This window comes from Mus musculus, chromosome 6 (genome assembly GCF_000001635.26).
Source record: "Mus musculus strain C57BL/6J chromosome 6, GRCm38.p6 C57BL/6J".
NCBI lineage: Eukaryota > Metazoa > Chordata > Mammalia > Rodentia > Muridae > Mus > Mus musculus.
In genome coordinates, this window is record NC_000072.6 from 118,236,403 (window position 1) to 118,308,182 (window position 71,780).

Sequence of the window (71,780 nt, forward strand, 5' to 3'; positions counted from 1 at the left end):
ATAACAATTTTGACTCATATCATAGTTACATGTTTAATTTTTTTTTTTTTTGAGACAGGGTCTCATGGAGCCCTGGCTGGCTTGGAAGTCACTAGATAGACAAGCCTCAAGTTCTGGGATTAAAGCAGTTTAAACTATGCCTGTCCCCCTTAAATTTTTTTAAAGCAACTGTCAAATTATTCTACAGAGTTTCTTAACCATTTCCTAGCCCTGCTGGCAATATACGAGTAACCCGGCTTTTCCACATCATCCTCCGAATTTGGTGGTGCTGAGCTTAGCTGTTCGAATCCTGACATCCCTCTGGGGGCTTTTATTTTCCTCATAGCTCTTGCTGTGATTTGAATCTTCCCTGACAAGGCCCATGTGTTGAAGACTGGCAGCCCATCATGGTACTGGGAGGTACTGGAACCTTTACGGGTTGGATATAGTAGAAGGAAGTTGAATGGTATCTAGCTTGGAAACCTTAGCTTTTTTATTCTTGTTTTTTGCTTTTGTTTTTGTTTTTGATTTTTTTTGTTTGTTTTGTCTTGTTGTTGTTTGTTTTTTCGAGACAGGGTTTCTCTGTGTAGCCTTGACTGTCCTGGAACTCACTTTGTAGACCAGGGTAGCCTCGACTCAGAAATCTGCCTGCCTCTGCCTCCCAAGTGCTGGGATTAAAGGCGTGCACCACCACGCCCGGCTTTTATTCTTGTTTTATATGCAAGGTAATCATCTTAAAATTTCTTCTAAATGTTGAGCACATTTTGTTAGAGTTTTGTTCAAATCTTTAGGAGAAGGAAAACGATGACATCTCTCCACTCTTTTTCTTACTGCATTCTTTTTTTTTTTAAAGATTTATTTATTTATTATATGTAAGTACACTGTAGCTGCCCTCAGACACTCCAGAAGAGGGAGTCAGATCTCGTTATGGATGGTTGTGAGCCACCATGTGGTTGCTGGGATTTGAACTCCTGACCTTCGGAAGAGCAGTCAGGTGCTCTTACCCACTGAGCCATCTCACCAGCCCTCTTACTGCATTCTTTCTTTCCTGTTGTTCCAAGGCTCAGTATTTCCTCTCTGTTTGGATAAGTCCTTCCAGCCATTTTTTCAGCGTAGTACTGAGCAATAGATTCTCCTAACTTTCCTCCATTTGAGAATGGAGATAAGAAGGATGGTTACTCTGGTATTATATCACTGGGTACCGGATTTTTATTGACAAATTCTTGCTTTCAGGATTTGAAAAACACGGTACCACTTCCCTGGTACATAATTCTGAAGAAAAATCTGCTGTCGTTGAAGGGTAATTTCTCTCTTGCTGTTTTTAGGAGTTTTCCTTTGTCTTCATATTTCATCAGTTTAATTTCAGTGTGTCTTGGCATGGGTTTATCTGATTTTATTCTGCTTACTGTTACTCAATGTCTTGAACCAGCACATTGACATCTCTTCCAAATATGGGAATTATACAACTTTTACTTCTTCAAGAACTTTTCTGGTTGAATATTTTCCTGTTTTCTTTTTGAAAGTTTCCTAAAATATGTACATATGAAAAGGAGTTTAAATGCCATATACTGGATGAGGCAATACCAAAACTAAACATCATATGCTACAAAAGAAAGCCCCACCCAGCTACCAGGAATAGATTACATTTCTGAGTTGATTCCCAAAAGACTCACTTAGACCCAACCCAAACATTACAGCTTATCCCCAGTGCGATTGTTTTCCCTCCACAACCCGACAGTAAGACACCACATACTTATGTGATAGAACATGGGGAAGAATGAGCTAGTGCTCAACTGGAAGCTTCACCCCTACTAAGTAGCGTTAATAGTGCTGGAAGGTGCTATATATGTTTCCAGAGGAGAAAAGTAGCCATCGGTCTCATCCAGCTGTGAGCTGCAGTAGTGACCTGCCTAGAAGATATGCCGAGTGGGGCAATACTGGCCTAAATATTAGAGGAACAGCCAACCACTTTTTGGTGAAATTTAATTAAGGTCTGCTCCATGAGATAGAACCCACATCTGATATTGTTAACGACACCAAGGGCATAAAGTTAGATAGGTTATAGGTCTAGGGGAAAGCCCACTACTATTAGTTTGATAAATGAACCCAGTAATAAAACATCTCCTAATGACATATTGCTTTACCCATAGATCTGCCTATCACTCAGCTCTAGTCAGCAAAGCTTCTTTTTGCAGTAGATAATCAACTCAGAGACTCATAAGTGTGTAATGTGTAAATAGTGGAGCATCTAACCATGATAATTCAGAATCATGGGAATATTGGTTCCACATTCCTCCCCTTAAGGTTCAGGGATTTATGTGAAAGGTGGTTAGAGCCAGAGGTGGTGGGTGACTCCCAGACACAACGGGGATGATGCACATATGAACTCGCAAAGACTGTGACAACATGCACACAAGCCAGAGAAAAGCCCAACATGGAGAATGGGCAGTGGGCACAGATTCCCAGCCCCAGTCAAGACGCTGTTTGCAATTGTTAGAGTCTAGGAGAGGGGAAAAAAATCTGTTTTCTTCAGTGGAGTGACACTGTGTATATCAACACTCCTGGACAGGTTTAGCGCCCAAGAGTAGTTGGCCAACACAAATCAGATATCGTTTTTGTTTGTCAATCTGTTTGTGTGTGCTTTTCTGGTTGTTGTCTTGGATTTTTTTTTGAAGTCAAGAAATAAAATGAAGTTGGGTAAGTAGGAAGGTGGGGGGGCATGGGGGGCAATCTTGAGTCACTGGGGGAGAGGAAAGAATATAACCAAAATATATTCTACGAAATTCTCAAAAAATAGAACTAAAAGTTAAAACTGATTTAAAATCTATTTCCTTAATTCTTGGAGAATTTCATACATGAGTGCAATTTATTTTACCATAGTCACTGTTGGTCCTCTCCAAACTTTTCCCAAATCTGCCTCCACCAACTTCTCTCTCTCTCTCTCTCTCTCTCTCTCTCTCTCTCTCTCTCTCTCTCTCTCTCTCTCTCTCACCAGCTGCCACCAACTGCCACTAGCTGTGTAGCTGTAGGTAGGAGGTCATAAGCTTTCCTCTCTTCCTTACAAAACTATTGACTGGCTCCATTTAGTGCAGGCCTTGTTCAGGCAACCATAGCTGCTTAGAGTTCATGAGTGGAGTGGTCCTGTCACATACAGAAATCAGTGTTTTGCCCTGGACCCCTCCAATCCCTGGTTCTTACAATCTTTCTGCTCCTGGAGATTCTTGGACTTTGGAATAAGGGGGTGTGGTATGGGTGTCCCATTTGTTGCTGAGCACATCACAGATGCTTATTTTCAACATGCCAACTGTCTGTGAGATTCTGTGTTAACCATCACACACTGTACAATAAAACATAATAATAGTAGGCTCATTCCTAGAACTTATGAGTGACCCAACCAAGGGTTCTTGGCAGTTTTGCAGTACAAGGTATGTATTTGTTCCTGTGTAACAGTCCTTATACTAAATTTAAAAAGTTGTTGATTACCCTTATAGCGCCTGAGCCACTACTGCAACTGTGGACACAGCTTGCCATACAGGAAGTTATTGTAGTGCAGAAGCTGTTTAGCTGAGCAAGGCTGCTGCTGAATTTTCTCCTCCAGCAGCCTGCACTAAAGCCTTCAGTACCATGAAAGCTAACCAGCATGGAGGGCTCTCCCTGATCAATACTGTTTCTGATTCTTCATATCTAGTGACCACAGTGTATGGTGCCTTCAACGACAGGATCTTAATATCATGTTCAAATCAGCAAAAGAGAGCAATGACAGTAGTCTGTATTGTTTTGGGACTCTCTAGAACGCTTCTGACTAACAACTCCAAGGGAGGTATCTCACACCTGACACTGAGGCTTATATTTGGCAACTCTATGGCTTCTGCAAGGCACAACATTATCCCTATATAGGGTAATACCAATCAAACTCTGTTATATGAATACATACAATACCCCCCAATAAACTCTGTTGTATGAATACATACAATATCCTCATACACACACAAACTCTGTTATATGAATGCATACAATACACACACACACACACACACACACACACACAAACTCTGCTAGATTAATACACACAATACTACACACACACACACACACACACACACACACACAAACTCTGCTAGATTAATACACACAATACTACACACACACACACACACACAGAGAGAGAGAGAGAGAGAGAGAGAGAGAGAAAGAGAGAGAGAGAGAGAGCGCTTGTAAAATGGGTTTCCTTATGGAGTTTTCCAACACTCCTAGTGTCAGCTGCCCTCCCAGCACTCCTCTGCTCTGCCCCCACCTCTCCCTGCTCAAACTTCCCTCCTTATTTCCCCCTTTCCTTTCACAACCCCATGTTTTACTATCCTCCCTATCGAGGGTCTTTCCTTTCCCCATAATGGCCCCTTCCTACTTCCTGGCTTCTATAGTCACTCCAGGGTAAATACAGAAATCCACATATGAATGACAGCATGTAATGTATGTCTTTCTGGGTCTGGGTTACCTCACTCAGGTTAATGTTTTCCAGTTCATCCATTTGCCAAAATTTTATTTATTTTTTAACAGTTGAATAAAATTATACATTTTAACTATCTATTTATGAGTTGGTGGACATCTAGCTGTTTTTTTCATTCTAGTGTGAACAGAGCAGCTATGCATTCGGTGTGAATGCATTTCTTTCTCTTTTTTTAAAGATTTATTTATTTATTATATATAAGTACACTGTAGCTGTCTTCAGACACATCAGAAGAGGGCGTCAGATCTCGTTATGGATGGTTGTGAGCCACCATGTGGTTGCTGGGATTTGAACTCCGGACCTTTGGAAGAGCAGTCGGGTGCTCTTACCCACTGAGCCATCTCACCAGCCCGTGAATGCATTTCTGTATGTGGGTAAGTGACAAAGACTGGTCTCTCTGGTGGCTGTACCAGGCTCACTCCTACCAACAGTGATGAGGGTCTCCTTTCTCCACATCCTCACCACCGTTTGTATCATTTATTTCCTTCATCTTAACCATTCTGACTGGTAACGTGAAACCTCAATGGAGTTTTAATCTGTATTTCCCTGAGAGTTAAGTATGATGAACACTTTTTGAACTAGTTCTTAGCCATTTGTACTTCTTCTGAGAACTCCTTTCAGTTCCATAGCTGATTTTTAATTGATTTTTCTTGACATTTAGGAGGGTTTTTTGTTGTTGTTGTTCTTTATAGATTTTAGACACTAATCTTCTGTCAAATACACAGTTAGCAAAGATTTTTTTCCTCTTTCCTCCATTCCCATAGAATTTTCTTTTTCTTTTGTGCATTGATGTTTTGCCTGCATATATGTTTGTATGAGTGTGTCAGATCCTCAGGACCTGGAGTTAGAGACAGTTATGAGCTATCATATGGGTGCTGGGAATTGAACCCAGAACTTTTGGAAGAACAACCAGTGCTCTTATCTGCTGAGCCATCTCTCCAGCCCCTTCTATCTTCCATTTGGTTGGACATCCCTACAGTTAATTAATGCTTTGCTCTGTGGAATGGAAGCTTTCTAATTCTGTGAGGTCCCACTTGATGGTTGATTGCTGTGTGTCTGATGTCTTACGCCTAAGTCCTTACTAGAGCCTTTATCCTGGAGTGTACCCCTTACCTTTTCCTCCACACATGCCAGAGTTTCGGGCTTAATATTGAGATCTTTGACCTATTTGGAGCTCATTTTTGTGCAGAGTGAGAAAGAAGGTTAACATTCATTCTTCTACACATGGCTATCCGGCTTCTTCAGCATGATTGGTAAAGATGTCATCTTTCCTCCATGTGTTGGGAACTTTGGCATCCTTTCTCAAAAATCAGATGGCTGCTCTGTGTGTGTGTGCATGTGTATGTGTGCGTGTGCATACATGTGTGTATGTGTCTAAATATGTGCCTATGCGTGTGCATATATGTATGTATATGTGTGCATGTATATGTGCATGTATACATGTATATATGTATATGCATATATGTATGTGTGAATGTGTATATGTGTGTATGCATGTGTGTGAATGTGTATGAAGGTGTGTATGTATATGTATGGATGTGTGCATGTGTATCTGTGTGTATGCATGTGTGCATATGTATATATGTGTGTATACATGTGTATATGCATGTGTGTATGTGTACACATTAGTAGCATGCTATTGTTGCTGTCATCTACCTCTTTGTCTCTCTAGTATGACTTGAAGTTAAGAATGAGTGGTGACACTGATGATAGGTCTCACTGTGGCTTTGTCATTCAGTATTGTGTAGGCTTTTTGTGCTTCCATCTGAATTTTAGATTTTTTTGTTTCAATTTCAAAAAAGAATTACATCAAAATTTTAGATGGAAGTGCCTTGAATCTGTAGATTGTTTTAAGCTGGATGGCCATTTTCATGGTAATATTTAATAGCCTGGGAGGTCTCTTCATCTTCTAGCATCTTCAATTTCTTTCTTCAGTGACTTAAGTTTTCATTGTATGTCCTCTCACATTCTTGGATAGGCTTATGCCAAGGTGTCTTAGTTAGGGTTCTATTGCTGTGAAGAGATACCATGGCCAAGGCAACTCTTATAAAGGACAACATTTAATTGGGGCTGGCTTACAATTTCAGAGGTTCAGTCCATTATCATCATAGTAGGAAGCACAGCACATCCTGGAAGACATGGTTCTGCAGAAGAAGCTGGGAGTTCTATATCTTGATCCAAAGGCACGCAGAAGGAGACTCTGAGTCCACACTGGACAGAACTTGGGCATAGGAGGCCTCAAAGTCCACCTACATGGTGACACGCTTCCTCCAACAATGTCACACCTACTCCAATAAGGCCACCTCTCGTGATAGTGCCACTCCATATGGCCAAGCTTTGAAACACATGAATCTAAGGGGTCAAACCTATTCAAACCACCACACGAGGTGTATTTTAGGCTGCTATCAATGGGATTGTTTCCCTGATTTCATTTTCGGTATGTCTTATTAATATCTAACTTTGCTTTCATATGTATGAGTGTTTCCCTTCATGTGTGTATGTACACCATGAACATGTAGTGCTCACAGAGGCCAGGAGGGCATTGGATTCCCCCAGAACTGGAGTTACTGATGACTATGAGCCAACATGTGTATGCTGGAACTGGAATGGACGAACTCCAGGAGAGCAGCCATTGCTCTGAACTGTGGTGCTATCTCCCCACCCTCCAGCATCTCTTATGTTTGTCATTGGTAGGTAAGAAGACTACCGATTTTGGCCTGTTACTTCTGTAAACTGTTATGTGGATAAAGTGTTCATGAGCTCCATCAGTTTCCTGGTGGAGTCTTTGAGGTCTCTTGTACGTAGATCATCTTATCTGCAAACAGGGAGACTTTGATTTTTTTTTCTAATTTGAATCCCTTTAATCCTTCTATTTTATTGATGCAGCTAGGACTTCAAGCACTGTAGTGAGTAGACATGGAGGAAATGGACACCCTTGTCTTGTTTCTGATACTGTGGGAGTGTTTTGACTTTTTCTCCACTTCATGTGATGGAGGCTATCAGTTTTTCACGAATTCTTTTTATTATATTGAGATATGTTCCCTCTACCTATAACCTCCCTTTTAAAATAAAGGGATGTCTGATTTTGGTCAAAGTCCTTTCTATGCATCAGCTGAAGTGATTACATGACTTTGTCCTTGAGTTCCTTTATTTGTGAATTATAATTATTAATTCATTTATGTTTAACAATATCTACATCCCTGTAAGGAAGCCAACCTCATCATAGTGAATGATCTCTTGGATGTGTTCTTGAATTCGATTTGCAAGTGTTCTGTTGAGGAATTTGCATCTATGTTCATCAACCTATCCACAGAATGTCACCTGGGATTCCTCTGTGGCTTCATGTCCTGCTGGCTTTCACTCCAGTTGACGCCACACCAGCCACCTTGGCTTGCTGTACCCACCACACCCTCACTGCAGATTGCTTGAACTTCCCGTGTTTTCTGGCTGAGATTCAGTTTCCTTTCATCCACATAATCAGCTTTTCCATGTCCTTCTGCTCTGTACTCACCGGAGGCCTCCCTAATCGCGGTTTAAAACTACAAACCACCTTCAGGGCTCGCTTGTTCCCTCTCTGCTTTGTTTCTAAAACATTGCTTAACAGCAAGTACACCACATATTTATTGATTAACATTGATTATTTTATGTTTTTTCTATGGGATATATCCTCATGGAGGTGGGGAACTTTTGTCTGTTCGATGTCGTACCTTCAACACCTTGAACAGTGCCAAGGATGTGGTCAGTCCTCCTTCTAGCAAATCCAAATACACGAATTAAACTTTTTATGTAGTTATGTTACTGAAAGCTGCCAAGTCTGTTTTATTTTTTCTGGTAGTTATTCTTGAATTTGGAATTCAGATGTTTGCGTTATTTTTTTCCTCTCAAGAAATCTACTTAGCAGCTGCATTTCCTCCCATTAGAAATGCTGATGCTGTCTTGCCAACAGCCTTCCAAGGTTCTCCTTCTCGGCTCTGTCCCGAGCTGCAGTGATCTGGGTCTGGGATTTAAATGTCTTCTCTCCTTCACTCACATTTCATTTTTCCACTCAATCAATATTTCCAGACTGCCTACTCACTTTCTGAGTTGTCTTTGCAATTAAAAACAACTTGAATACATCCCATGTGTTACACGGTGGTACCCGGTTATCACTGTCATAAAGCTGCACCTACTTGTCTTCATTGAGAAGCTGACGATGCAGACGATGGTTGGTATAAAATAGTTGCATGGTGGTGGCTCACGCCTTTGATCCCAGCACTTAGGAGGTAGAAGCAGGTAGATGTCTGAGTTTGAGGCCAGCCTGGTCTACACAATGAATTCCAGGACAGCCAGGGCTACACAGAGGACCCTGTCTCAAAAATGGAGGGAAAACAAAAAAAAACCAACAAAACAAACAAACAAACAAACAAAAAAAAACCTCTGACCCAAAATCAGAAGCAAGAAGCCAGCCTATGTCTCTAGGGACGACTTAGGAACCAGCATAATAACCTGTGCAATTGACCCTAAAGGGCCAGACTTTGATCAATAATGACAAATTCTCTAAGCCCCCTCTACTTAGGAGTAGCCAGAAAGAGCCTAAATTCACCCCACTCTGCTCCCAGTCACACACCCCTGCTTCTAGCTAGCTGCCCCCCAGTGTCCCAGGGCACATTAGAAGTCTTGCTCTATCTACTATAAATATCTTGCTATATCTCACCTCACCTGCCTCAAAGTCCCTGTAAGACTATCCCTCCTGTTGTACTAAACTCTAAGCAAAGAGGCATTGGCTTCCCTCTTTGTTGTTCTTTGTGTGCAAATCTCTGTGTGTAGCCATGTCTCCAGCTCAGGGCTTTCTGCACAGCCGACAAATACTCTACTGCTAAGTCCAATGTGTTTGGTAGCTCTTGTCTCTAAGAACTATGCTAACTGAACAGCGAGCTGTGAAGATCAATAAAGCTATAGATATTGGTGGTTCTTGGTGATGGGACATTGGAGTTCATTGTATTGCTCTTTTTCTTGTCCATATGTCTGATTTTTCCCCCATAATAGATATTAAAATTATATTTCTCTTACTCTGCATTTTCCATTGGGACCCACTTTTTTTTTTAATATGGCTGAAATAGATTCATTTCTTCAAGTGAAAGGCAGGGACTGAATGTCTCTTGTACTGGTCAACTTTAGGCACCAGGGCAGTGAGCAGAATAGAAAATGCTGCTGTTAGGAGCTAGTGGGTGACTGGCAGTGAAGCCAGCCTCGGTAGTGGCCTCTGCTCACTGACACCATGGCTTATGGCAAGTTCTCTTTGTGTTTAATTAGATTTGCCTGCCTTTTCCAACTTACAGGCAATAAATAAGCTGCTCTAATAATTTGAAACGCAGTGATTGTATTTAAAAAGAAAGGAAAGAGATGGGAATATATAACTAGGTATGCGGCACATGGCTAGCATGTGTAAGGTTCTGGGTTTGATTCTCAATACGGCAATAAATGAATAAATAAATAAAATGTAAAGGAAACTTTACGGATCAGGTTGAAGAACAATGGAACAGTTGATGCTTAAGCAAAGTGCCGCCCATGCTGCTTGAAGAAGCAGTGTCCAATGTCCCCCTGAGCATCATGGTACCACAGCATAGGAGGATGTCTGGGTGTGTGCTGGGCCACATGGTGATTGGGGCTGCCTGTTAATTTATTTCAGTTTGGGCCTATAATCTTCGTAACCTCTGGGTCTCTCCTTATTCCTGCTCTCTCCCATTTTTCTTCTTCTAAAATGACCAAAAGAAATACAACTTGCCATTTAGGTGAGAAAAAAAAATTCATCTCCCCATCAAAAAATCAATTAGTCAGTGGAGAATTTTATTAGTCAATCATGTAAAGGTAATTAAAAATATTGATTGATGGGGGTGGCTGTGGCTGAGAGCTGCTTCTGTCCCAGCAGTGGGTGGGCAGACAGCCGGTGGACCACTAGGGAGAAATGGAGAATAAGGGCTTTTAAATCATTCCCCTATGCGCCTATTCCAAGGTCAAGTAGGGACACGTGAGACAAGGGACTCAGCTGACTCTGGAGTCTTATTCGTATGTGAGAATGGGTCCTGAACACACGTTTCTCATGTGTTCATGCATTGCATGAGACAGTATGTCTGCTCATGACAGTGGAGGTATGCTCCAAAGGGACAGGGATTCTGGCTTCTGGGTCTAGCCTTGTCTGGGGCCACTGTGTCCCTCAGGGTAGAAATGCTCCCAGATGAGAGACTGACATAAAGGGGATAGTGTGGTAGCCTAATTTTGCTTTGCTCAATACCCGGCTTGGGAGTCAGAATAGAAAAAGAGCCCCAAATACTGATTCTGTTACCTCCTGATGCTGAACTCCGTGCCTTGCAAAGCCTCACCAACGAAGTGGATTTTGCTCTGGACACTGCACATCGGGCTGGGTGTGGTAGGGACCAGCTGTCTCTACTCCACCTACTCTAGCAGATGGGGGAACACATAGTTTTGTTGTTCCTTCCCAGGAACCCTGGGCTTCCTCGTGGCATGGTGGTTAGTTGCCAAGGATGGAACCTCCTTGAATAAGGAGATAGCCAGGCAGAAAATGAATGTCTGTCTGTGGCCTAGCCTGTGCCCCAGATCCAGCATTACTTCTTTCCACAGATTTCTGGTCACTCCGACATCTGACAAGGACACTACCCCACTGTTTTCCTTCTCTCTACTGCTCATGGAGGCCCAGCTACCCATCAGTGGTGTAGAGTTCACCATTGATGTTGGTCCTAGCTCTTAGATGATTTACTGTATCGATTACCTTTTACTGCTGTGACCGCAGTACCTAGGAGGACAACTTAAGGAAGGCTTCTCTTTGTGGCTCAGGGTTTCAGCCCATGTGCCTTGGGCACTGTGGTTCTGGGCTCATATAGAGGCAGAACATTATGTGGCAGAAGCGTGTCCCGGAGGCTGCTTGTCTTATGGCGAATAGGAGGCATAGAGTGAGGCAGGAAGGGCCTAGAGATAGTATATTCCTAGGGACCCATGCCTGATGTCCTACCCACTTCTTACCTGTGGGGCAATATGGCTAGAACTGGATCCATGCTGCTTGAGAGGAACGTTGAGTGCTTACAGCCTACTGCTTCTGAATTCCAAACCTTAATGGATGTAGGTGCCTAGATCCTCAGGTCTGTTTGCCCCATGAGTCTCAACCCCTGCCCCTAAACCCAGCAGGTCCCAAGCCCATAGGCATGAGGGAACAAATATTTACCCACTGCTGGGTTTGGCAGCTCCCCTAGACCCAAGGCCTGAGTTGGGACCTCCCTGACACAGGAAATGAAGCTGAACTTTGATGCTCCAAGAAGACAGACCCCTGAGGTGTGTGGGGAAGGCTGTCCACCCACTTTGTTCCTTTGTCTGGGGTCTTCAGGAGAGAGCCCTTATCTGATGTGACTTTAGTATGTTTCAATACTTGGTCCCCAGTTAGTGGAACTGTTCAGGACGATGTGGCCTTACTGGAGGGGGTGTATCACTGAGGGTGACCCATGAGGTTTCAAAGGCCCACACTATCCCAGTTATCTCTCTTTGCCTCATAGTTGTGGATGTAAGTTCTCAGCTACTGTTTCAGTGCCACACCTGCCTGCCTATTGTCAGGCTCCCTGCCTTGGGGGGCGTGAACTAACCCCCTGGGACTGTAAGCCCTAATAAACTCTTCTATAAGTTGCCTTGGTCATGGTGTTTTGTCACAATGGAAAAGTAGCTAAGACAGCTCCTTAGAGACCAGGAACAGACACAGCATGTCTAGGCTGTGGGGGACATCTCCTTCCTTCCTGCGGCTTCTATGTCTCTGGTTCAGTCATCGTGACCTTAAATGCTCCCATATTGAAAGGTTCTGTGCCTGCTTTTTAGTCTGATTTTTTTCCCCAAAGTCACCTCCAGGATTGTATGCAGGCTGTTCAAGCTCCATAAAACTTGCTATTTGTTTAGACTGGCTGACATTTCCACAGTCTTTTATTAAAGAAAATCTCCTTGGGAGACGGCAGGATGTTTGCGCAGAGCTTATGCCCTCTGCCTCTGGCCCCTGGTGCCCTAGAGCAGTGGGTATGGAGTGGGGACTTTATCAGGAGCCAGCAGTAGCTTGGAGAGTCTGTGCAGAATGCAGCACAGCACCCAGCAAGGTAGCAGGGATATGGCATCTTTTTCTGTCCTGAAAAGAAAGGTGGGCACTCACCCTGCTTCCCAGATGCAGAGACTCTGGCTACCCTTCACCCCAGGTGCAGTGATCCTCCAGGTCTCAATTTGGTTCTGACCCAGGGTTCACGGGGCAGGGCACATGGTAAGTGGAGGCCACCTGTCCTCTGCTCCTTCCTGGAACTTTGGATCCAATGCAGAGGTTCCAGATGTTTGGGCTGAGAATCCAGCTCCGGAGACCAGACCAGGTTTTAGTCTGTCTTGGGCTTTGGGGTTCCGATCCCTTTCCTCCCCTTCATGTCTTGTATCAGCTTCTGTGACCCGACAGCATGAGATGGGCGGTTGTAGATAGATGTTATTTTGAACTAACATTCTTAATTATTGTTTGGGACCCGTCTTAGCTGCATCCTTCCTCAAGTCTCTTTGGCCAGACTCAGCAGAGGTGTTCTTTCTCTGCTTTCCCATGGGTTCGTCTGAAGAGGAATGACTAATGTCACACCCTTTACCCTGGCAGGGGTCTTCCAAGGGGAAAGGTGGCCTCCTCACAACCCCCCAACCCCCTGCTATCATGCATGCTCTTCTGAAGAAGGCGCCCTGTGTTCACCTCTCTTGGCCCTCATGGAGGTGCTTCTGACGATTCTCTCTGCTCAGGTCTGTCTTACACTTACCTCATTCCCAGAAGACCATGGAGTGACCATCACGTCATTTGGGGATTGAGTACCCAGTCCTCTACAGAGTAACCTAGAGGGAACCCAGGACCTGTCCCTGGCCTCTGTGCTGAGAGGACATAACCTCTTATGGGGTTACTCCAGGGAACAGGTTGTGTACCTTGAGCCTCCCAGGGCAGCCAGCCAGGCATCTTCATCTCTTTGCAGTGCCTGACAAACAGCAGAGGCCAGGTTCTGGAACCAGGCCTGGCAACCAGAGGGATCAGGGACACAGAAGTAGAGAGGGAACCTAACTGTGCAGTCTTGGAGGAAAGAAAGGTCAACTCAGCATGTCCGTCTTGCTCAGCCTCAGCACGAAGAGCCAAAGATTGTGGCTGGTTTGGCCTTAATTAAATCTCACCACAGACCAGGCATATGCACTGAGGTAAATTGATGGGCTCGAGCAGTAGCCTTGCACATCTGTGTAAACACCCCTCCATACCCTCCACTCTGGCTTTCACCAGATATACACAGAGGGCATCTCTGTTTCACTGGCACAAGGCTTGTGCTGGGTCTGACAGGATTTCCCGGGACAATGCCCAGCCATGAGAGAGCTGCGCGTTTTGCATGTCTCCAGATCAAGGAGACCAAAGCCAGCCAGAATCACTCCCACCTCTTTCCAGAGGGTGAGGACAGTGGGATTCCCCAGGGGTGGCAGATGGGGAAGGAGGCAACAGAAGGGCAGCCCATCTCACCCTTCCCTTCTCGGGTTCTCTCCATGCACGGGAACCACAGAAGTTTCTGGAACAAGGGAGGAGCCCGGTGGCTGATTTGGAACTCTTCTTGTAGCACCGCCCAATGTGCCAGGGCAGTCATACCTCGGTCACCCCAGGTGAGGTCTGGGGACCTCTCCGTGGAGAGGGCTGAGGGCCCAGAGGGATGAGATCCAAAGACAGATACCCGGATAGGGGCTTCCAACGTGGGGTTGCAGATCCTGACCTGCAGAGGGACACCACTTCTTCTTCGGGTTGCCCAAGGTAGGAGCCGGAACTTTAAGCAGAGGGGACAAAGATACTCCCAAGGGAAGACGGCTTTGGGAAATCTCCAACTCTCCCTGGAAGTACTGAGAATTGCTGCCCTGTCCCGTGGGTGTGGCTGAGGCTCATGTGACTCCTGATTGGGGCATGGAAGCTACTAGGACTTGACATGGATTAGCCGAATTAGCCATTTGTAAGGCAGCTGATTTCCCAAAGCCTGACCTAGGCCCCATGTCTTCTCTGAGGTACTCTCCATGTGTGGGGGAGTGGTAATCTTTGTCAAGATGAGGTGTCCTCACCAAAGGCCTAGGACACAAGTCAGACAAGCTGTCTGGCATACCCCTGGCTGTGAACAGTTGACTGGAGAAGGCATAGGAACAGGGAAAGGAGAGGGGTCAGAAAACTGGGGCGGGGGGGGGGCAGTCCCAACACTACAGGCTTTCAGTCCTGAGAGCAGCCCATCGGGCCTTACTGGTAATCATCCTGTTTTCTGCACCAGCCCAGCACCATTGAAGCCCACCAGGACCTGCCTTGTATTGTCTTTCTCCTCACTTAGCAGGCACTGCAACTGCCCACAGCACTGGCACCTCCCCCACCTTTCAGCTACCTTAGCCCCAGTTGTTACCTGGCTCCCCTAGTACAGGATGTTTGTCACCCCTAGCACAGCAGGCCTCTCTCCCACAGCTCAGCAGCAGCTGTGTCAGCCCTTTGTCCTTGGGACCCCTCACTTCAGGCTACCTTGACCAAACTTGTGCCTTCTTCTGTTCTTCCCACACTAGCCAAGTGACAGGCTGCCCCTGCCCCTTTCCAGACAGACCTTCCTGCAACTTTCTGTGGGCAGAAGTCCCCATTCCTAGCAGTGGCCCCTATTCTCTAGCATCACCACCCCCTTTTAAGACTAAGGACAATTTTATTAGAGTTTGAGAAGAAACAACAGAGCGGGCAAGCTGTAAATCTCAGGCAGCTACCGGGAGGGGGGTAGATAGAGAAGAAGAAGCTGGCCATGGCTTAAAGAAAGCAGGCAGGCTCAGTAGTGGAGGTTGGAAGCAGCCACGTGGCAGAAATAGGCACGGGGAGTTAGGAAGAGCAGCTTCAGGGAAGTGAGAAAGCCGATATTGTAGGGAAAGCATGCCTAAGCTTTTATCAGGGTCTGAATGAGAAAGAAAAAGTGGCAAAAAAAAAAAGTAACTTAAAGAACAAGCAAACAAACAAACTGAATTAATGATCAGAAATGCCGGCAGACTCCCCAGTACTGCATCTGCAAGTGGCTGCAGGTAGCAGGTCCTTCTTGTGGCTCTGTCTGCTTCCCTTGCAGTCCTCTCCTGCCTCGGGCTCTTCTAATCCCCCTCTACTCGAGGGTCCGGTTCTCTCTCAGCCTCAGCTCAGTCCTCCAGAAAGGCTTCTCTGGAGGAATGATCCTTTTTCCAGCCTGCTTCTTTACATTGCACGGGACTTCTCCTAGGGAGATGTAAACAGACGTCTTGTCATCCTGGACAGGACACTGACAGCAGACCCAAGATATGATTCTACCCGAGTTCACCTTGGTGAGCCAGTGAGTACACTGGAGATACTTATAAGAGTCCTGGTGAGGAGTACACGCACCACAGCATGGGCTCTCTGCAGAACTTGTAGACAGCTTATTACATCAGAGCCCCCCCCCCCTCTCTTCCTAGAAGCCCTTATTGCTTATGTAACCTTGGGCAAAGAAGAGACCTTGTGAATCTTGTAAGCTTCAGGGACTTGCTGAGACTTGTTTTTGTTTTTATGCCTTAATGACCTGGAGGGAATATTTCAAGCTGGAACTTCATGTGTCTTAAGGAGCACCTCTCGAGGATAAAAACATTCCAGTTTGGAGGTTATTGTCTTGTGGACTTGCTTTGCTCTAGGTCACATGCCTCTGCATCAATGGCTTGGTACTTAGCCTCATCTCACTCAGCAGGCTGGCTGATTTTTGAGCGCAATTTTCTCTCGGTCATGGACCCTTCTTGTGGTCTGTGCCTCTATACTCAGAACATTCTACCAGTCATCCTGAGGGTTCCGGTGCTGATGCTCCTACCATGCCAAATCCTGGAAGCCTCATTCCCCAGGCCAGGCATCTAAGTGGAGAAGCAGCTCACACTAAAGGCCTCTGCTCAGAATCACTTTACACATACTGGCCTCAGAATGGCTCATCCCTGGGCCAGCTGCCCATGATGCCTGGCTGTCCTCCAGCTGTGGTAAACATCTGCAGCAGCTGAGCCTTGCTTGTTAGCTCTGCCACATGTGCTCCGTCTCAACCCCTCCACTAGGGACATTCAGGATGATGTGAGATCCACACTACAGTTTCCTGTGATGTAATTAGCTCCCATGAGCCTAGGGAGGTGGAGGTTCCTGCAGATGTGTGTATGTGACTGTGCAGCTCATCGCCAGGGACCTTGAGGTCTGCATGGAGATTACCAGGATTCGTTCTGATGTTTTAAAGAGACAGTATCATGGGCTGCCTTAGTGCAGCAGGAACTCCAAAGCTCATCCCCTAGAGGCATGACCCAGACCAGTAGCTTGGCCACTGTAGGGTCTCGGGCACACTTAACAGTGAAAGTGTTGGGGGAGGTTCTCTGTTCTCAGATTCATGGTGAGACTGGAGCGTTTGGGCAAAAGCCCCTAGGTCAGCAGCACCATCAGGCCGGTCAAGATAGCACAGCTACCGTCCCAGGAACCAGTCAAAACGGGGAGGCATAGCAAAGAGTTGAGAGGGAGATTCAATCAATGTGGAAGAACAAGCAAAGGAGTCCTAAGACCCTGGGGTCATCCTTTAAGATGCTGATATGAGCTTCAGCTTACAGGAGTGATTGGACTCAGGGCAGGATGTGTGCCTAACGAGTCAGTCCTAGTCAAGGCCTGGTCTGGCTGATCACCGCCTCAGTTCTAATTCTGCAGTGTAGTCTGGAGAAGTCCTTAGTTCTTGAGGGAATTATGTTAGCTTCCGTGATTACTAGGATCTAAGACACAACCTTATCATCATGAATAGTTGCTCTCGTCTGAGAGGGGCTTGCCGGTGGTCTATCCTGAGGCTCTCTGCTGTTCTTGGGACCTGAGCTTCTGGCAGGTTTAAGACAATGACCTTTAGGTGCCATCTGGAGATCTGCAACAAGACATTTTAAAAGCCAAAGGCAAGATACCTTAGTTACTCTTTGTGTGTGAGGTAGGTTAGGTGACATGGGTGTGGGGAAGAAATTCCTTGAGCTGCTAACATGTCTACACACAAGGGAAAGAAAGTGACCTAAAGTTAAGTAGACATAAAAACATAGAGGGATTCCAGGCTTTTAATTCTACTTTTAGTTACTTATGGGTCTAAGTGAGGAACTAATTTTTTAAAAAGTACTTCCTAAGTACTTGATATAATGGTATGGACTGAAATGTACCACATGTTCTCAGGGCAGGGCCACCCAGAGTGAACTCAGAGGTGGTGCCATTGAAGAGCAAGATGGCATTCATGTGGCAGGCAGAGATGGATGGGAAGAAATCAGAAGTTCAGCCGCGTATGGGGAGAGCAAGAATTGAGGGAAAGGGAGGCAGGAATGTCCACCAACAACTTCTCTTCAGTGAGATGTCCAAGCTGTGGGGGGATCTCAGACAGGTAGAAGTCTCCACAGGATGGCCTTCTCTTTCCTGGCTGACAAGGTCCTGTGGCCAAGGATGCCTGTGTGGAAGCCGAAGTCAGAGAAAAATCTAAGGACTGATCTGAGCCATGCTCAGGTCTGGGCCGTTGACAAGGTCCACCTGAGAGACATGCCTTCTATCCTAGAGCTTCTCCTGCCCAGGAGGCAGAGGGTGCATGGGTGCAGGAGTGCAACGGGTTCTCTGGAAGCTAGAGAGAAGTGGATGCTTCAGGTCCTTCACTATTTCCACCATGATTGTGAGCCAGCCCCAGGTCTAGCAGTTGCCCCTCTGTAGTTCCTGGGTAGGGTAGATGGGTGTTTTAGAGCTATTAGGGTTTGTCCAGGGGAGTAACTGGGGTTATCAACTGTCTTCTTGATTCGTGCTTGTCTGGATTCTGCTCATCTGCCACAACCTCCTCCAGGCAGGGCTGCATGGTACAGATGCTGGGATCCCATGCATCCCCAGGTGGTGCTGGTCGTCTTCAGTACCTGGCAGGAAAGGCTCGCTCACTCCCTTGTGCCATAGGTGATAGTAGCCCAGTAGTGGCAGTGCTACTACCCCCAGTAGCAGTGCTGTGTGCTCGTGACAAATGGTGAAGAACAACAAAACTCAGTGAGATCGGGTTATTACTTCCTCCTCCGTGTCCTTGGGATGCTGACTTTGGCTGACTTTAGCTGAGCTGGCACCTCTCAGTAATGAGTCTAGGGAACAGCTTGTTCTCTTACAAGCAGGGGGCCAAACACTGAGCCCTCGACTCTACAGTCTGAACCAGACAGGCCCTTTCTGGCCTCTGTCTGGGGCCTGTAGCCAAGGCTCCTTTTTCTCATAGAGTGGCTTCTTCTCTGAAATGTGGCACCTACCCAGAAGTGTTTTCTATTCGGAGTGGTTTTTTTCTGCTTTCTCCCAGGGTCTTTTCAAACTGGAAATAACCCCTGGGACGACACTGAATGTCTTATCGACTCTTTTATTGCTGTGATAAGGCACCATGAATAAGGCAGCCTAGAAAGAAGCTGTTTAACTGGGCTTACAGTTTCAGAGTGTTAGAGTCCATCTTGACCAGGCAGCATGACAGCAAGCAGCACATATGTTGGCTGGAACTGCTGAGAGCTCATATCTCGAACTACAAGTAGGAGGGAGGGAGGGAAGGAGGGAGGGAGGGAGGGAGGGAGGGAGAGAGAGAGAGAGAGAGAGAGAGAGAGAGAGAGAGAGAGAGAGAGAGAGAGAGAGAGAGAGATGGGAGTGGTGTGTTTTGAAACTTCAAAGCTTGCCCCCAGTGACACATTTCCTCCCACAAGGCCTTACCTCCTATACTTTTCAAACAGTTGATCCAACTGGAGACCAAGTATTTAAACAGTTGAGTCTATGGGGACCATTATCATTCAAGCAATTACATCAACTGAGCAATTACAGAAACAGAGTTTCTGAGTGTTCTTGTCTTGCAGGGCAGGGACTGAGCAGGGAACATCCCAAACCTATGTTCTCCATAGCAAAGGCCTATTTTCCTGAGGACTATACAGCCAAGCTTCCACGGAGCGCGACCCAGGCACGTCTCCAAAGGATGTCGGGTGCACGGCTCTCTTTGCTTGCTGGAGCTCCATGGGGTCTAGGTGTGAACTGCAGACAGGGAGCTTGCTTGCCTCTTGCCTCTGACTACCACCTACAATGCTACTTACAGTTAGTAGGCATTCTGTTCCCTTTGCTCACAGAGCCAAAGCCCCAGAGCTCCTGTGCAGAGGCCTTGCTCCCACTCAGAAAGAGCAAAGACTTAGGGAAGGTCATGCCAGTTCACTCAGCAGTGATCAACATCCTTTTGTTTTATATACCTGCTATGTGTCAACACACTGATGCCATGTGTGAACCTACTGATGACAACCTGCCATATTCATTATGCTTTGTCTGAGCTGAGCCTTTCACATCCTTGGACATGCGCTGTACAGGAGTCCCCTGCCTTTCTGGTGGGAGGGACAGCTTGTGTCTGTGCTGACCTTTCAGTCTTCCAACAGTTCTCCTCTACCACACACCCTTTTAACTCATTCTGTAGGATGAATGGTTTCCAAGTGTCAGGTCTGTTGCTGTGATAAGACATCTCAACAAAAAAATCGTTTTAAGGGAGAAATCATTTAGGAAGTGACAGTATGAGGCTCTAGAGACAGCTAATTATAGTATATCCACAGTTGTGAGCTGGAAGAGAATGAGTGTACATGTTTTGCACTCACTCTAGTCTAGGATCCCCTGCCTAGGGAATGATGCCACCCACAGTGGGTTGAGTGTTCCCACATCAATTAAAATAATCAAAACAGTCCCCCATTGCAGACATACTCAACTTGATGTAGACAGCTCTTGAGACTCTCTTTGTAGGTGATCGTAGTTTGTGGCAAATTGACAATCAAAACCAATGATCACAAATGACAATGATCACAAATGACAAGTGTGTGACTGAGCAGGCAGTGGCTGAGTTTCCAACTTCTTCCCTGCCCAAATTGGGTTTTCCTGCTGGGCCATAGACCTTGTAATGAGACTAGACTCTCAGATGTCATTGGCTGAGCCAAAGGATCCTGGTACTGGCTCAGGGCAGACATACCAGAGGGATTGAGTACAAAGCCTATATGCAGATCTCCTTCTGTGTGTGGAGGCTTAGGGCCCTCACTTTCTACTCAGATCCTTTCTCCTGTTCTGGAGTGTCTCCTTCTGTGGGCTTTGGTAGGGGGTTCAAATCCATTATTCTGTGTCCTGGGGCTGGGCAGCCAGCTCATCACCTATAAATGACTTCAGGAAGGGCAGGCAGCCAGGAACCTCTATGGAAGTCATGGTCTTGGAGAAAGGAGTAATATGGATGCATGGTAGATACCCCACTGATGATGGGCTACTTTCCAGCATGCTCAGTGGGAGATAGAGGCCTAAGTCACATGGAGTTTGCAGCATTATTGCTTGTCCCACTCTTTGGAGATTCATACAAAAAAGTTCCGAGAACTCCTGTGATGAAAATCACTTATGGACATAAAATGTGAAGCTTTGCAAGCCTGGTGCTTCTCATGTACCTGGGGACCGTGAACATTTCTGCTGAGAGATTCACTGCAGCTATTGTGTCTCTAGAGAGCCATCCTAGGGCACTCCAGCCTCGGGCTGAGATCTGAGAGTCTAGGGAATCTATGCTGTACCCAGAAGGAATTCAGACTTGCTCCCAGAGTGCCTCATTGTGGCCAGCCCCAGGCTTGGGAACCACTGGGAATCTTCCTGGGAGCCTTAATTCTTGGCTCCTTTCTGTTACTCTAACCAAACTCAAGGATTAACAATAAACTGTTGTTTAAAAATGTTATTATAGAAGTCATTGTTGTAAGTATAGGTCAATAAGTGATAATGACAGGGCTCTAGAACATTCTCCTTCATAGTGATAGGTCTGAAACCCACGTGGCATAGTCAGTCCACCATGTTCATTTTCAAAATCAGCATGTCTGTGGAGTGGAGATTATGTCTGCCCTGAACGCACACAGACTCTTGTCAATAGCCCCTAAACAGTACAAACTAACAGCTCTATTCACAGCATTTCTTGACAAATGCAGAGGCGACTTAAAGCATATGGGAGGACTGTGCCTCAGTCATACACAGTGCTGCATGAGTTTAAGGGAAGATTTGAATATCCTAGGATTGTGGCATCTACAAGGGGTCCTGGAATGACTCCTCTCTCAATACTAAGGGTTGGCTGAGCTGGCAAATAACACGAGCTGACACTTGTGGGTCTCTCATAGGTAACACTGTGAGACTAATGTGGCACAACTGTGAAGGTGTGGTTCTGGTGAAGTGAGAGAAGCTGTTAAACGATACTCTTTTGTGGGCTGGGCCTGCATCATGGCCAGGGAGCATAACGGTACATCGGGGGTGTGGGTACTTAGAGCTAGCTTCATGCTGCGGCCTGAATAGCTGATGTGAGTTTTTGTACTTTGGGGAATTCATGCACCTTAAGATGTGCGATCTATATGTGGTGTTTAGGAAGCAAAGCAATCAATGAGATCGAGCTTATGCTACACAGGACAAAATGGAAGATCAGTGATGTAAAAAAAAAATCAATGGAAAAAATACAGTCTATAGGAAATGTGAGGAAATAACGAAAAACCAACAAATCCCTGCAAAGGTGAGACGAGTGGTCATTAAAACATACGGACTCAGGGACCAGCGAGAGGGCTCAGCGAGGAAAGACACTTGCTGCCAAACCTGGGGGCCTGAGTTTGATCCCTGGATCCCACAGTGCAATAGTCGACTCTTATAGGCTGTCCTGTGATGTCCTTGAATCTGTCACTTCCTCCATCAATCAAACATGTGCTTTTTTAAAACAGTGAAGTCAGTGCCTGGCACCACTAATCATAGAAATGACAAACTAAAACTATGAGATACAGTTTCTAGGCCAGTCAGCTTAGGAAACAAAAAAAATCATGTCTGATAATAATTCCCAAATGGATACGGGAAGAGTGGAGGTGGACTCAGGCTTGTGGTAGGAATGAGAGTAAATTAATTCAGTTGCTCGCAGAAGCAGAGCCTAGAAATGCATGACTTTGAAAGCACGTTCCTGAAGCTGTGAAACTCTACTGGTGCCAGACCCCATGGCGTCACTTGTGACAGACCCCACAGCACCATTTGTCATAGTGTGAAGTTGGGGGGGGGGGTCCCTAAGGAAGTAGGTGAATAAACTGAGATGCTTCTGGGCCAGAATCCATGTGGATGGGTTACCATGGATGGGCTCATGGTTACCATGTGGTAAGTTCAGAATCAAGTTTTATAGACATGTCCATAGACAATATCCTCTGTGTCCATGTGTCCACACATGTGTATGCATGTATGAGGTTATGTGCAGTGAGCCATGAAAACACACACTGTTGAATCCACTGCTGGGCCATGCCAGGCTCTGCTTCCAGGCAGGAGGGAAGTCATGTGACTTCCAAGTCAGGAGAAAACATCTGTGTATTTTATTGCTTCTTCATGAGCTTAAAACTTCTATAGCTTAGAGACCACCAGATGCCAAGTTTTGCTAATTCTGTGGGTATCTGGAATATACTGATATTTGTTATATTGTTCTCTACTTTTTAAAATACTTTAAACAGAATGTTTAAGCATTTTTTTAAAAAGAGGATAGTTGTGGGAAAACTACTTTGAAAAGTGTTAAGGGTTTTGTTGTGCATATAATCTTAGCATTTGGGAGGCTGAGGGAGGAAGATTGTGAGGTACAGGCTATCCTGGCCTGTGGAGCAAAACCTTATCTTTAAAAAGCCTAAATAAATAAAATAATTAAAAAAAAAACAAAGTTAAGAGGTATTGGAGACAGGTAGAGTGCATCCATTTCTATACCCTAAAACAGAGAGGATTTGATATTGGGGTTCACTCCCAAACTTGCCCAACTGTGACTAGGTCTGAGTCACCACACCCTCTTCCTCCCCTGGAGGACAGTCCCCACAGTATCGCAGCCTTCATCACTGCCGTGGAGTGTGCATAGCCAAGTCCATCTACCCTAACCCGGGTCTCGGAGGCCTCTGCTCTCAGATCGCTAGGTCCAGGAAGCTGCTGTGGATTCTGTGGTAGACCAGAAATCAGCATTATTCACTCCTGCCCACGCCTATTGCCAGGCTTTGGGGCAGCTTGGAGTATCGTGACCCCCCTCCCACCCCTCCATAAGCCTCTCCCTTCTAGGGATGAAGGATTGGAAGTCAGGTTTATGCCAGAACTACTCACATTACAGCATACTGCCCAGTGTTTAGAATTCACTAACCATGACTCGTGCTGCCGTCATTGTATGGCTTCCCTCCCGTCCATCCATCCAGCCAACACCAGGAGACCATCAAGGATCTCTCCACTGACAGTGTCCTCCTTTGAGGTAGCAGCAGCAGCTCTGCCTTGTGCTCATTCTACACTGAGAAGTGAGGTATGTCTGTGTCTCAAACAGCCTCAGCCTCCAGCAGGTCCATTCACCAAGGCCACACCCCCAGCTGCCTTTTGGGGCCTAGGTAGATGTAGAGAGGAAAGGGCATTGATGAGGCCATCTGGACCAGCAGGCTGATGATGTCCTGGAGGACCTCCCGATCTCCATTGAGCTGTTGGTCCCAGTATCCCAGATGTGCACAGGCTCACACAGTTTCGGGCAGCAGCATGGAGTTCGGAGCCGAGGACTCTGGTGAGGTCACCTGATGACCACTGGGTGAGTGGGTGGTGGGTAGTGGAGGAGTGAAAGGGTGTGTGTCAGTGGAAGAGGAACTTCATTGTGGGAGGTAGAGTGGCTCTCATTGCGGCAGCAGGGATGGGAGGCAGCTGAGCACACTGGGTACACAGTCAGGAAAGAGACAGATGCGTATAAGTGCTCCTCCAGCTTCCTGACTTTTATTCAGGCTGGGAGCCTAGCCTGTGCGATGGTGCCTCCCACATTCAAAGTAGGTTGCTCTACCTCAGGTCAGCCTATCTGGAAACACCCACACAGACACGCATGTCCAGAGGTTTGCTTCCAAGGTGGTTATAAACATCACCAAATTGACTAGGCAGAATGAACTTGTGTCTTAATGGATGTAAAAACCCAAGATTAACCACTGCAGACAGGTGCTGGGTGGATGGGTGGGTGGGTGAGTAGTGAGGGGAAAGATAGGTGGACAAGTCAAATGAACGGATAGACAGACAGCTAGATGACCTGTCCAGGGGATGTAGTAAGCTGGATGGGAGGTATGAGGCAGAAGCACAAAAGGAAGGATGCTACCCCATGCCCTGAGTACTGATGTCCCAAGTTAGTTCAGATCAGGATATGTATGTATCCCGATAAGCTTGCCTGCAGCCCTTTCTTGGAGCTCCCGGGAAGCAGGCTGCTCCCAGAGAGGGACAAGCAAATTCAGGAGTCCAGCTCTGTCCTTGATCATTGTGATATGAGTTTCTGGTAACACCCAGTGCTGCTATTTATACTTAGGCGTCAACAGATATCCAGGGAGTCGTGGACATAAGCCACACAGATATTGACTTAGCCAGCTACTCCTATATATGCACCCACCTACCCACACACCCAGTGCACCACATAGAGATCCTTTCAAAACCAAGTCTCCCCTCAGGGACAGCAGATGGGCAGTGGAAAGCCTTGAACAGACACACCACCAAAGGACAAATGGCCAGCCTGTGCTGACATATGCAACAAACAACAAATTAAAACATAGAAGAATGAATCATTTTTAAAAATTTCAAAGCAGTATGTAACATTCCTCAACCCGCCTTGTTCCCTGCCAGCCCCTGGCATGGGCTCTGTAGCCTGTGTCCCAGATAGAGCCCCAGATCAGCTCCTCCTTCTAATGTTGCTGCTAAGCAGGCTGTGGACTTTTCAGTATCTGTTTCCTCCCCTGTGGTCCTGGACATGGTCCCCAACCCCTGCCTCAGAACTTTGAAGTCTCTGCCTAGCTGCAAGCAAGTGAACATCTGGAACATATGGTAATTCCTAGGCCTTCTTCACCTGGACAAAGAACATCTGGACACTGGTGGTTTGCCTGGAGGGTTCCCTTCGATCCCAAGTCCTGTCCAGAATGCTGCAGAGCCATTCTTGGTGGGTGTGTTGCTTTGTGTCCTTGCTCTAGAATATGTAGCTGAGAGCAAAGCACTGGCCGGGAATCTAGGCCCCTCAGAGTGGCCTTGGATGGTGGACTAACCGTTCAGTGCCTCTGCTGGCCATGCAGGAGCATTTGGGAGACAAGTGTCACTTTGACAGTAGTGGAGGCCCTGGGTGGAGCCTCCTGCCTGAAAGAGTGGTTCAGTAGATCCACAACCCCAGTATGACCTCCAGCTGTCTCACACAGGCACAAAGGGCTGTTTTCACGGTTCTGGGGAAAACGGGAAAGGGGAAAGGCTGGGGTGCTGTTATCATGATTTTTTCTGGTTTTATCTCTGACACATGGAAAACAGGAATACACTTGAAAATATCTGTGATAATCTCACGTTCCGGGACTATTTTTGTAGACAGCTACAACTGCTTTTAGGTGAATAAGGTTTGCCTAAAATGTGCATGGACAGGAAAAAAAGCAACACAAGTCTGTCTGAAACAGCAGGGGTCTGACCAGGTGAATTCGAGACTGTTTCAAGCTGGAAGGGAAAGCATTTATTCTAATTTTGCACATGATTGGAGGCAGGCAAGTCACCATCGGATCAACACTGAGAAGTCAGCAGCCCTTAGTCAGGGTGGCTTGAAGTCCCGTGTACAGGTGAGATGCTTGGCTTCAGGTGAGGCTCACACTCATGAGCCTCCTGACTGAGTGTAGGTTCAGGAAGCCAGGAAGAGCTTGGGTGGTGTTTGAATAAGAGCCCTTTTGCTGGGAACAGGAATTGACTTCTGGTCTCACACGGCAGCAAGGAGCAAGAAGGGCTGGTTGTGCGGGTCAGATCGCAAGCTGGTCTCTGTGCTTTTCCTCGGAAAGGAAGAAAGAGACAGTGAGGGGAACGTGGCTACGCTGTACTGAGTAGCTGGTACACTCCAAGACAGGAGCCAGTGTTTTGGTGCTGTGATGTGAATCTATGGCTGTACGCATGCTAAGCACTCTTTACCACTGAGCTACAGCCCCAGCCCCAAAGAAGGAATATTTAAAGCGTCAAATCTGACGTGAGTGCAAAAGATAATAGATGATAGTGTTTTTCAAATGAGGGCAGCTGTGGTTTGCAGGTGCCGGGGAGGCTGCCTGGAGTGACGTAGACCTGAGAGATGTGGAACTGTTGAGTTCTGCTGCTTTCTAGCCACAAGCTGGCACCTTCAGACTCTGGGGCCGGGGTGTGCATGTGTTTGGGATCTGCGCTTGAGCACACACACACAAACACACACACACACACACACACACACACATGTTTAAATGCTCATGGGCAGGCATGTGCATATTTGTGACAGCATGGAAGAAGAGTGGGCATTGACACCTGCCCACTCACAGTGCTGTGACCACGCTTTCCTTTCTGAAAATGTCTTAAAGGAGAACCAATGGACACAGGTTACAGACTGATATGGTCTGAAGTTAGATTTTATATTAAGAAACCAACCAACCAAATAACAACAAAATAAATGCTACAAAGGGCCATATTGGGACAATGGAAGGAGTCTAAAGATAGATTGAATATTTAGAAACAGTATTGCCTCATCATTACATTTCTCAGTCTGGGAGTTGGAGAGATGGCTCAGTGCTTCAGAGAATATATTGCTCCCATAAGACATGAGTTCAGTTCCCAGCACCCATTTTGGGATGCTCACTTTAACTCTGGCTCCAGAGAATCTAGTGCCCTTTTCTGGCCTCTGCAGGCACTGTGCACATCTGTACACCCCGCACCCCCAGCCTTCATCCCAACACACACACACACACACACACAAATATACACATACTTTTTAATGTCCTGGTTTGGAGTATTATACCAAGTCCCCATAAGTGCCCTTATCTTGTTACCAGCTGGTGAGTTTAAGCAGATGAGATTAAAAAAACAAAAACAAAAGCAAACTACTTCTGAAATTTCTTTGTAGTTTGAGACTATTTTCAAAACATAAAGCTTAAAAAAGTGTATCTTTATCATCACAGCTATGCAATTTGTATCATTTACAAAGAAGAGAAGAGAGGATAGTGAGGCTGGAAGCGGAGGACTCCCCTAGACTGGACAGGAAGGGGTCTGGCCTATGACCCTGTGCCCCCGCTGGCTTTGTTGGGTGGCCAAGCCCCTGTTCAAAGGGGTTTACAGGCCACGGAAGCACTGAAGTGTAAAATGGAAGGCCGAAGTCAACTGGAAATCAATTGCGGAGAAGAAAAGGTCAGCTGTGTGTCAGGGAGGCCTCCTTGGCCGACTGGATCCAGCCCTGGGGGTGGGGGATGCTCCTGTCCTAAGACTTCCCCTTCTTTGGCCTGCATCCTGGGCCAGTGGGGGAAGGGAGAGCCACAACATGAGGTCCAGACTTCACACTCCAAAATCAAGGCAGTTGGTGGAGCACTCAGGCCTCCCCAAAAGAAAAGTCCCCAGGTGAGTTAGTTCAGTGAAGGATTTACAATGTTCTGACATAACCAAAATATGTGTGCGCATGCATATGAATTACAAAAATATTGGTGGCTCTACATGCAAGCTAAATAGTTTTGGTTTTTCAATTAAAGCCAACATTGAGCAAAATTAAAAATGAATGGTGAAATCCATGCCAATGATTAAAAATTTTTGTTTTTCTTGACTGTAAGTTGATATTAAATAGAACCAAAATGACCGTGACACAAAAGAGAGAGAGCTTTATATGAAACCTCAGATGTCCTTGAAGGGCCCCCGAGCTGTGCGGAGAATGGAACGCATTCTACCCCAGGGCTCTGCCTTCCAGGAGGAAGATAATGGCCCCTCTGGTGTCTCTTGTCTGCTTGACAGTAGATGATTGAAGGCTAAGTGGCTGGTGATAGAAGTGGCTCATCAGCTCCTGGGGCAGGGCTTCCTCTCCTCCTATCTCTGCTTCAGTTCCTCCACAGAGCGCCTTGAAGATTCTCTGGGAAGCCTCCAATACTTGGAAGTGCGTGAGCATCCTAGTGGGGCTTTAGCCAGGGCTTCTTTTGTAAGCCGGAACACGGTGGCAAAGGAACCCTTTGGTTCCAGATTGGAACTATGGTATGTAGTAGAGAGCTAAAAAGCCAGGCAATCAATTCCCAAGACAGGTAGTCAGAGCTGTCGTCAAACATATGCATTGCTTTCAGAGAGAACTGTTCCCAGTGTATGGAGCCTAACACAGGGAGGCCTAGAGTATCATCCACTCTTCAATAATCTGTGACTAGCCATTAGCCTCCCGTTTGCTCCCTCACTATGCTATCATGTATTCATTCATGATCTATCCAACCACCCATTCATTCTCCATCCATCCATCATCCTCCATCCGCTCATGTACTATCCATCTATCCACTCATCGTCCTCTTAGCCTTCATCCATCCCTCACCTACCCACCTCTGTGTACATCCACCCCACCTGTCTTAGTCTACGTGAATCACCATAACAAAATACCAGCGCCTCGGTGGCATAATCAAGACATTTAGTTGTACACTTCTGGAAATGTAAGTCAAGGTGCTAATGAAGTTCCGGGTGAAGGCTCTCTTCTTCTATTGCACATGGCCATCCTAATATGGCCTTTCTTTTGTTCACTTGTGGAGAGAAAGATCCCTGGTGTCTGTTTCTGCTTTTATAAAGACACAATGACTCATTGAATTTGACATTGTGATATCACTCAACCTTGATTACCCTGCCCCAAATCTTTATCTCTAAATAAAATCTTATTGAGAGTGGGGCCTTAATATATAAATTTTGACGAGTCTATAGTATTCATCCATCAGTCTCCCTTCCATTCACTCATTTTTTCGATCTGTCTTGGATTTTTTTTTCAATTAGTTTTTAAGACAAGATCTTGCTTTGGTGTCCAAGAGGGTCAAACTCACGGCAATTCTCCTGGTTTAACCTTCCTATTGCTGGGGTTATAGGTGTATTAGGTATTTTTTTCTTTTTGCTATGATGAAATAATCCGGCAAAAGCAATTTATATGAAAATGGTTTGTTTTGGATCAGCTTGTGGTGAAATCACAGTGGCAGGCATTTGAGGGAGGTGGTCATTTTGTATCTGAAAATCAGGAACAGAGCAAGGAATGTTAGTGCTCAACTCAGTTTCCCCTTTCTATGCTGGTCTCGGCCCAGCCCATGCAGAAGTGCTGTCCTCGGTTCAGTAGATCTTCTCACCTCAGCTAACCCAACCCAGACAATCTCCTGTAGGCATGTCTAGAGGTGTGCCTCTTGGGTTATTCTAGACCCTGTCAAGTTGACAATCGATACAAGGCATCCTGATGGGCACGAGCCAGGATCCCCAGCTTGCCATTTCTTCTCTGTCAGTCCATCCATCCATCCATCCATCCATCTATCCACAGATATTGATTGAACATCCACTTTGCCTCAGTAATTTTCTAGGTATAAGGGATACTTCAGCAAACCATCAATTCAATTTGAGAGGTAAACAATTATAAATAAACAAACACAAAAATAGCTATAGCAATGCCAGGGTGCAGTACTAAATAATTAACACTTTTACCTCCAGCCAAGGATTGAACAATAAGAGGAGTACCCAGGAGGATTCTGCGTTGCAGAAGCCCCGTGGATTAAGAGGTCTTCAGAGCCTCTCCTTGTGTTTTCCCCAGTTACTGGGAATTACAGTTACTGACATGCCCAGCCACCCCACTGCTCAGGCCATTGACAGTGGGAGCCATGCACTCACCAGACTCTCAGTTCTGGTCCATAGTGAGGATGCTGACTACTCCCAAAGGCCCATGTGGTTGAGGTTTGATCCCCAGAGTGGTGCCATTGGGATGTGGTTGGATCTTTGAGAGATGAGGCTTAGTCTCGAGTGATGTGTGCAAGATGCCTCCCCACATGATGGGTTGGAACATCTAAAACCATGACCTAAACTAAGATCTTCCTTCTCACAACTCTTTTGCTCAGGCATCCCTGGCCACAGTGATGAGAAGCCTTACTGACACAGCAGGGAAAAGCCAAGGCTGAAGGTCGATGGATATGGAGCAGGGTCAGTTCTGATGAGTGGTCTGGATGCTGCAGGATGTGGCTTGCTGTCATCCCTATAAGAGATCAGAGGTGAATGCAGGCTCACTCTTCCTGTCTGCAACACACCCACACAAACACACACACACACACACACACACACACACACACACACACACACCTTGGCACTGCCCACCTCCGCTTCTAAGGATCACAACACCTTCCTGTGTTGTGTCAACACACTGAGGACAAAGACTTTAGCACATGAAACTATGAGAGATTCACTCAAATCTACCCAAAGCACAGCAATTTTAGGGAATGTATTGTTTGATTTTTAAAATAAATTTACTACCATTTTCCCCATCTTAGCAATTTCTAATTTAATTCCATCGTGTTTGGAAAAGATATGCAGTATGATTTTTAATTTTTAAACTTTTACTGAGAGTTATGTTGTGGCTTAACAGCTGGTCTATCCTGGAGACTGTTCTCGGTGCGTTAGAGAAAACTATCCATTGAAGTGCTGTTGAGTGCGAGCTCTATGTGCATTTGCTAAGCCTGGTTAGTTTACATGACTGTTCAAGTCTAATATTTTGTGATTTTTTTTCCAGCATAATTGTTCTACACATTGTTTGAAAGGCGGGAGCATCCCTATAGCACATGTGGTGACTGATCTTCTCTGTGAACTTGATACTATCTGAAATCAACTATGACACTTGCCTCATGGTAGTTCTGCGAGGGCATTTCCAGGAAGGAGTCACTGAAGGGAGAAGGTCTCCACAGAGGGGTAGCATCTTCTGACACATCACAGCTATAAAGAAGCCCAGGGAAAGGGCAGTGTTGCTTGCTTGCCTGCCTTCTTTTAATGATGGTGAATGTGCACTGCTGCCACTGCCGCTGCCACCATCCTCCACTGGTGACAGACTCTAGCCTCTTCTACCTTCCACCATTGACTGAGAACCAGTAGCTCTTGAGGGATCCTTCAGGTCTTCAGATGCAGATTGGGACATCTGGGGCCCTCAGATCTATGGTCCAAACAGCTGCTGGGTTGCCAACCCCTCCAGCACGCAGACAGCCACTGTGGAAGAACCCAGTCCTTATTGTGTAGGCCATTTTGATAAATCCTCTGGTAGAATATCAGTACACTCTACCATTTCTGTTCCTCTAGAGAATCCGCCCAAACCCACTATGTCTATTTGATATGCTTCCTGTTTTGACCTATATGCATTCCCCTGAAACCATCGCTACACTTAACACAAAGAACATATTCATCACTCCCAAGTGTCCTCATACCTCTAAATATTCTCTTTGCAGCTCTTTAGTTAATAAATTTTATGTAATTGAATAGAGCATAAGGAGATCAAGATGCATATAGTGGTTACTATAAAGGAAACATCGTCTAACCACGGCCTGTCGTGAAGTAGCGCATCCGCAATGCTCAGACAATCACTTCATCCCTCTTCCAGCGCATCCTGCACTCTTCCTCACGGGAACCACTATTTTTCTAACTAGTTCCAGTACAGCATGGTTGTAAAACCACTTCCTGTTGTCCTAGAAGCGGGATGACCATGACAAAGTGGTACTCGACAGTTCTCTTCTGCCATCCAGCAGTGTTTGGCAATCCCAGTGGTTCCTGGCTTTGCCTGTTCTTAGATCTAAAAGTTGAATATTGAGGGCAGTTAATAGGAAGGAAATGGAATTACCCATTTCTTCCTTATTTTTGTCCTTTTGGATTTATATATCGTGTAGCTCTGTATTATGCATATGTATTTATAATGATTGTATCTTTCTAGTTAATAAATGCTTCACCATTATAACATGTCTCTTTAAGGGGATGGGGATACAGTTCAGTTGACAGAGTCCCTGCGAAGCATGTGTGAATCCCTGGATTTGATTTCTAGCTCCACAGAAACTGATGTGATGCTACATGCACATAATCCTAGCCCTTGAGAGACCAGGACAGTGTTCAAAGCCAGCCTGGACTATGTGAAACCATGCTCTGCACCCCACTTTTCATCTATTACCAAGGGTGTCTTTAAGGTCAACCTTGTGTATTGGCACAGCTTTCTTTTTCTAGCATACATTAATTATACAGAGTAAGGGACTTCATTAGGACATTTTTATATATGTATAACATTCTTTGGCATTTAAAAAATTATATATTTTTAACAAAAATACCATTCAAACTAGTAATGGCTTATTAAGTAATTCTGAACGTAGCTCATTTTTTTGGTTGATTCTCTTCGTCTCCATCCTTCCTTCATCCTTCCGCCCCTGGCAGCCCCCTTTCTGCTTTCACGAACCGTGTGTTCCTCTCATGTGATGCATTCTTTCATGAGTTTTCATGGTCAAACTGTCTTTCTTCTTCCTCCATTGCTTTTAATGTTTTTTTTTTCTTCAGTGTTAGCTTGCTTACAATTGATCGGCCTTATTTGTGTTTTCTTCAGGTGCTCCCATTTCTCCATTAATTTTAAGAACTAGTCTTACTAGCTATAGCTGTCTTAGTTGGCAGTTATTTATTTTCAGGATCTGAAGTATATCGGTTTTTGCTTTTTCAACTTTTGTAGTTGCTAATGGAAGATCTGCTATTATTCTGAAATGTCTGCCTTTTTGAGTTGTTGTTTCCCCTTATAGCACTTCCTGTTGTTTCTTTGGTTTGTATTTTTGATGTCTTGATTATGACATGTCATGAACAGACAGGGTCTCCTCTAGCTGTTCTTATTTAGGATTCTAAATGTCTGTCTTCTTTGATGTTTATTTCCTTCCCTAAGTTTAGGGATATTTTTCCTCTAAATTCATTGAATAACTTGTCTGTGCCTGTTGACATTATCCCGAGTCTATCTTTTACTCCATGGGCTTTAAGGCTCCATTTCTTACACATATTCTGGGATTCTTAGAAGCATTGGTAATGTTTACTAATTTTTATTCATATATGTCTGAACTGACATTCATTCTTCTGTGATAATGATTTCTGATCTATTTTTTTTTTGTTGTTGTTGGTTTTTTTTTTTTTTAGATTTTATTTATTTATTTATTATATGTAAGTACACTGTCGCTGTCTTCAGACACTCCAGAAGAAGGAGTTAGATTTTGTTACGGATGGTTGTGAGCCACCATGTGGTTGCTGGGATTTGAACTCCGGACCTTCGGAAGAGCAGTCGGGTTCTCTTACCCACTGAGCCATCTCACCAGCCCCCTGATCTGTTTTTTTTGTTTTGTTTTGTTTTGTTTTGTTTTTGATTATCTTTCATTTCCAGGTTTGTTTGGGTTCTTTTTTTGATGTTTTGGTATATGGTCTTCTATATTTAAAAAGTTTCTCCACATTATTGTTTTGTTCACTCTGTCACTCTCATGTCGAGGTATTGAGTGGATTTTCACAGTGTGCTGGTTGGTTTGTCACCTTGACACAAACCTAGATTGATCTGGGAAGAGAGAATCTTCCTCATGTAGGCAAGTTTGTGGGCAACGTTCTTGGTTGATTATTACAGTGAGAGGGCTCAGCCTACCACATATGGGCTACATCACTCCTGATCAGGAGATCTTGTCTAGGATCAAGCAGACTGAGCAGGCCATGGTGAGAAAAGGCACGAAGCAGCGGTCCTCCGTTTCTCCTATGCCAGTTCCTGCTTCCAAGTTCCTGCCCTGAGCTCCTGGCCTGACTCCCTGGGTGATGGAGAGCCACCTAAGAGTTGTAGGGTAAATAAATCCCCCCCCCCCCAAGCTGCTTTTGGTCCTGGTACTTGTCATGGCAACAGACACCCTGAGACAGTTTGTTCATATAACTATTTGACTCCTCTGTATGGTCACTGATCCTTTTAAAAGTAAGACTCTTAACTACTTTTTTTCTGACATTTTCACTATCTACTATAATTTGATTTCCATTCTTAGGAGCTCATAAGGTTGGGAGCATGTCACAGTGTGGTGATGTCTCATAGTCTATGTTTCCTTGATGTGTTCTGTGCATCCATAGGGATAAAAGTGTTTTCCAGGTTTCACTTGTGCCTCTTCTCTGCCCTTCAGGTTGTTTGTTTTGTTTCTTCCTCATACTCCCAGAGGGCTCGTCACTAGGAATTGAATTTCTCGCTGCTATTTATGGGGGAGATGGCTATAGCTTGTCCTACTACCTACTAATTTACTAGCAATCTCAATGCTCCCTTAGTATGGGAAACACTGTACACTTCAGTTTTGCTCCTTTTATGATTCAGAGACAATGGCCTTGAGGCGCAGGTTTGGGAAAGTGTGTTTTATAAATATCTTTAGAGCTCTGGGTATCAATATTTAAGCAGTGAAATAGGGGAGCTATGAGGTAAGGGAGGAAGACCATGGTAAAGTGTGAATGATAAAGAAAGGATATGGGGTGGAGGTGTGAGAGGCTATACTGAGACTTGTAGCTTTGTGGAAAAGAAGGGCTTCAAAGCTGTGGGGGATAAGGCACTGCCTTGAAATTCTTATCAGTTACAGCAGAAGCGAAAGCACACTAGCTTAATTAACCTACAAAACTGTAAACAAGAATTTAAAAATCAGAAATCTAGAAAAAGCCAAAGTAACTAAAAAGCTTCAAAACAGGAAGTACCAGGAAACAAAGTATTAATCTCTTACTCTGTTTCTTTTCTCGCTGGTATAATTTGTATCAGGTAGAAGGAAAGATTGTTAGTCTCAACGGTTCAGACAAATCAAACCAGCATCCTTTTGCAGATGGGAAGGCCATCTGTGGCCTTGGTTTTAAATGGATGTGTGTTCCAGTGGAAGACTCAGTTGCACAATACAACTTTACACACCACTTTACACACAATCTCCCTTGTAGATTACCTAGGGGTGGCAGGGGCAGGCATTACTTTCTGTGGTTGGCAGTCTTGCCATCAGGTGTCGTGGCCATAGCTGTGCCACACTCTGATGGTTCCCCTGCTCTGGTCTGCTCTGATCAGGTGTCATGGCCATAGCTGCATCACATGCTGTTGGTTCCCCTGCTCTGGTCTGCTCTCTGTGTTTGCTTTCAGCATCCATAGCAGTTCCTTTTTGTTGCTGTGATAAAACTCCACGAATGGATAAACAAACATCCATATAATAAACTTTCCAGTGATAAAAAACAAAACACTTTTGGTTGCTATGATAAAACACTTACTTTGGATTAAGGGAGAGTTCATAATAGTGAGGGTGGCAGCAGTTGCTAGGGCAGGAAGCTGGGAGGTCATAGTATCTATCCCACTCAGAAATCATCAAGTGAACTACATGCGAGGTGCTCATCAACACTGAGACAATGTACAGTGTCTTTATAAAGGGGGTGCCATGGTTAGTTCTGTTGTTGCTTGACTATCTGGGAAGAGGGAACATTATTGAATTTCCTCCATCAGATTATCCCATGAATGTGTCTGGGGGTCATTTTCTTGATCACTAATTGATGGAGGTCCCAGCTCATTAACTTTACACAGGTGGGCCTGGCCTCTATAAGAAAGCTTGCTGAGCAAGCCAGGAGGAACAAGTCCTTAGAGTGTGTTCCTTCATTGTCTCTGCCTCAGTTCCTGCCTCCAGGTTCCCACTGTAAGCTCCTGCCCTGACTTCCCTTGATGATGGACTATATCTATAAGCCGAATGAAATCTTCCCTTCCCAAGTTGCTTTTGGCCATTGTTTCTATTGCCCTAATGGTAACACTGTGATCAAAACCACTTATGAAAGAAAGCCTTTAATTGGCTTGCACTTTCAGAGGATTAGAATCCATGATGGCAGAGCAAAGGAACAACTGAGAGTCACGTCTCAGTGCTAGGACAAGCACAAGACACAGGTGAAAGGATGTTCTGCTAAAGCAAACACGTGAAAGGACGTGTGGCCGGGCATGGTGGCCACAAGCCACAAGACAGAAAGAGAAAGAAAGACACAGGGAATTAAATCAGTCATTTGAAGCCCACCCTCAGTGACAAACTTCCTCCAATAAGGCCGCATCTCCTAATCCTTCCCAAGCAGTTCCACCAACTGGGGAAAAGTATTCAGATATTCCATCCTGTGGGGGCCGTTCTCGCTCAAACTACCACAGTCATAGTGTGCATCACAGCAGCAGAAAGAAGACTAGGACAAGGGGTGTAATTTTATTTTTTGTCAGGTAGAGGGTTGAACTCCGTCAAGAATTCTAGGCAAATTCTCTACCACTTAGCTAAATCACTAACTCCAGGTTTGCTTTCTTTCTTTTTTTTTTATTACATATTTTCCTCAATTACATTTGCTTTCTTAGTCTTTTAGGTGAGTATACATAAAGTAACGAGTTTATTACAGCACTTTTATGTGTATGTATCAATATACTCCCCGCAGTCCTCCATAGGTCTTGCTTCTCTCTGGTTGGTTCCCTACCTTCCCAAACACTTTTCTTCTCTAATTTCTCCTATGTTACTTCATTTATCTCCCCTCACCAATATGATTTCTTCTTCCCATTTCACAATCACTTCCATAGTTTCATGAACCCCTGAAACCCTTTCTTGAATAAGTGCACACATCTATGTAACTTTAAGTCTACATTAGTAGATAGTAGTTTTCTTTCTGATTACAGAGTATTTCACTTAATATAATGATTTCCACTTCTGACCATTTTTTTTTGCAAATATCATGATTCCATTTTTTATGGGTGAATAAAATTCCACTGGAGATAAAGACCTCTTCTTTATTCTTAAAAATAAATTCCTTTTTCTCTTTTATTGAAAATAGATCTTTTCTCATATAGTATATCCTGATCACAGCTTCCATTCCACCTACTCATCCCAGGCCTCCCCACTCCCCTCCCATTCAGATCCAGTCTTTTTCTGTCTTTCATTAGAAAAAAACATGCTTCTAAGAGATATCAACAAAACATAACAAAATAAAATATAAGGTAAGCCAAAAACCATCACAGCAAAGTTGGACAAAGCAAATAAACAGAGATAAAAGATCCCCAAGAGAAGGTATAAGAACCTGAGACCCACTCATTCACACACTCAGACATCCCATAAAAATACTAAACCCAAATCTATAAAATATATACAGAGAACCTAGTGAGACTGTGCAGGCCCCATGTTAGCTGTTTCAGTCTCTGTGAGTTCATGTGAGTTTTTCTCAATTGATTTAAATGTCCATGTTCTTCTAGTGTTCCCTGTCCCCTCTGCCTCTCTTTCTGCATCTTCTCCCTGAGCTCTGAGGGGAGGAAGATATCCCATTTAGAGCTGTTTCTCTCTCTCTCTCTCTCTCTCTCTCTCTCTCTCTCTCTCCCTCCCTCCCTCCCTCCCTCCCTCCCTCCCTCCCTCCCATCTTCCTTACAACTTTATAACTTTCTCTTCCTTTCCTCCTCCTTCTTCCCCACTAACCCACTAAGTACAGTTAGTGCTGCATGGGTGAGGAGCCATCCCAGAAGCATGGGAAATCTACACGTAGCCAGACCCTCCCTCATAAAAGCATGGTTCCTCCTCCTCCCCCAGCCAGCTATCAACTACAGAATGCTCCACGGTGAGGGGCGGGGCCTTGGGAGCCCCTCCCCGGTCTATGCTGGAAGTTTGGCTGGCTTGATCTGTGCACGTCTTGTGTAGGTAGATGCTATGCCTGCATGTGTATGATAGCCGTGTCATGTGCAGCAGACCACATTTCACAGCATCCCTCCCTCGATCCTCTGGCTCTTCAGTCTTTTCTGTACTCTGTTTGAGGATGTTCCCTGAGCCTTGATGAGGTGATGGCAGCTGGTGTTGATAGAGATGCCTTTTTAGGGAACGAGTGCTCAGTCTCTTCTCAGCATTTTGACCAGCTGTGCATCTCAACATTGACTGCTACCCAATGCCAAAATAAAATAAAAAAATTATTTTTCTTTTACTTAATTTCTCTGGGGCTTTTATCATGAAAAGATGCTGAATCATCACAGACTTTTTCTGCATCTATTAAGATGATCCTACTATTCTGTCCTTCCGTATATTTATGTGTTATATTACTTATTTGCATACGTTGAACCAACCATGTGTCCCTAAAATGAAACTAATGGGTGAGCCCAATGTATGATCTTCTTAATTTTTTTGGTTTTGTTTTTGTTTTCTGTGTTTTGTTTTGTTTTAAATTTAGGCTGCTAGGATTTTAGCTTCTGTGTTTATCAAGGACATTAGTCTACAAATTGGTCTATAATTTTCTTTTGTTTCTGCTCTTCTCCTAATTTTGTATCAAGGCAATGTTGACATTATATAAAGACCTCAGTAATGTTTGTTGCCTTTCTGTTTATGGAAGAGTTTGAAGAGCACTGGTATGCTTTTCTTTAAAGGTTTGTAGACCTCACAGACCCATCTGGTCTTGGCTTTTCTTCATGGGAAGATTTCATTACTGCTTCACCCTCACTGACTCTTATGGTCCTGTTTAAGTTGTCTATAACTTCTTGATTGATTTTGGATGGTTAATCTTGACTATCAACTTGATGAGATCTGGAGTCATCTAGAAGACAAACCTCTAAGCATGTCTGTGAAGACTTTCCTAAAGAGGGTTGAGTGACCGAGTCAAGGATCATCTGCTCCCAGAGCTTCAGCTCCTTTCCACGGGCAGCGTATAGGTGGTCCAAGAAGAAACTCGTGTTGCTCACCTACCTGCCTTTACTTCTTCCTGACCCAGTACATCTGTGGTTTTTGCTGTTGCTATTACTGCCCTCTTCTGGTGATCATGCTCCAGCATGGTTTTGGCCTTCCAACATGGACCACGTGTCATTGACTCCAGGACTCCTCAGGCCAACCATACCAGCTTTCGACTGCTAAGTCATCCAGCTTCAGGTGAAGAGCAGCTCTGGGGTTCTCAGCATGTCTTGTGTGCCAGCGGCCATTGCTGGATCACGCACGCTATTATGGGTATGTAGAGCCTACCTCATAAATCTCCCTTGCTAGTGCGTATATAGTCTATCCATTTTGTTCCTCTGGAGTTCTTTTAATATGATAGGTCATACATGTATAAGGATTTATCAGTTAACTCTTCATCTTCCATCTCTGGGGAATATAAAATTTCAAAGTATTCCCTCATGATGCTGTGGAATTCATTCAAATCTATAACAACCTCCCCTTTCAATCTCTAATTTCATTAGTTTTGATCATCTCTTTTTCTTTTGGTTAGTTTCAGTAGGGTGATTGTCAGTGTTTTGTTTTGTTTTTCAAAGTGTCAACTCTATGTTCTATCAAGCCAGTGTATTAATCTTCCATTCTTTATTTCATCAACTTCTGATTTTAATTATCTCTTACTATGTATCAATTTGGCTTTTAGGTTGTATCTTAGTTACTTTTTCATTGCCTCAATAAAATACCCTGAAAGAAAGGAAGGCTTTGTTTTCGCTTACAGTTAGAGGGGAAATATACTCTGTTGTGGAGAAGACACGATGGCAGGTAGGACAGGCACTCTGGTGAGAGCAGAAGGATGCTTGGTCATGTTGTAGCTGCACTCAGGAAGTGTAGAGTGAACAGGAAGTGAGGCCTGAAGCCAAGCTTCTTCTGTGGCCACTTCCTTCAGGTTCCACAGCCTTCCTAGACTGCACCACCCAGTGGGAACTAAGCTCAAATAGGTAAGCCTGTGAAGTACATTTTACATCCGAACCATAATAGATGATTATTTTCTAGGGCTTTGAATTACAACATTAGGGTGTTTATTTGAGATCTTTACTATTTATAATAAGGTCAAACTTAATTGTATGCAGCTGGCCATTCTTTCTAATTTTTAAAAATATAAGCTATGCATTTTCCTCTTAAAATGACCTTAACTGTGTCCCTTTCTCCTAGGATTGCCTTAGATGTGTCCCTTCCTCTTAGGACTGCCTTAGCTGGATCCCAAAAGCTCTGGCATGTTTATTTGATTCTTGGAATTTAAAATTCCCTGGTTTCTTCAATGACCCACTGACCTCTCATGGGGGCGTATGGTGAGAGTCCATGCTTTTATAGTTTTTCTCCTGTGAGCTTCTGGTTTCTTGTACTATGATCTTATAAGATATAAGGACTTATTCTGGTTCCACTTCACTTGTCAAAGCTCAGCTTGTGGCATAGAATGTGGCTTCCTTGAAAGAAAGTTCGATTGGGTGAGGAGAACAGTGTGTGTGGAATACTCTTACGTGCCTGTTGAGTCTGCTCGCTCTCCAGTGCACTTTCACTCTGGACAGTTGTTGCTGTTATTGATTTTTAGTTTGTATGACCTTTATGAGAGTGAGGTATTGGAATCATCGGCTGTAATTGTAGCAGGACCTATGTGACCTTTTATGCCCATTAGTGCTTATTTTATAAAATTGGGAGCACTAACATTTGGTCTGTGAATTTGTACAATTTTTCATCTCCTCAGCGTATTGTTACATTCATTAATGCATAATGGGCTTCTTCTTAAAAAATATTTTATTCTTTGAGAATTTCATATAATGCATTCTGATTATATTCATTCCTAGCTGCTCCCCTTAACTCATCTGAGAGTCATGCCACTTCCCCACTCCCCACAACTTCATGATCTTTATTTTAAAACATGTAATAACCCGTAGACTTCAATTCGTGTTGTCCATATACTTTCAAAGTGTGGTCAACCTACCAGAAACCACACTCTTAGAGAAAACTGACTCTTTCTCCCTCAAGAGATACCAACTCTCTGTAACTTCTCAGTTATGGGTAGGGACTCATAAGCACCCTTTCCCATCCATGCCAGGAAGTGGATTGGCTTGCCCTTGTGTAGGTCTTGTGCAGACAATCACACCACTCTAAGTTCATGACTGAAGAGGTCCTATCATGTCCAGAAGACACATTTACTCTGGTACAGAGGTCTCTGATCTCTGGCTCTGATGATCTTATGATCTCTGTTTTTTCTGTGATGGTTCCCAAATCTTGAGGAGCAGGTGTGATGTAGATGACCTCTTTGTGGCTGACACACACTCTGATGGTCACTTATTCACTGCACTTTGACCAGTTGTGAGTTTATGTGTTAGCAACCACCACCGACTTCACAAAGAAACTTCTCCTATGAGGTTGGAGGGCTACCCTAATCTATGAGTAGAGACATAATTTAGATTGCAGCTTGATTCTGTATCAATTTAGCAATAAAATAATATAGTGGGTTGACCCCTGGGCATGTGGGCTGCTCAACCATGGAAACCTTGGCCAGATTTGTAATGGTGATTGTTTCTTCCTGTGGAACAGGCCTTAAATCTAAACAGAAAGTGGTTGGTTACCTTTATTTATGCTACCATTTTGTATCCACAAGTGTAACTTGCCAGGCCAGTCATTACTGAAGTTCACAGGATTCACAGGGGGATAAAACAGCTGATGACTGCGCTGCCCCAGCAGCCTGCATAGCATCTTCCAGTATTATGAGAGCTAGCCAGTAGAATGAAAACTCTCTAGTCAGTCCCACCTTGATTTCTCCATGTTCTGCAACCAGCATTTCTCAGGAACACAGCCTTAACAATGGGGCACATTTTGATAAATGTATTGCCAGGAATTTTTGCCAGTGTGAAAGCATTATAGACTATACTCCATGGGACTAGTGTAACCTCCTCCACTACACATCTAGGATATGAGGTATATATTCAGTGTGGCCTATATATTAATTTGGATGTGTGTGTGTGTGTGTGTGTGTGTGTATCACATAGCCCAGGCCATAATGCATATAAAGGTCATAATAAACAAGACAGTAAGATTAAATCAATCATAAATGGGACATGGTTCAGAAGGTAATGGCACTTGCCACCAAGGCCAGCAACCTGAGCTCCATCCTGGGACTCTACTGTAGGAGGAGAGAATGCTCTTTTGCAAGTTGTCCTCTAACCTCCGCCTACACACCATGGCATGAACCTTCTCCCCCCACAAAATACATAGGAAAAAATAAAAAATAAATCAGGAATGCAGGAAAGAAACCCAGCAAGCACACAGTGTGGAAAGCTGCCAGCACAATGCTGTGCACTGTTCACAGCTTTTATGAGTAGATAGATGTACATACTAAAATAATAGCAGAGACTGAAACACAACCAGTAGCATAGCTATTTACTATCACCGTCAATTATTACATACTGGACACAGTTATATTGCTGTGCTTTGTATATGTGGCGCTAAGGCTTGAACTTATGGCCTCACACATGCTAAGGACACTTGCTACCATTGAGCTTCACAGCCTTGAACTGTGCTTTGTTGTAGAATATCCACCAGAGAAGTCTTCTCAGACATGGGTTCAGGCTAACACTGTCTGTATTATCTGCCTAGCAACTACGCGGGGTGTTTGGGATCCCAATGTTGTCCTGAGCCTTTCTTGGGTTCAACTTTTGAAACACAAAAACCACACCCCAGGTTGATACACTCCAGTTAGCAAGAATAGTTAGCTGGACGTGAAACCACAGAAACCAAAAAGCATGGTTAGTACACTTAGGGACTTTTCTGGAACTATGGACTTTGATGGATTAGGGTTTGGGGATGGCAGTGTGTGTGCGTTTGATTGTTTTTTGTTTTGTTTTTGTTCTCAGGTAGTGCTGCCGACTTGCTGAGTTTTATGATCTGAATGGTACTTTCATCATGGCGTCAGTTATGTTACATCCGAAGCCTGTAACACTTTCACGCAAACAACAGCGCAGAGAGCTCCCTTTTACCAGCATTGCCAGAAATCTGTGACCTGTATGTTGTGCTGTAACATTAATGATTAAAATGCCACCACAGGAAGAGTCTTTTCAGCTCCATTATAATCTTAAGCAACCACTGTCAAATCTGTTGATGGAAAAATCATTATTCAATGTGTGACTCCTTTGCCTTGTGGGTTTCAGACCTCTGCATTTAATTGTGGCCATTTTGTTGAGAATTTCAGATAGTGAAATTACGTGAAGTGTTTGGTCTGCCAAGTTTAACTGGAAGGTTTATTGATCCTCCCACCAATCTCAAACGTTCTTCGGAAAATCTGGGACATGATCCATCCCACTGCAAGATCATGAGCTCAAAGCCATCCTTGAAGCTCCTGACAGACATGAACTCATTACAGATGGAGCATGGGAGATAATGCAGCTAAAGGATCAAAGTCAGAATCCCAATAGACCCAAATCCCAAGATTTCCTGGAAACCCATGAACCTTAAAGGAGCCACATAGGGCATATGAGCTGCTCTGAATGTCATCTGACCTAGGCAGGAAGCAGTTCTGCTATGTCTCATTTGTCCAGGGCCCAAGAGCCTCTCCCAGTTATCAAATAACCACTATGTGCCAGCCAACACCCTTCTCTGACCTCCAAATAGCCCTATCGGATAGCAACTCAAGGACATGCCATTGCTTCCTGAGTGGCCCACTGGAGTCGGACATAGAGACTCTCTGGGGATCTCTCAGAGAAGCTCTGGTCCCACTTTGCTGCAACACACCAGGACTCACTCCTGAAGAAGTGTGAAGTAGGAAGTGTCCATGGTTTTCTCCTCACACACAGAGAGAGCTAAACGCTCTCACTGGGACCCAATGAAGCCTACATGTGGGCTAAGTTTGGAGGAAGATTCTAGATGTCTATGCTTCTGTGCTCTTTGCTGCTGAGGGCTGTCTTTTCTGAGCCAGAAAGGTGGTGCCCTTGGGTGTGGCTAGCCGGTGTCCCCTCAGTGTACATAAGATGACAACCCAGACTGGAGAAGTTGGCCAAGTGGGTTTCACCTGGAACCTGTTGAAGGCAATGTCCCCAATCTTGGGGTCAGTCTGAGTGCCAGTATGAGAGGCCACCGCTCTTGGAAATGATATCATCTTGTTTGTCAACAGTATAGACAGTGAGTAGAGGACTCTCTAGGGACTTTATCTCAGAACCTGGGGATCCTGAGAGGTGACCCTGTACCATACTGGACTCCTCTGGAGAAGCTAAGACTTTCAGGACATCTTTCTTTTTCCCTGAATAAGACACTAATGAAGAATATCCAGACTCAGGCCTGATTCCTATATGCCCTGGGCTAGACAGCCATGGAGCCTTACCCCTGCCTCTTACTCTGCCTTCTTTTCTATGTTCTGTGTTCCAAGTCTCCTCAGGACTGATAGCCCACGGTATTTGTCCTTGGGGAGCCTGGCTGAGTTGTTTGCAGTGGAGTCTAGGGCATTGATACCATCCCTGTAAAGATCCCATGGAGCTGTGCTAGAAGCTCACACATCCTGACTTGCCCCCAAGATACCAGGGAGCCTCTTGCTCATCCAGATTCTCCACAGGTGAAGGGAGACATCAGCCTCTTTATACAGTCTCTTCTAGCCCATTTGCATTCACTCCACCAGCTGTTCTGAAACAAAAGTCTGACCCCAGGGTAGCTACAGTGGCTGCCATGCCCGCTGTCCCATAGGTTTATACAGTGCTGTTATGGAGGGTGGGAGACTCCTGACCATGCTCCATTGCTGAGGTCACAGATTCCCACCCATGCTGGGATAGCCTCACACCTCTGTAGTGGACCCTTCTGGCCCCACAGATCCACTGCCATCTCCTCTGGAGGACCTTTCCTGTCCTACTCTGGCTACACTCCTAGACCACCTGTCCTAGTTAGTTTTATTGCCGTGAAAAGACACCGTGACCAAGGCGATGTTTACCATGGCAGACACTTAATTGGGGCTGGCTTACAGTTTCAGAAGATGGCAGTACACAGGCAGACATGGTGCTAGAGAAGGAGCTGAGAGTTCTACATCCTGATCTGAAGGCAGCCAGAAGGAGACTGGCATCCACAGGTAGGCAGGAGAGAATAGCATCCACAGACAGCTAGGAGGAAGGTCTCTTCTGCACTGGGTGGAGCCTAAGCAAAGGGGGAGACCTCTAAAGCCCACACCTCTTAACAATACCACTTCCTATGGGCCAAGCATATTCATACCACCACACCACCCAACTCTTTCCCCCTGGACCCAGGCTCAGGCAGCAGCCCTGGAGTTTAGGTTTTGGACTAGCTGTCATGGGACAGGGACATTGAGAGGTTTCTAAGAATAGGTTTCCAGGGATGCTAGTGGCCAAGCTCTGACTTAGGACATGGATGCAGGCTTGACCTTGCTTCTTGGGTACCCCAGTGGTGCTGGGCTTACAGAGGACTCCAGAGATACTAAGATTTCAAAAACTATCATCCCAGAAGCTCATCCTATGGGGTCTTCCTGTGCATTTTGCTGAGGTCTGGACAGAGGCTTCCAGGCATATCATCAAGCTTTAGGCTTCTCAGCTGTAGACCAAGCCAGGATTCTCTTGACAACCAAGACAACCCCAGACTTCCTGTGAAGGTATCAACTAATACTTTCTGATGTTAGCTAAGTTTTGGACCTACATGGGCTACCTCAACCCTGGGAAGAAGGCCTCCTGCCTTATTTCACAGGGAGGAAACTCAGGTTCATAGAGAGTAGGAGCTCACCCAGACCATAGCTGCTTCAGTCTCTGTCGCCCCAATGGCTTAGATCATGTTTCTCTACAGAAGCTCAGGTCACAGAGTCTGTTCCCTCTGCACATGGCCAATGATGACCTTATAGACCCTGATGGCCAGCCAAGGAGGCAGGGTTCTGCATGGTGGCATAGAAAGGGCACATCCTTCCTGGCTGTCTTAGTTAGGGTCTTTATTGCCGTGAATAGACGCCACGACAGCAGCAACTCTTATAAAGAGAAGCATTTAACTGGGGTTGGCACACAGTTCAGAGGTTTAGTCTGTTGTCACCATAGTGGGAAGCACGGCAGAACATAGGCAGACATGGTGCTGGAGAGGTAGCTAAGAGTTCTACATCTGGATCTGCAGGCAGCAGGAAGAGAGTGAGTCACTGGGCCTGGCTTGAGCATCTGAGACCTTGAAGCCCCACCTCCACAGTGACACACTTCCTCCAACAAGGCCACACCTTCTAATGGTGCCATTCCCTATGAGCCTATGGGGCCATTTTTATTCAAACCATCACCAGACTAGTGTAATGGACTTTGGCCTCCCTCTCGTCTTTGTTTCTGTATTAAAATTATCCATAAGAACAGAACCAAAATAGATGTACACATATGTTTGTCTACTACCTAGAGATATCCAGGGTGATTTATTATAAAGAATTTGTTCACATTAGTCTAGAGCTTGAGAAATCTCAAGATACAATAAACAGGCAAGAGACCCCAGAGAACTGATGGACTAAGTTCCAGCGTGAAGAGTGGTGGATGTGAGACGCCGAAAGATCCTATCTTCAGCTCCAGATCCAAAGGCCAGAAAACACCAATGTCTCAGACTAAGGTGTATGACAGAAGTAATTCCCTCTGTTGTCTTTCAGCCTAAGGCTTCGAGTGTTTAGTTGAGGCCCAAGTGCATCAGGGAAAGCAGTCTGTTCTGCTCACCCAGAGACATTCTCACAGACCCACCCATGCTAACATTCGGCCAAAGACTCAGACACTGTGTGAACCAGTCAAACTGACACATGAATTTAACTATCTCAGTAGCTCAGGGTACCCTGAGCAGCCCTGGCTGAGCAGATAGGACAGCAGCCTGGATGGGTCCCTGGGCATGTGCTTCATCCTTTGTAAGTACACGTTTTAACAGTTGCCCGTGTCCCATGCGCCCATGACTGGCACCAGCAAATGGAAGCACCACAGAGGCCCTGTTCAGGTAGCTTCCATCAGTAAGCTATGGCCAGATGAGGACTCTGTGCCCGGGAGGGATCCGACAACTGTTCAAGGTCCCACAGCCATTCAGAGATGACTTGGATCTGGGAGACTTTCTCACCCTCATATCACCTGTCCCCCTTCCCCACAATGTACCCACATGGCTTCATCTACTCTAGCTAGCCATGGCGGTTTCTGAAGCCCTGGGGATGTCTGGTCAGCCTTAAGCTTTCTGGAAAAAAAGCTGCGGGAAGGGTGAACACCCTTTGCTTACTCAGGGAAGACTGCATTTCTTACACAGTCTTACCAGGTGCTGGTTTGTGGGGCCCAGAAAGGACAGTCAGAGGGTGGCTGGGTAAACTTGAAGGATGAATGTGTTTCATCCTCTCATGAAGTGATCTTGGTCATGACTCTGGACTCAGCACAAGAACTCAGATAGAATGGTCTTCAGACAGCCTAAAAATGGCTCCTTCCAAGATCAATACTGGCTCTGAAATACGAAAATAGTTTTAATACATGTTGAGATTCAAGGGACTGAGTTCAACATTCTGATGTGTGGGGAGGGGTGGGAGTGGGAGGGTGCACGGTCAGGGAGGGAGGGATCAAGGAGCATCCCTGGCAGGGAACGCCTTGTGCACTAAGTTGTGTTGAAGATCTCTGTCCACATACAGTTCATGAGCCCTGGCTTCAAGGACCAGCAAGCTCACATCTTTCCTAGTTTAGGCCTCCGGGGTCCCACAGAAAGAGACAGGGTTCTACTGGCCCAGGACACTGGTCACTGCGTCTCCCTGACCCCAATGGGCAGCCCCTCCTCTCTGTTCCTCATATGTCCTTGTAGCCATGTCACCGTTTTTCTGTGTACCAACTCACTTTGCACACAGCCCCAGCCTAAGGCCGTGTCTGTCTTCACACCACGCTTCCAACATGCCTGAGTTCACCCCGACTCTGGCTGCCACGCTTACACCATTGATGGAGTCTCTACGGACGTGACTTGGGGAGATTCCCAATTTTTCCACCGCGCTGTGCCTGCCAGTGCTTCTTGGATGAAGCCTGGGACAATGAGGCCATCTGGGAGGGACAGGGTAGAGCTGTGTCCTAGGGAGCCATCCAGATGAGACCCCACAATTTGGGAGAAATAGCTTTTTCTGTGTGCAGCCAGGTCACAAGCTCTGGCTTCTTTGAAGACTTCCTCCATGTGGCCATTTGAGAGCTGATACCTGTATCTAAAAGCCTGTTTTGTCTGGGGCTTAGCACAGCTACACCAATGTGTATCTCTCACTCCAGCCCCTCTGCCTGCCACTGCGACTCTTGCTAAACACACCTAGCTGCATTTTGCTTTTGTGTCTAGTCTGATGGTCCTTTCAGGACCTGCCAGGCTTTGTTTGCTCCTGATACTCAAGCTGTGTCCTGGCTTGCTTTTTTTTTTTTTTTTTTTTTAAATCTCCCTTTCCCTTCTTTCCTGCGTTCTGTCAGACTGGTAGGGCTATCTGAGCCCTTTTCCCCTAATGTCACTGGGTGGTATAGGTCACTAGTGACCTTCAAAGTACACATACATCCTCTTCCTCAGGACCTGGGAACTTTCCATGGTGTAGCTGAAGATGCAATTAGATAAAGGAGCCTGAAGAAGGGGCTCACCTGGGGTACCTGGGTAGGGGGAGATCTCGTGTTATTACATCTGTGCTTGGGAGAAAAGCAGAGGGGTGTGGACCCAGGCCTGCACAGGGGAGATGGCTATGACGTGCCAGGCACACAACTGAGTGAGGTAGCTGTCACACAGGGTCTTAGGACAGCCAGGGAAGCTGGAAGAAGAGGGAAGGAGCCACCTCTGGGGAGCACAGACCTGCTTCTTCAGTCTGGGTTTCTGTCTTTTGGACTCAGAATTTGTTCCTGTTGTCTTAGGCGATTAAAGTCTCAGGCACAAGAAACTGCCATAAATGTTGTGTTGTGTTCTGTGACTTTAATCGGACGCTCTGAGACCTTCAGCAGACACAGTGGGACACGCATCTCTTTGCCTGTCCATAAAGCTGGCCTCTCCGTCCTGCTCCCCAAGCAGAAATAATAAGCATCTGTCCCGTCTTTGGCACATCAGCCTGTGCTTGTTTATGCAGCCATGGGTTAATCTCTGGACCACAGCCTTTACCAGATCGTCCTGCAGGATTACCAGCTTCTCTGGTCACTGTTGTCCCTCCAACTTCTTTGCCTTGATATAAGAAAATATATGCAACTGTAAATGGCATTTTAATCTTTTTCTTATGTGATCCAATGACATTCTCTGCACTCACAGGTAGCATAGTTCTTTCTGCTGTTTATTTTCATCACCCTGGATAAAAGCTCCAGGGCCACTAATAGGCGTTTTGCTCCCAGCCCTTGCTAATCTCTAATCTGCGTTGTGATAAATCTGCCTGCTTTGGGTATTTAATGTAATAGAATTACTTAATATTTATATTTTTGTGCCTGGTTTATTCCATGAGAAATTGTCCATGGTCAATGTGTGTTGAGGTCATATGCCAGTCATTTCCACATAGAATGATACTCCACTGTATGAATCTACCAGATTTTGTTTATTCCTTCACTTGTTGGTGGATACTTGGCTGTTTTCATGTCTTGGCTTTTGTGTACAATTGCTGATGTAAATTTTGGCGTACATTTCTTTTTTGAGTCTTTGCTTTCAATTCTTTTTATATGTCTTTGTATATGTCAAGGACTTTAGCTGCTGGGTCATATCAGTACCTTTAAACAAAACAGACAAGCCGCTTTCTGTTGAAGCTGCATTGTGTTAAATTCCCACAAATAGGCAAAGACTCTGCCTCTCCAACTGCCCCCACACAAGGAATCATCATCATCATCATCACCACCACCACCATCACCACCATCACCACCACCACCACTGCCACAACCATCATCATCCATTTTTGTTTTTAAATTACAGCCATTCTTTTTGGTGTGAAATGATCTCCTGGCTATGACTTATGCTGCCCTAAAAATTAGTATCAAGCCTGTTTTCCTGAGCTTGTTGGCTTTTTTTTTTGTTGTTGGCTTTTTGTTCAGAAAAAGATCTTTTTGAATCTTTGGCCTATTTTTTAAATTGCACTGGTCTTTTGTTCTGGAATTGTGGAAGTTCTTATATACATATGGAATATTAAATTATTATCAGAAATATCATTTACAAACAGCCTCTCCTGCTCTGTAGATTGTCTTCTTATGTGCTTGACATTTTAATGCCAAGTTTTAAAGTTGATAAAGTCCAAATTAGATGATCCTTGGAAGGAGGGTTAAGATTTTGTCCCACCCCCCTCCTTCGTGGCTTCTGTGAGGTGAGTTGATTTGTTCCACCAAACACTCTGCTATGGTGTACTGCCTTGCCACAGGCCCAAACACAACAGAACCAGCCAAACATGATCTGATCTTTGAAGTACACAGCTGAGTCACATACTATTTTCTTCTTTATAAGGCAACTGTCTTAGGTTATTTGTCACAGTGACGGAAAGAACCCTAACAAGATACCATATCCAAGAAACTGCTCCTGAAACAAAATTATGAAGTGTCATCTCTGCCCCTTAGGAGTTGTGTTCTCTTAGGTTTATGCTAGTGAGTGAATTTTCAAAGATTGATTTTTATGATCTTAACTTATGTGTTAGTGTTTAAGTCTGCGTATGTAAATACAGGTTCAGGAGGAGGACAGAGATGTTGAATCCCCAGGAGATGAGACTACAGGAGAGTGTGAGATGCCAGGTATTGGTGCTTGGAACTGAAATCAGGTCCTTCGCAAGAGTGGTGTGCACTAGTAACTGCTGAACCCCCTCTCCAGCTCCCAAGGGTTAATTTTTGCATAGGTTATAAGGGAGGGGCTCAACTCCATCTTTTGCTTGTGGAAATCCATGCCTCTCAGCACCATTTGCAGCAGTTTGCTCTTTCCCCACCGAGTGGTTAGCGTCTTTGCCAAAATCAATTGACCATAAACCAGACTCTTAGTTTTATACGTTGGTTTATGTGTCTATCCCAATGCAGGCTGCGCACTATTGAGGGCTATATCTTTGTAACAACTTTGGCTGTAACTTTGTAACAACTTCTGAAATGAGGACCCCCGTTGTCATTTTAGGATAGCCGGGCTGCCTGAGACTCTTGCAGTTTGCTATGAATCTGAAGGCTCTCTTTTCTTTCTCCCAAAGTACCCTCAGGTTGGAGTTGAAAGCATTGGGTGAAATTTCTCGTCCTGTCCTGAACAGATTTGTTTCTGTTCCCGCTCCTGCATCCACACAACTATTCAGATCAGATTTGCATGGTGACTCCTGCATAAGGAATCTAGACACAAATGTTAATTCATGGGAGAGTGAGCATAGGTCAAATGCAAATACTACATTTTACATAAAAAGACAATCTTGATTGGATTTTGGTGCTAAAGGGCAGTGGGTTCCTAGAAAGAACAACAATGTGTTGACTCCCCACTCCTTAGCAAGAAGGCTTTCCCCTGCCTTGCAGTTACTGCCAGGATCTGCACCTGCTATTTCTCCTTCTTCATTTCTGTCTCTAGAAACATTCCTCAAGCATCGCTATGTGTTTATAATACTGTTATGTTTTGCTTGTAGCTTTTCTGAAATGTGTGTGTCTGTGTATGTATGGCAAGGTTTTCAGGACCTCTAGAAACAGTGTTGACAAAATAGAGTCCACTGTGCAATGGTGTGTGTGTGTGTGTGTGTGTGTGTGTATCTGTGTGGTGGACTTATGTATATGTGTTTGTGTATATGTGTATATGTATTTGTATGAGTGTCTGTATGTATTTGTGTGTGTGTGTGTGTGTGTGTTAAGGTTACCAGAGCATGGTATTAACAAAGCTGAGACTACTGTGCAGTGGTTTGTGTAGGGTGTGTGGGTGTGGGTGTATGTATCTGTGTGTTTGACTGTGTGAGTTTGTGTATGTGACTGTGTGAGAGTATATTTGTGTATGTGTCCCTGTGTGTCTTGCTGTATGTGTCTCTCTGTGTATAGTGTAGATATATGTATATGGGCAATATGTTCCTGTGTGTGTTATATGTGTACCTGTGTATATGCTAAGAAGCCAGAAAAGGACATCAAGTGTCCTCTGTCACTCTGCTTTATTCCTTTGGGACAGAGCCTCTCATTCAACCTGGAACTAAGGTGGCAGCCAGAAAGCCTTGGCCATCCTCAGCATGGCCACACTCAGCCAGTGTGGTAGCCATGTGTGTGGCCATGTCTGCCTTTTTACACTGATGCTGGGGACATGAACTCAGAACCTCATCTTGTGCAGCAGGTACTCCTACCCACTGAGTTATTCTCCAGACGCCACTGTGCCTGTTTTGTAAACAAGTCGTTAGGAAAACAGGATACTCCCTGCTGGCTGCCACCCTCGGGATGGAGGCATAGTTGGGATTTAAAAATCAGTTACCTTGTTTTTTGGTCTTTTTGTTATTTTGTCTTTTTTGTTTTTTGGTTTTTTCCAGAGCTGGGGACCGAACCCAGGGCCTTGTGTTTGCTAGGCAAGCGCTCTACCACTGAGCTAAATCCCCTACCCTGGGATTTAAAAATCAATCCCTAGACAGCCAGTTCAACACTGCCTTCTGGACGGAGAACAAAAAGGCTCTCCCTCTGAATATTGAGTCCTGTGGTTCACAAATCAATTAAGCATGTGTTCATGTGGATGTGCATATGTGTGTGCAGACATGTGGAGAGGTCTGAGGTCAACACTGGGTGTCTTCTCTCCATCTTGTTTTCTGAGACAAGTTCCCCCGTTCAACATGGAGCAGATGGTTCCAGCTAGATAAGACTGAAGACCGTAGGACCTGCCTGACTCTGACACATTCCCCTAACATGGGAGTTAGCTCAACCTTACTATGAGTTCTGGGATCTGAACTCAGGTCACAGTGAACACCTTATTCACCAAGCCCTACAAAGTAACTTTCTAATGAGAGTGATATGGATATACACATGTAAATGCACATATCCACACGCAATGCCCACATACATGCCTATAATCCCAGCACTGGTGGGGGTGGGGAGGGTAGATGTGAGGATAGCAAGGGCTTTCTGGAAGCCACCATACACAAATGCCTGCAACACACACACACACACACACACACACACACACATTCACATATGTGGGCATTTTGTGTGGGGGCCTGAGACTGATGTCCGGGGTCTTCCTTGCTCACTTTCCACCGTATTCATGAAGGCAGGGTCTCTCAATTGAACCCAGAGCTTACTGATGCCAGCTTGCCCCAGCAATCCCCTCTTTCTGTTTTCAAAATCCAGGAATCATGCCTACCAGGCATCTGTGTGTAGTGAGGATCTGGATCTTAGTCTTGCCACTTGTCAGGTGACCACTCCATCCTCTGAGCTATCTCTCCAGCTTCTACAAAGTGATTTTGAGACTGGATCTGAGCCTCAACTCCAGAGCTCTCTCACTGGGTATATCCAATGCTAGGATCTTGGTTATCTCCAACATGCACGTGTCCAGGGAGTTTTTCCAGCTACAGTCATACAGTAATATTTATACATCCAATGCCATTTGCAGACGACATCACTGAAGCTCAGAAATTCAAAGTGAAAACACACACACACACACACACACACACACACACACACACACGCACACTCACACGTTCACCTTACCTCCTTGGCAAACAGCCGGACTTGAACACGAATCTACCTCCACTCCCTAGCCTGATAGTGATGACAGAATCTTTGACTCTAATGGAGGCAAGGACGAGAGGCTTGTGAGGCAAAGCTTCTCAGTGGAAATCTGAGAGGAGCTTTGGGAGGAAGAGCAGCAGTTGCGACTCGGTTCTGGCTCTAGGTTGGGCAGTCTTTATCCATCCTTCAGGACATAAGCAATGAGGAGCTACCCATAGGCAGGAGATACGGGTCCTGGAAGATGTCCTTGGAAAACCTAATGCTAGAAAGATTCTTCCAGCCCCTACTTCCCTCAACAGGGATTGGGGCAGAGTGCACAGTGCTGGTCCCTCTCTGGTCTGGATGCTGGCAGGTAAGCAGGCTTGTCATGGATCTTCTTGTCAGTAGTGTCGGATACTGTTGTATCAAGCGCTGATAACATGTCAGTGCAGAGTCTGAGAACATCAGGATGTGAGCGTGATATAGCAATTATTAGGAACCCCGAGAATTATCCTGGGGGATTGCCTGAAAGGGGTCATAGCATGAAGAATGGCAAATTACATTGACTTCGCTCACCTATCCAGGTAGCATGATTGTAGCTATTTGGAACACTGTGTTGAGAAAGAGCCTATGCAACCATCTGGGTAGTGAGCATGTGGGCTGTGTAAAGATTTTAATGCCCACCTCGGGGACTGTTTGGGGGAGAGTGACAATGGCCAAATGGCACCCACCTTATTCCACAGATGGGAGAAACGGAGCTGCAGTGAGGACAGGGCCTGCAAGCTCTGCCACAGAGCGCATGCCTCACGCCCTAGCTCAGCAGTCCGGAGCACCGTGGGCCTCTTTCAGGGAGCACCAGGCTCTTCAGCTCTGTCCACGCTGTCAGCACAGGGATAATGCAGTGTTACATATTGCATGAGGCAGGCTGCTGATGAAGAGCATCAGCGATTCTTGCTTACAGGCTGCTCCACCTCTGGGCTCCGTGATCAATAGGCACCTTGGGGAGGGTTGGAGGGATCCACAGAGGTCCATGGACGAGATACTCTGAAGTCTTTTGCTAGGAAGTACAGCACATGGGCAATGCCGTCTGTGGTTATCACAGCCAAGTGGTCTGAGAGTATAGGACAGCTGTGTGCCCGTCGCTGCAAGTCCAGGCCAGACAAATGTGATAATGTCCCTTCATTCCTGCCCCTGCCAGTAATGTTTTTACTCCGCTTCATACTCAGTCCACCGTGGTCTGCCTTGCCTCATGGTACCACCAGGGCCTGGACCTCAACCCTGCCAGCTTCGTGGCCTCCAGCTGAACTCCTCTATTTCCCAGTGCTATCAGCTTCCCTCGGGTGACCTGAGATGAACACCTGTGGTGGCTGCCCTCATTTGACAAACAGGCATCTTCCCAGGTACCTTGGCCTGCAGGTTCTATTGACAGCTGCTGACAGCTGGTCTCCATGTCTTGCCTGACTGCCTTCCCCAAGGCTGTACTTGCCTTTACCACAGCCTGCACGGGTGAAAGAAGATATGGATGCTTTACCAGGAGACAGGGCAGAAAGAGTCCCTCAGAGGGACTCCACCTTCTACTTGTAGATGGTCCAACTCTTGCCAGGGCTGGGCTGGCTGGCAATGGTAGAGATAGCTCAAGCCTGACAGATGGTATGGGCAGGAATAGGGTGGGGATCTTTCTTTGTGGACTTGTGTCTTCCCTCCCAAGTTCTCTGAGCTGGTTAGGTAGGGGAGAAGCTCTGAGGTTCTCACTCAGAGGAAGTAGTGCTGGCATCTGAATCCCCAGTAGGCAATGGGATGAAACCGTGTTCTGGCAGGAGGCCTACACCACAGCAGTTTTCTGCTGGTACCTGATGCTTGTAACCAGGACATGGTCCTCCTGCAAAGTGACTAGTCCCCTGTCTTCTGCCTCAGCCTGAAGTAGTTGCTGTCCTGTAGCCTGGTACAGCCCCATTCCCTTCTCACCTCCCTGCTTCATCGTTTCTCAGCCTGATCTGGCCCTAATTTTAGGGGTAGGCTGCAGTGCAGGATCCCTGGGAAACTCTAACTTGCTGGATCAAGAGACTCGGCTATTAGCTCCTGCCCTGCCTCTCTCATCTGTGAAACCAGGTCACACCAGATCACCGCCTGATTTCCATCAGCACTGTCTCTCAGAGGGTCCCCAGGGTTCTGTGAAAACAGACTGGCCCATGGCCCAGCCCATGGAAGGTACAGTCTCACTCTTGCTCTCCTGTCTCCAGATAGGATCATCATCAATAAAAGTGTCTCCATATTTCATTAAAGTGAATTACTGATGGTTTGTCTGGGGGGTGTGGGGGAGTGGCAAAGTGCTGGAAGCCGACAGACAGAAGCTTCCAGGGAGCACAGAGCCAGGGGAGCAGCCAGACACCAGGCTGGGTAGGGCTGGCACTGGGATTCCAAGATCCCCAGACCTTGGAAGGGACCTGATTGTAGGGAATGGCTTGTTCCCGGATGTGCTAGGCTAACCCCCTGAATCATAAGCTAGCCCAGTCTGGCTCCACTCCCTGATTAGATGACAGTTGATCTCAGCTGTAGGTCTCAAAGGGCTATGAGCACTCATGGGTGGGAATGGCAGTTCTCCAGCCTCCAGGGCATAAAGGCAGTGGGGTGCTGAGCACAGTTGGTGTCCTAAGGCCTGGCTGACTTCCAGGAGGTGACCTGTTCTACTCTGTGTGCTGCATCATTAGCTGGAACTTCCGTAGTGTAGTGACAGCATCCTGCCAAGGACCAGTTCACAGGTTCAAGGAAAGCAATGGCAGAGGATCAGCACTGCCCAGGGATGGAACACAGGGCAGATTTCATCTACCCACACTCTGCCTAGAGCCTGGTGGTCTAGCTTCAGAGAAGCATTGTGTCTCTGACCCCCAGGCTTGTGGACCTGTCACCAGGACAGAACAGCAGGCTTCAGAGCTATAAGAGTTCAGAGAGGACCTTTCCTCTCCCACAGCTGTCCCTCATAGCTCCTCCACAGCAGGGTGGCTCTTAGGCACCCCCAGGAGGGCAGACCCAGCAGCACCAGGTGAGAGCACTCTTAGTCCTCCTCTATCACTGGGGTGGGGTTGGATCTTCCTGTCCCTCCCTCTTGCCCTCTATCCTGAGGCTCAGATCTGAGGTTCTCTGTCCCTCTGCTGCCTGTCCTCCCAACCCCTGTGTTAATGGGCCACATCCATTAGGGCCGATGACAGGGACTGCCAGAACTGCCACCAATGAGATGTCCTTTGATCTCTGTGCAGCAGGAAAAAGGAAGGCCAGGAAGAGGAGGTGACCTTTTCTAATAGCCAGTGTAGACGAGCTCTGACTCTATAAACCAGGGTGCTGCTTGTAAGGCACAGAACAGCCAACCTTCTCTGGGAGAAAGGCCTGTATCTATACCAGACATTCTTCAGAGGAAGGACATGGACTCGGGTAGTCACGATAGACATCTTGAGGGGCTCACGGTACCCCAGTACACCTAGACCAATCCCAAGGAGGGTGGGAATCATTTGTTTTCAAACGTTTCCTGGAACCTTCTCCTCCATAAAAGGGTTTGTCTCTCTTTAGGAGAGGCCTGAGGTGAGCATCCTACATCCTTGGACATCTGAGGCCTCAGCTCTTCTCAGAGATTCCCCTGCCCTCCTAAGACCATCTGAATCTGAAAAGACTCTAAAGGCAGCTGGACGGACATGAAGGGTCCAGAGCACGAGGCACAGTGTGCACCTTCTTCACAGCACAAGTGCATCTGAGGAGTTCAGCATCCAGGCTGCCTCTGCCTGCCTTACCTGGGACTGTCCTGTGGATGCAGGTCAGACAGAGCCTAGGCTCTGACCCTGGGGTGCTGACCCTGCACTATGGAGGAACACTATCCTAAAGTGTCCCTAAGTGCTGTCTCACCAAGGGTAATGTCTTTGGGGCTAGTGACTGAACAAGAGGACATTCAACTGTTGTCCTTCTGTGCTCCATAGCTTCCCTTGATGCTCTCACAAACAGCAGCCAGTAGATCAGAGAAGGAAGAGAGACTTGGTATCCAACTGGTCCTCTGGTTCCTAAATCATCTCCTAGACAATGGCCTCTCCCTCTTTCCCAACACTGTGGGTTCCTAGTCATGGTCCAATGCAAGGCCAGGTGGGATAGCTGCTCCCATGCTCTGGAGGCTGCCCACTGCACCACCCTGCTAAGAGCCTCCAGCTCCCTGAAGTTGTGAGGCAAGCCTGAGGAGTGGCCCCAGGCCAAACCTGAAGCGATCACCCTCCACCACAGATGTGAGTCCCCACATGAGGCCCCTTTTGAGACCTGGTTGTGAACATTAGTCATCCTGTTCCAAGAGATTCCAGACATGGGTCGCCATGAGACTATTTTAGATAGATAAAAGGACAATTATTATTAGCAGAAGAAAGAAAGAAAGAAAGAAAGAAAGAAAAAAAGAAAGAAAGAAAGAAAGAAAGAAAGGAAGGAAGGAAGGAAGGAAGGAAGAAAGAAAGAAAGAAAGAAAGAAAGAAAGAAAGAAAGAAAGAAAGAAAGAAAGAAAGAAAGAGAGAGAGAAAGGAAAATGCAGAGCAGAAAATAGAAATTGCAAAACGAAGACAGGTATGGAGGCACAAGAAGAAAAGGGGTGGAAGGTGAAATGGAGCAGAGAAGAAAAAAGGAAAGTGTTGGCAGAGCCAGGAGAGGTGTGAGTGAGCTGGGGCCCAGTGCAGGCCGTGGGCAGTGTGGTGATAAGTGGTTGATGTGGCTGGGTGTGGGACAGATATTGGGTAGATGGCATTGGGTCTACTCTCTAGGACTGGTGACTTGGGTATATGGTTTGGGACCCTCTTGGATACTTATTTCACTGTAGGGATGGCAGGGTGTTAGAGGTCAGAGCCCCAGTCTCTTTCAGAGACAGCACTGTGACGAGAGGGGATGGTTTCAAAGCTAAAGCTGAGAGTGCGATCACGAGGATGCCATGGGCAACCGCCACTTGGCAACAAGAGGGCCCCAGCTATGGACAGTGAGCTCAGAGCTCTACTCTGGAGAAACGGACCCATCTTTTTGTTGTTGTTGTTGTTTTGTTTTGTTTTGTTTTGTTCGTTTTTTGGGTTTTTTGAGACAGGGTTTCTCTGTGTAGCCCTGTCTGTCCTGAAACTCACTTTGCAGACCAGGCTGGCCTCGAACTCAGAAATCTGCCCGCCTCTGCCTCCTGAGTGCTGGGATTAAAGGCGTGCGCCACCACACCTGGCTATGGACCCGTCTTAAAAGTGACCTCTACCACTCTCCAGTTAGACAAGACAAGATCACTAATCATGAGCTCACATTCACAAACACTGGTGGACTGCAGGATGGAAGCCAGGTTGATGGAATGGAGACAAGAGTGAAAGGCAGGCCAGGGCTAAGGGGTGTGCCAGAAAAACAAACAAACCACCCTGTCAGATACCTTGGTCTCCTTAGTTTCTTGGAAAAAGCTTTTTAGGGACCTATCCAGCCTTAGAACCTACAGGTACTATAGACAGCTGTCCCAATTCACACATTGTGGACAGTGCCAGCCTCAACCTCACATCTCTGAAGAGGAAGTTGCTTGAGCCATCAGCTTAGATTCTGGTACCTGGCACTCCCTCACTGTGAGAAATTCAGGAGGGCAGATGGTTAGGTCCACAGCAAGGTAGGGCAAGGGATGCCCATCCCCTGGGGTCATTAAAGGTGGAACACTGTGAAAAGTAGGGTGGCTGGATGACCTGGGGTCTGAGTGGTGACTGGCAGAGGGTTTGAACAATGGGAGCTGGTGGACCCAGGCTGAGAGCACCTATCTGCCAGATGAGTCTGAGTCTAGTCAATACCTCGGACTCCAGGAAAAGGGAGGCTCAGCAGAACCGGGTAGCTCAGCCCCAACTGAGAAGCAGAGAGCATCCCGGGGGGCAAGTGCTGGCTATAAATGCCAAGGGGAGCATCCAACAAGGCAAACTAATGGTCTTCAGTGGGCGAGGCAGACAGCTGGGAATCACAGGCGGACTTCCAGATCAATACTTGTGCGCTGATTTGCTGAAGAGGCTTTTATGAAGTTTAAGCAGAGTTCATTGTTAAATACTCTTATGTTCAAAGGATGTGGGCGGCCGTATTAATTCCTTTTCTTTTACAGATCAATAATTACATTGCTTATTTGCTTAAAAGGCTCAGGTCGAGGCGGGGGTGAGGGGAGGGAACTCAAGGGAGCATGGCTAAAGGTTCAGAATGCATCGTGTTGTGTTCCATGGTGACAAGGGAGTGATGGGTACCCCTTGGGGGGGACCCTCCTTGTCCGGGGCTCCCTTCAGTCCCTAAGCTGCCTTCTGAATTAAGCTTCATTTTTCTTGGGGCTCTGCTCTTGGTACCCAGGCTGAGAGCAGTAAGGTGCTGGATCTGCATATGGCATGGCCTCCTACTCTGCTCTACCTCAAAGGCCCAGATCAGAGATGCCCATGAGGAGCTACAGAGAAGCTCTGAGTCAGGAAAGCAATAAGGTCACTATGGCCTGGGTGGGTGTCAGTGCCACCATTATGGCAGGAGCAGTCAGGGACACAAGGAATTTGTACCCCAAAGCAGGTGTCACACCATCAGGGAAAAAGACGTGCCAACACACTATGGGGCTTTTCTCAGCATTGACTGTCAGCCTTGATAGGGGCTATTGGATGCCGGGAAACTGAGGAACATGGCTATTGCCTGCATGTGTGGTATAGATCTGGGAGGCTCGGGGCTTATAGTGGGGCCTTGTGTGTTGCTGAGTGCTTTACTTTCTGATTTTCTGGTGAGGAGTTTCTATGCCTATGCACCAAGTGGTCTTCTCAGTGGGCCCAAGAGGGGAGGCCTCAGACCTGGGGCTATTCACTCCTAATCTGGAAATAAGATCCTAACTATGCCTATGTGACCAGCTTGTAAGAGGCTCAGTGGTAGGACCCTGGTCATATCATTCAGCCATATTCAGAGATCAAACAGGAAAATCAGAAAGGGTGGTAAGTTCTCTTGTGTAGATGGCGAAGGTTTCTTGTTCAGGCTTGTACGTGTGCCATCCACACATGGGCGCTCACTGGTGAGAAGTGACTAATGATTAATATTCTCTGCAGGGGACATAGCACCACGATGTGGTGGCACACACAACATACGTTTTCAGCTTCACATGAGCCGTAGAATCTCTTTGGCACGGTGAGTATTGTCCTGGTTGGGAACTGGTTTAGCAACAGTTCTTTGAAGAATGGTGTCTCTCTGTGGCTGAGCCGCTTCTATGACTGAGTGGCTTCTGGGCTCTTCCTTCAATCCTGCCCACGCACCAGGAAGTTATTATCATCTCATCTTCCAATCAGGAAATGGAAAGGTATATTGTAGATCATTGTGGTGATAAAGGAATTTGACAAATCTTGATCCAAAGGTGGTAAGTAGATGTAATAAGTTAATTTACAGGCTGGTGGGGGCAGGGGAGAAAAGACATTCTCCAAGCACAGGGAGAGGCAGAGCTTCCATCCCTTGTGAGACGAGTTCTGGGGAAGGCAGGCAGCAGCTCCCCTGGTCCAAAAAGCTTTGACATGCCAGGCGGGAGTTAGGTATCTGGGGGTAGCGGCCTCCAGACTGACTGACCCCTTACTGCCTCAGCTCTCTGGTTGTAGCACCACAAATGTGTCGGGCTTTTAAACATTAGTGTGGCCTTTGCCTCCTTCTGGACAGGAGACAGGAAATGGCAAGTTCTTGGGAAATATTCACAAGACTAAGAGATTGTGTGTTGACCAGGTATCTCCAAAGTGTGGTGCCTGAGACCCTAGGATGACCCACGTGACTGCGCCACTCTGACCTTGAAAGGGAGTCAGAAAGGAGGCCCAGTCAAAACCATGCTGCTAGGACCTCAGATCTCCTGTCGAGGCACAGGCCGGTGTTTTAAACGTTAGCCATCAGATAGCAATGCCAAAGGCGCCCATTAGTCTCCCTCCCCAACACGCATGCTGTACACCCCACTGGCAGCAGCTCTGCCTTCCCAGTTTCTTTTTTTTTTTTCCATTTTTTATTAGGTATTTAGCTCATTTACATTTCCAATGCTATACCAAAAGTCCCCCATACCCACCCACCCCCACTCCCCTACCCACCCACTCCCCCTTTTTGGCCCTGGCGTTCCCCTGTACTGGGGCATACAAAGTTTACGTGTCCAATGGGCCTCTCTTTCCAGTGATGGCCGATTAGGCCATCTTTTGTTACATATGCAGCTAGAGTCAAGAGCTCCGGGGTACTGGTTAGTTCATAACCTTCCCAGTTTCTTACCCACAAGTCTTGGCACTTGGGCACAGGCTTTCCCGTCTCCCACGGCCCACGCACTAGCAGATCTATGGCCTGTACCTCCAAATCGCCACAGAACCTAGCTGATCCTTCACTTCCCTGCCCTCTGTGGCTTAACCCATACAAGGACCTGCGCTAGTGTCATCCACCCACCTGCCTTAAGATCTGTCTGTCTTCTCTGAAGCGCCATGAGGATCCTTCTGTTTGATCCCACCAAGCCCACCGTATCTCCTTGGCCACTTCTCCAGCTCTCCTTGGCTGTCCCTACTCCACTGGCCTCTCCCTCTCCCTCATCTCTGTCTACCACACGACTCTAATGAGCGCCGGCCATGACTCTAGGGCTTCCTGCTCTGTGTACTTCTCCTTAGATGTCTACACTGCTGAGATGCCCCTCAGGAAGGCAACCCTTGGGACTGTGTTCAGAGGTATAAGCTGAATGATTGTGACCCCTTTAGTTCTGAGGTTGAAATCCAAATACCTTCTGTGGTAATATTGGAAGGTGAGACACTTGGGGTACAATTAATTCATGCGTATTGAGGCCTCCTGAGTGGGGTCAGAGTCCCCATAAAAAGAGACGTAAGGCAGATTGTTTCTTTCTACCATGTGAGGATACCATGAAAGACAGCTTCTCTATCAGGAAGAGCCCTTGCCAGAACTTCACAAGGCTGACACCTTTCTTTTGAACTCCCAGTCCTAGGACAATGAGATGGGCTTGTTCTTGAAGCCCCCAGCTGCGGTAGTTTGTTATGGCAGCTCAGGGGATGCAGGTAGCCCAACGCAATACTCTCAAGAGTCAGATGGGGAAAAGAGACGGTTGAGCAGGTGGCACAGTGCAGTCGCAGGTGTGAGTCATCTGCTGCTGGGTACCACATTCCAACCCCGTGAACCTTATTCTCCAGCCGTGGAGAAGCTCCCATGTTAAGATGTGGGGCAACCAAAAGAAGCAGAAACTTCTATAGGACAGGAGAGGCTCTGTGGCTGGCCCAGGCCTGGGCCGAGGCTCAGGATGCCGGCATGAAGCGGGATCCTCTCTGGAGCACATGTGGCTGTTGCCTATGCAAGATGCAGGGAAGGGCTTTTACTGAACAGCAGGCACCAAGGCAGGGAGAGATCTTGAAGTTTCCAGGACTGAATAGGATGTAAGTACTCCTGGCCCAGGTCCCTAAAATAACCTGTACTGTCCTTTGTCCACCAGAACACATTAACATCAGACCAAGATGGCAAGGTGTAGGAAATGCTTCCCCAGGCTCTAGTATGCCCATGGCCTGGAGGGAACCAAGTGAGTGGACCCATCCCGCACCCCAGCCCACCCCCACTGCTCGTATTCTCAGTCTAGCTGCTAATAGCTGCAAGAGGGTAGAGTCTTGATGGGTATTGAGGCCTTTTTCAAGAACACCCTGTGTTTGGCTATAATGTGTCCTTAGTATACAAAAGTACTGGATCCATTAGCTTCTAGCACACTCCTGGAGCACTCGCCCCTCAAATAGAGTTACTTCCTATCATTATCCTCTCCAGAGGCAGGCCCCAGGATTTGGGAAATGGGTGCTGGGAGACCAGAGCCGAATTAAATTAGGACCTGGCTTATGAGAAGCCAGGCTAGTACATAGGACTTGAGTGTGAATGGGGATCCCCAAGGCCTTGATGATGCTACCCCCTGTCTTCCCCCTCCTAACCCTCTGCCACAGACTAAGCCTCGGCCAAAAGAGATGGGACAGGATGAGCAGAGACACTGGAATAGCTGGAAGGTTCATGAGAAACACGGGGAAAAGGAACTCTGTGTCCTGGCCCAAGTGGGTCTGAGTCTTGACAGCCTTGAAGTCTGACGCCATCTTTCTTCTCTGCATCATCCTATTCAGACAAAGTAGCTCAAAGCTAATGAGATTCGTAACAACCACATCGAATAAGTATTCTCCTAAAGGCATCTGTCCATTCCTTCTTTGCTCGGTCTTTACAGCAGCCACGCAAATGGGCATTGTTCGCGTTAGATGTCTGTTGTGTGAGAACCATCAAGCACTGTAAAAGGCCACCTGCCATGTGGTTGTCATGTGAGACAGGCCGGTGGAGGATGGAGCCTGGGAAGTAAGGCAGAGTCACCAACCACATGTCAAACTTCACACTGGCCACTGCAGGGACCATCAGAGCAGAAGAGTGAGATGGTGTCAGGACTCGATGGATCCTAGTCAAGAGGGGTGAAGGAAACACAAGGCCTTAGGGTAAAGGGAGCCCCCTCCCATTGGGCCGTCAGCTGTAGCCCTGAACTGTAGACCCTGGCTAGGCCTGATGCTTCCTGTAGGCAGTTATACATACTGCCTTTCCTGTCCTCTGTCAAGGAACCAGGGACATATGTCTCCCGTTCCTTCTGAGTTCTACAGAGTGGGATTCTGTGCATGCCCATCAGAGCAGGCATTGCTAGGCTCTATCTCCTTCATCTCTGTACCCCACTGCACTTAGTAAATAGGGATGTTCAGAATGCCAGTTACAGTAAATCAAATCCACCACGGCATTTTCTTATCTGACTCCTGGTCAGAGTGTGCTTGCCTGCACTCGCATCTGGTCCCATAATTCAGTGGGATGCACTCTATGGGCCTCAGAGGCGCATGTACACTAGATTAGGATCATGGTCAATATCTGTTTTATTGTCCTTCCACACCAGCAGGGCAGAGCGTGATCGATCACCCTCCTGACTGCTGATAAGGAGCAGGCTCAGCTTGGTCAGACAAGCCCTCAGGCGCCAAGCAGGGCTTCCTGACCTACCAGCTCCAGAGAGCCATTTTTTTTTCACCAGCCACTGTACCCTGCCCCCACTCTGCCTGGTGATGCTCGGGAAGGAAAGGACACTCTTGAGGCACTGGGCAGGTCCCTACTGTCATGTACTGAACTGGGAGCCAGTCAAAGTGGACCTGGTAGGACAGTGGACACCTAGTTACACCTTCCCTGTATACCAACCCTGGGGTCTTCCCAAGCAGACCCAGAGTGAATGCTACCCAGGGGCATTGTTTTCATGTGTGTCCTCTTGTTGTTAGACCTCACATTTGGTCACATCATCCGGAAGAAGTCCAACTTCTGCCCATGAGTCACCGTGTCTGAGTGTAGAAGGGAATACCAGGAAGTGCCACTTGGTTTCATGACCTCTCCATCTTGGCTACAGGTGGAGATGATGGTCTGACCTGACCCCAAAGAGTGGTGTGCCCTGCCCTGGTGGCATGAATAGAGGCATAATGAGCTCCTCGAGTCCCTACAACACTCTGAGCTGTGGCTCAGTAGGTCTGCCTGGGAGCCGTGGAGACCTTGGGCACAGTCCACAGGTACTAGTGGCTGTGTTAGACGTCATGGCTGTACCCTGTGTCATCCCAAGGCTTTGGTTTTGCTCTGAGTGTGGCCAGCCTCACTCTGCTCTTTGTTGGACAGAGCCTGCCCTCTCTCCTGGCATGACAGCTGTATTTTCTGCTAGTTTACATCCTGTTCTTTTGAGGCCACTGTGGCAGGCAGAGCACTGGGATGCCTGGCCAACTGGAGCTGACAGTGGCCATCATCTTTCCTTGGTGCCTGCCAGCGGCAGAGCTGCAAAACATGTAGCCTAGCCAGGGATCTCCATCAGTCCTTGGAGGAACTTCCAGAAAAGACGTGCTTAATCCCATTTCACAGATGAGGAAACAAAGACTCAGAAGCCCCTGGCCCATGTATACCAGACTACTCCTTTGCCCTGCTTGGAGGCAGAATACTCCCATAAACCTTCAGATGTGCTGGCTGCAGGCTTTCACTCGCCATAGGCTGAACTGAACTGGTTAGTCCTAATGCAGCCTTAACAAGCCACTATTCATCTGTCAGGGGGCTGGGGCTGGGGCTGGGGCTGGGGCTGGGGCTGGGGCTGGGGCTGGGGCTGGGGCTAGGGTATGGAATCTTCAAGCCAAAGGAATGGCAATGAAGTATTCCCCCCACACCCCCTTGGCAGGAAAAGACCCTTTTGGAGCTTACCAGAGGCCTGGCCGTTCCACTTCTTGGTTCTGTCCCCTGTAGAGACCGGCTTCTTATTCCTTGTCCTCTCTGTGCATTGCTTCTCATGCAAGAACAATCACCCTCCATTAGTTGTCATAGCAACCAAGACAGGGCGAAGTCATTTTCTAGAAGGGGTCCGGTGCAAATTATGGCATTACACCAACTTATTGCCAATCTTTTTAATTAAAACATTTTGCTTTCAACTCTGCTAATGGCAGAGATCAGTAAACAGGGAGATTGAATTACTGATATTGAAGCTCCCCCCACCCCATCTCTTAACAAGCTTAATTACTGGTGGGACCACAGCGATGTGGGGGAGGGGCTGCAAAGACTCAGGTAGGGCTGACCCAGGACAGCCACCCTCCGGAAGGAACCAGATGAAGCGCAGCGCACTGGAAGAACATGGATTTTTAAAAATTAAACTCCTGAAGGACATAATGAACATCTAGAATTATGGCCACAATTCAGTTTCCGGGAACTATGATGTCATAGTGCTGACTGCTCAGTTTTTACCTAATTAAATTGCCTGTTTGACACCCACGAGACAGAACTGGGTGACCTGGGTCCGTAACTGGCCAAAGAGCCCTAGACTTTCTTTTGCCCCAAAGGTCTGGCCTCTTTCCTGTGGGGTTGAGGGGAAGAGAGATTACTGTTCTTACCACCCCTCCCCTGGCAGTTAACCTCCTTTGACAAAGCCCCAGGGAGCACTTCCCCTTAGGGCTGCAAGAAGAGGCTACTCAGCAGGAAGTGCCCTCAGGATAGCCCACACCTGCCCCACCCCCAACCCCACCCCGATTAATGAGAAAAAGTGAAGGCCCTCAAGAGAAGAGACTAGAAACAGTCCACTAACCCAGGTGCCTGTGCATCGTCACCTCTCGGTTACATAATACCTAAGCGGTTACATAATACCTAAGCAGGAGCTGGGTCTACTTTTACAAGGAAATCTATTAATTAAAACTGCTCTGAGTGTGTGTATGAGAGAAAGAATGTATGTGCATAAGCATACGTATGGTTAAGCTTGTGCAGTGTGTGTGCAAATACACATCTGTGTGAGTATATATGGGTTAATAAGCACAAGTGTGCACATGAGTGTGCGTGTCATGTGAAAATGAATAATCGCATTTCAGCTCTTGGCTCAGTCAGTGTTCCTGTCACAGAACAGAATTTGTGTCTTCCAGAAAGAGTGTCACAGAGGTGGGTACACAAACCCAGATCACAGGATAGTAGAAGGATAGAAGATGCACCCAGATAAATCTTAGCGCAAAGCCTTAGGAAAGCCAGCCAGCAAGGTCAGTAAGAGACACAGCAGAATACAGGAGAACAAGCTCAGAGGACAGAATGAGGGACGGCGCAGTTGTATTTGCCAATAAAACTCACTAGCCGTGCGTGTGTGCATTTGGTGATATAATAAGAACCTGATCCGTTTGTCACTGTGGTGAAAGCTTTAAAACATCACAGATGGACAGCAAATAGGAACAGTAAGCAGAAGGAAGAAAAGGCTTATGATATTAGCCAGTGTTCTTCTCCCTCAGCGCAGCCACTGCGAAGCAACTATAAGAATGACTAGCAGGGCTGCAGAGATGACAGAGAGCATTGGCAGCTCCTGCAGGGGACCTGAGTTCAGTTTCCAGCACTCCCATGGCATCTCACAACTACCAGTAACTCAAGTTCCCGGAGATCCAATGTCTTCTTCTGGCCAGCTTGGGTAAAAGGCGCACACACCATGCACAGACACACATGCAGGCGAAACCCTCATAAAATAAAATGTCATTTTAAAAATTTAAAAGATTACTTACATAAAAGTACTCTTGGAAATTTATAACTCTTCCCTGAAATAACTAAAATCAAACACTATCCAAAGTATTCAGCATGAGAGGACAGGAAAATAACCTCAAAACGTGCATAATAGCCTTAGGGTTGTATACAGTTGCATTTAGAGAAAAACATAAAGCTCTTCATTAAGTGAACAACAAGAAAACTTTTTAAATAATCAAATTAGTGGAGTATTTTAAAAGGAACAAAAGCAGAAGTAAAGTCTAGCACCATCTTGGATTTTTTAAAATGCTACTGAAACAGGTAAGAGGGGAAGTCAGTTTTGAAAACTCATGCACCCCCTACAGGTGTGCGCGCGGGCACACACGCAGGCGCGCGCGCGCGCGCGCGCGCACGCACACACACACACACACACACACACACACACACACACACACACTCATTCTGGAGTGGCACAGAATACACATTTTCCCATCCCCCAAAGGGAGAATGGTATCATAACAAGAAAAAACTGGATCAAATCAAGACCCAAGACTCAGCAGGGTGAACAGCCCAATCCTACAGTTCCATGTCAGGTGTTTGGGGCTTATTGGTGGCACCATCTGGGTTCCAGTGGCCGTGGCTAGTCACAGCCCTTCTACACTGGAACCTGAAGTATACATGGCTTCTCTCTTGCCCTGGCTCCTCTTGGTGCTCCTCTTCAGTTTTCCTTGACATGTTCCTGCCATCTCCAATATCCCAGAGTCTCCACTGCCTGTTAGCATGAAAGACCAGTGCCATGGTCTTTCAGAACTTCCCTGAAGGAAACCCAATCCTGTCAAGCCTTACCTGGCTTCAGGGGCTCTTTAGAACCTTGATGTGAGCCTGCATTTCCCTGTGACTCGTGTATGCAACATTGGCATCCTGTGAATTATGGTTCCACATCCTGCTGCCAGCTCCAGATGTCCCCTAGATCCCCTGAACCACAGCTGCCTCAGCCTCTGCGTACCTTCAAGAATGAACCCGGAAAAACACCTCCCTAGGTGTCTGTTTTCCAGGAGGACACCAAGGGAGCGTTATCTTTTCAGGCATTTTCTGACCAATAGATGTTTTCAATGCATCTTCAGTTGTACACCCTGTAGACTTTGATGGGTGGAGTCTTGTCCTCGGGTCACATTGCTCAGGGTGGTTTCTCATTAACAGCTCTAATCACAGTATCTACATCTGCTCTGTCCTCAGTCTTTAACCTTTAAGGTGTCCCCTACTGACTTACTTCCTCTAGTTAGGCTTTGCTTCTTAAGGGTTCCACAACTGCCTCAAACTGCCCCACCTATTGAGGACCAAGTATTCAAATGAGGCTGTGGGGGCACTTTACATCCAAGGTATGATGTAACGATGGGTCAGCACCCAGCGCAAGCAATGCCTGGTGGAAAAGAGGAAGAGAGGAACCTGGATTTTACACAAGACAAGGAGGTTCTGTGAGGACAGAGAACAAGGCCACATCCAATGGACACTTTGTTCAAGTGTTTGGCACTGGCCTTCAATCTATATTTCTGGTTCTCTGGCTCCATGTTTCGGAAGTAAAATTGCTCTCTACAGAATCTGACCCTAGCAGTCACCAGAATGTCTCCTGGAGTCTTCAGAGGAACAGAGCTGAATACCTGGTCTTCCCTTGGACATCTTGATAACCAGAGCTTCTGTAAAATGCTACTGTCAATCAAGTTCTCCATTGCTTCAAGAAACAGCTTCAGATGTCTTAATCCAGGGTTACTTGATCTTGCTGCCTTGGCCCTATAGGAGGAAGCCTGTTCACTCCATGACCCAACTTCCTCCCAGTAGGTCCTACTTCTTAAGAGTTTGATCCTTCCCAAAGTGCCACAGGTGCACAACCAAGCCTTCAACACACAGAGCATCAGTGGAAACCATATTGTTTCTTACCACTTACATTTCTCAAACAAATCCATGCCCTCCTTGCCCATTATCATCCCCATGCCATGGATAAGGGAGACTGAGGTGAAAGAATGATAAATACCATGTCTAAGATCCCAGAGCAGTGTAATGGAGTGAACCCTTGGAGGTCTGAATAAAAATGGGCCCCATAGATTCATGGATTTGAGTGCTTGGTCATTAGGGAGTGGTGTTACTTTATAGGAATTAGGAGGTGTGGCCTTGTTGGAGGAAGGGTATCACTGGGGGTGAAGTTTGTGGTTTAAAATACTCAAGCCAGTCCAAGTGTCTCTCTCTTCCTGCTGCCTGTGAACCCTCAGTTACTTCCCTCCAGCATTATGTCTGCCTATATGCTGCCGTGATGATAATGGACTAACCTCTGAATGTAAGCAAGTCCAACTAAGTGGTTTCTTTTCTAAGAGTTTCTATGACCGTGCCATCTCTTCACAGCAATAGAACACTGAGTAAAATAGCCTTATCATATATAATAGCCTTAGCTGTTGACCTGACCTTCCCTGGCTGGACACTCCATGAATAGGACAGCCCCTTCTTCTTGGTGACACAGGCAGTTATTTGTGTCTTACCTGCAGAATTCCTCCAGCATGCTTTGCTTCTCAGAAGAATATTCCTGCTTCATCAATCTTACTTGCCCGTAGCCTCAGGAGCTGGCAGCTGAATCACGAGCAAAGTGCCTCACCCAGCAGAGCAAGACACCAAGAGAGCTGCGTTAACCTTGATCCTTCCCTGTCTGCATTTTTTTATTTTACATTACTTTACCACTGCCACAGTAAGTCACAGGTCCTATCAATTGTCCCTCCATAGGGATGTTGACATGGAGACTGCTGGCAGGTGGCAGGTGGGGAAATCCTCACCTCTTCGCTGATGTCTGTGGGAACAGAGACCCTGACCATCAAGCCACTGGGAATATCTCATTTGCCCACGTTGTGTCTCTAAAGTGAAAGTTAATCAATATGGTAGACCCCAGCCTCAGCTGCAGCCACACGGGCAGCCTGGTAAAAGCGACCTCGCTATTAACAGGAGGAGCGCATTTGTGGTCCTGTTGTTTAAGACTGGTAGTCCTTGAAAGCTGTGGGGTGCGGGCCTGTGGGCCTGCTGGGCTGCAGGAGCTGTGGGCCTGCGGGGTTCCAGGGCTGTTGGGCTTCGGGGCTGTGAATGGGTATGAAACACTGAGAGCTTCTCCCTCCATTGAGCATTTGTGCACCCCTCAGCTCCCTCTCAGGTGATTTGCCAGCCCTCACTGTCTCAGGATCTCTGCTACGCTCATACTGCGCATGGCAGGTGCTACTAGGACCTGTGTGTAACCCAGGACTGAGGGGCCATGTGGTATGCTTCCATGTTGCACTATGGGAGCATCCTGACTGCTTCTGCCTGGTTTTGTGGCTGAGTCTGATCCCTGTACCTGGAAAGTGACAAGGAGCCCCCTCTGGCCCCAGCACAAGTCTTTCCTGCTCCTGGTTTGCTTGTCTTTGACTTTAGGTTGCAAATGTTGGTCTAGAGAGTCCCATTCCTTTCTAGGGAAGGTTTTGTGTCTGTAGCGCTAGCCTCTGGGGACCCAGAAGAAGCTTGTACCGTGTTTCATAGTGTGGAGAGTTGCCTCCTTCCCATGTCTCCTGCTACACTCCCTGTGCCCCTCCCCCTCCCCAAGCCTCCCTCTGCTCTCCCAGTGTGGTCCTGAGATGTGAGTGTCAGTGGCTTCCAGAGGTGCCTGCCTGAGCTTGGAAATAGTGTGGCATGGCCTGGACTCCCACAGGCACACATTGCCCAAAGGAGAAAGATGGCAGAGGCAGAGGCAGGGCTCCGGGGCTCTCCTGGCTCTGTGACTGATAGCCTATTTGATTACCCTGGGCTTTACTCTGCTCTCCTCCAGGGCAAATGCTGACTGGAAATCCCAGGGGCGTTTCATCTTGCTTAGAGTTGACCTAGGGCATTTGGGAGGGAGGGTGGACCACTGCATGGATGAGTAGCCATCCCCACTCACTAGCCTGTAGACTTAAGCTCACACTGGGTAGGGTCCAGGGGCAATTGGAGGCTGCTCCTGTTGGGGTGCACCAGGCCAAACCCTCAGTCCATGAGAGTGAGGGTTAGGCTCGGGGCTCTCCTGCAGTTCAGCTGGAAGACAGAGACCTAAAAGCATCTGAATTTTGGGCTTTCCTGAGACATAGGACAAGAATAATCCTTAGAAACAATTCTAGTCATCAAGA

General features: G+C 46.5%; 3 long non-coding RNA genes across 4 annotated transcripts in view; 1 reads left to right on the forward strand and 2 right to left on the reverse strand.

Moving 5' to 3' along the window:
- Positions 1–10,292: 10,292 nt before the first annotated feature.
- Positions 10,293–12,052, reverse strand: 1700069P05Rik (RIKEN cDNA 1700069P05 gene). Its single transcript, NR_040527.1, has 3 exons — positions 11,504–12,052; positions 10,809–10,918; positions 10,293–10,420 (listed from the first exon to the last, which is right to left on the reverse strand). It is a non-coding gene; the product is annotated as an RIKEN cDNA 1700069P05 gene (long non-coding RNA).
- Positions 12,053–25,263: 13,211 nt separating this feature from the next.
- Positions 25,264–43,099, forward strand: Gm30557. 2 transcript variants are annotated; one of them, XR_377995.2, is made up of 3 exons: positions 25,264–25,497; positions 30,410–30,491; positions 31,075–32,311. It is a non-coding gene; the product is annotated as a predicted gene, 30557 (long non-coding RNA). The 2 variants fall into 2 exon arrangements; XR_377996.1 differs by lacking the exons at positions 30,410–30,491; positions 31,075–32,311 and adding an exon at positions 42,910–43,099.
- Positions 43,100–63,764: 20,665 nt separating this feature from the next.
- Positions 63,765–71,780, reverse strand: part of Gm30498 (predicted gene, 30498) — an 8,553-nt gene continuing 537 nt past the window's right edge. Inside the window, exons 3-6 of the long non-coding RNA NR_110507.1 lie at positions 70,143–70,230; positions 69,273–69,402; positions 65,839–65,917; positions 63,765–64,039 (exon numbers count right to left, since the gene is read on the reverse strand). This is a non-coding gene — a long non-coding RNA (predicted gene, 30498). The remainder of the gene's footprint in view (positions 64,040–65,838; positions 65,918–69,272; positions 69,403–70,142; positions 70,231–71,780) is intronic.